Raw genomic sequence first — 72,089 nt, 5'->3', positions numbered from 1 at the left:
TGGAGGATTGTTTCTTATGACGCTTTTAGAGAGTTATAAACTATAATTGGTGCAAACAGATATGTTTGTGGTTTATAATCTATAAACTATAATCAACGGAGTTGTTTCACCGTCCAACTTGTGTCTCCTGCAGCTCAAGCGGATGTTCAAGAAGGATTCTGGGAAGAAGACAGAAAACGCTGATGCACAAGGTGCTGAATCCGTCTGTAGTTCATGTTTGCAGAACCAGAACCAGTAAAGTTCTGCTTCTGTTTTCCTGCAGAAGTTACTGTAAAAACCCCCAGCTGATCTGATCAGAGAAGTTTTAGTTATTTAACACCTCAGATTATTAATAATGTCTTGTAGTAATAATAATATTCTTAATTATTATTAAGAATAAAAACTATTTTTTCTAAGCTGTCTCAAAAGCTCAACAAAGCAGATAATTTATTTTAATTTAGCTTTAAAGGCACCTAAAAAACACTTCCAATTAATCCAGTTAATATAAAGCAATAAAAGTAACTTTTGCCATCGACCCGTGGAGCAGCAGCGCCGGCTGAGCGAGGGTTTTAGCTGCGTTCTGCAGCTTGTCCTGGTTTTTTAAACGTTGTTTCCTTCAGGCGACCACAAGCCGGAGCAGCCAGACCCGTCCCAGTCCAACAACAACGGGCCGGTTCAGAACTCTGTGGAGAACCAGAACCCCCAGAACCTCCAGAACCCCCAGAACCCCGACGAGGGGGCGGAGCTCGGGGAGCAGGACGCCGACGACGAGGCGGCCGAGGACACGGACGACACCAGGTCAGGGGGGTTGTTGCTAGGCAACGACTACAATCGGGGGGAGGCTGTTGCTAGGCAACGGCTACAATCAGACAGTGGAGTTGGTGGAATGCTCAGTATTATTATTATTATTATTATTATTATTAAAACCCAGATAAAGCTGCCACTTTTGGCGTTTTTCAGTTTTTTATTTTTCATTTAAATGTTTTATTATTATTCTAGAGAAGTTAGATGAACAGAAATAATCCTGGGTTTTTTTATTTAAATGTTTTATCATTATTCTAGAGAAGATAAACTAACAGAAACTAACCGTGGGTTTTTTTATTTAAATGTTTTATTATTATTCTAGAGAGGTTAAACTAACAGAAATAACCGTGGGTTTTTTTATTTAAATGTTTTATTCTTATTCTAGAGAGGTTAAACTAACAGAAATAACCCTGGGTTTTTTTATTTAAATGTTTTATTCTTATTCTAGAGAGGTTAAACTAACAGAAATAACCGTGGTTTCCTGCAGCTCCCTGACGTCGTCGGCCAGCTCCACCGCCTCGTCCCAGAGCGGCGGCCTGGGAACAAACCGCAAGAAGAGCATCCCGTTATCCATCCGCAACCTGAAGAGGAAGCACAAGAAGAAGAGGACCAAGTTCTCCCGCGAGTTCAAGCCCGGGGACCGGTGAGTTTCACGGGGGGGGGTCCTGGACGACCCCTGACCCCCGTCTTAGAGCCCTTACCTTTACACAGTGATCATGTCGAGGGGAAGTGACGTCAGTCACATGATTTGGTCACAAATCTCCGCCTTCAAGCAGGAATTCCCAGCAGCCGTTTCCACTGAGCTGTCAATCATCCACATCCAGGAAGTTGTTTCTGAGTTACGGCCTTCGTTCTCCCAGAACAGTTACATTTAGAAACAAATACAAACATTTAGGGACTTTCATGTCAAATAAACCCAGTTTTATCAGTTTGGTACCAACAATCATCCGAGTCACAACGTTTCATCTCAGAATTGACCCTTTGTTGCCAGGTCGGACAACTGTCGTCTCCCCCCACTCCTGTTGTAAAGATTGTGTTTTAAATCACTTTATTTCTAATTATTGTACCAAAGAAAATCAATAGAAACTAGATATAAACAAAAGGAACACTTTGGGTGTAGTGAGTTTAAAAAAACTGAGGTTTTTGGCAAAAACGTGATATTTTGATGAGTTTAGCTCATAGCACGGTGGAAGGTGTTGTCGCCCACGTAGCGTCATCCAAAGCACACATTTATCGTGATTTACCGTTGGTTTTGGGATTAAATGTATTCCTGTGATTCTGTCTGGGTAGCAGGTATCACTTTTTAACCTTTTTTTTTTTTTTTCCTTTTTTTTATTGAGATCAATAGCCAAAGTAACAATGGTACATACATATTTATAACTATTTCTATTTAGAAGAAAAAAAACAATAGAAAGATCACTACATACAGTGACCGTGGTGTACCAAGTATCACTAAAAGAAAATCACAAGTCAAAGATTTTTTCCCTTTTTTTTCCCTTTTTTTTTTAACCCCTCCAACATAGAAACATAAAAATAAAATAAAAATAAATGGATATAAAATTATAGCAGGATAAGAATTAATTACGCAAAAAAAAAGAATAGAAAATAAATAAATAAAAAAAATAAAAAAAAGGAAAACAGCTCACTAAACTATTATTCTAAAAACACCATAATGCAAATACACACCCACACATAAATAAAATTGCAAAAAGGAAAGAAAAAGTATATGAAAACACCTACTTTTTAACAATTTTAAGGTAAATGAATAAAAGGCTTTCGCGGTTGTTTTGGAAGTTCGGATCAGATTTCTACCAGTTTGAGGATAAAAATCCGCTGCACATTCACGACACTACAAGTGTTCCTAATACAAGGTTTAAAAAAATAATCCAGTGATTTACATTTTGATACAAGTAAATTAAAAACTACACTTTTTCCATTGATGAACCGGATATTCTGACCCGGATGAAGCAAACGGAGAACGATGTTTCTGATTGGTCAGTCAGGAACCAATCAGAACAAAGGGTCAATTAATGTTGATGTTTCAGGATTTTAGGTTTTTCACCACATGAATCCACATTCCTGCTTCTCTCCATCTCCATAAACTTCATGTTACCTGTAGTGACACCAGATTTATTCAGATGCAGCTTGCAGGTGCATTGTGGGTAATTGTGTTGTGCCGTGGTTCCGGTCACAGAAAGCTCCGTTTCTCTCCAGGGTGGCGGTGGAAGTGGTGTCCACTAAGACCACGGCGGATGTGATGTGGAAGGACGGCCGGGTGGAGAAGGGGATCCGGTCCAACGAGCTCATCCCCATCCAGCACCTGGACGGACACGAGTTCTGCCCCGGGGACTTCGTCGTGGACAAGAGACGTGAGAAACCCGTGTTTCTGGCTCTGGATTCACACAGAAAGAGTCAAAAATCACCTGTGGTCACGCAGTGGGCAGGACTTTCAAGCTGCTCTGCAGAACTAGAGGAAGAAAGTTTATATAAACTACATTTATCTATATATAGCTGCACATCTTCAGTCTCAGGTAGAAACATTAAGTTCAGGTAGAAATGTTTAGTTCAGTTCAGGTAGAAACATTTAGTTCAGGTAAAAACATTTAGTTCAGGTAAAGAAACATTTAGTTTAGTTTAGGCATGGGGCGATATACGATATTATCGTATATCGCGATAAAAAACGGCCGCGATAACGTTATCGTGGGGTACTGTAATTATCGCCAATTTTTTTTTTTTTTTTGGTCACACAAGGCTACCAGCCAGGTAGAAGCCAGTGTTATTTTTTTTCATGTATTTTATTAATATTATTTATTATTATTATTTAATATTTTTTCAGAGAGTAGTACAATCCGTGTGCATTTGACTACTGTGGCACTTTATTTTCACTCAATCTTTGTGTTGGCCATGCAGCTTTTGTTTTGTATACTACAGAGCAGTGCCTTTATTTTATTATTTTTCCAGAGAGCCGTACCAAGTAGCAGGCAGCCAGCCACTGTTAAAGTTTCAGAGAGTAATACAATCAGTGTGCATTTGGCTCTACTTTGTCACTTTATTTCTATTTGTCACTTATTTCTTTCGACTCTCAGGGAAGTATTTTCTTACAAAAAAAGAAAGTTCAAATAAGTACCGGTACTATAGTTTACACTTTGTAATGCATAACATTTACAGTACACTATTTGTTCTCCACCTCAAGTGTCACTGTGTTGAGAATGATTTGAGAATAAATGTTCTGAAGGAACCAGTGGATCCACGGTTAGTGTTATTCCTTGCATTTTAAGAATTTTATAAGCGACACGCTAATATCGTGATAATATCGTAATCGTGATATTTTTGTCCACTAATATCGTGATATGAAATTTTCATATCGTCCCATGCCTAGTTCAGGTAAAGAAACATTTAGTTCAGGTAAAAACATTTAGTTTAGGTAAAGAAACATTTAGTTCAGGTAAAAACATTTAGTTTAGGTAAAGAAACATTTAGTTCAGGTAGAAACATTTAGTTACATTTAGGAAAAGCTCCATCTGGTTCTTTGGTTCTCCTCACGTTCTCATAATCATGTAACAGCTAAATGTAAATTATTACCAGAAAACTTACAACACATGTTTACTTTCAGTTCAAATAATGAAGATAGTCGTAGAAAATGTCATTTTAAACATCTACTTGCCCGAACAACTTTAAAGCAGATGATGTTTCTATTGTTGGAATTAAGTTATGGAATTCATTACATGATGATTTAAAGGGCTGTATAAAAATATTTCAGTTTAAAAAGAAATTTAAAGAGAAAAAAATGGCAATGTATGGATGAAATAGTCAAAATGTATAATATATGCGTATGGAGACAATCTATCTTTGATTTTTTTGTTTTTCTTTCTTTGTGATATTAACTAAGTAATTGTGCAGAAATCTGTAATTATTGTTTAGTTTTGAGGGAGGGGCAGGTAGAATAAGATTTTCTTCTTCCTGCTCCTTTCTGGTTATGGAATCTGCTTTTGATTGTGTTTCATTTTACTTGTTTGTTTTTTTTGTTTGCATATTTCCATGATGGGAATAAATAAAACTGAAATGTTGGTTGTTGGTCCTGCAGCCCAAGCCCTGCAGGACCCGGGCGTCTACGGCGTCATCCAGTCGGGCGACCACAAGGGCCGGACCTGCGTGGTGAAGTGGATCAAGCTGAACTCCAGCAGCGACGACGTGGAGGTGGGTCAGCGGGGTCAGAGGGGTCAGAGGGGTCAGAGGGGTCAGCGGGGTCAGCCGGGGTCACCGGGGTCAGCCGGGGCGTTTTTAGAGCTGGCGCGGAGCTCCGTAACCATAGCAACTGACGGTTGTGTCGTCTCCAGGTCACCGGCGTGGAGGACGACGTCAGCGTGTACGACATCGCCGACCACCCGGACTTCCACTTCAGAACCACCGACATCGTCATCAGGATCTGGAACTCGGAGGTCGGAGAGAACGACTGCGAGAACGAGGTGAACGAGGTTTTGTGGTTTGTTTGTTTGTTTTCAGTCGCTGCCGGTACGTGTAGTTACCACAGCGCGCTGAATTTCTGACCATTACTGTCCGCTCCCGCAAAACTTTAAAACACGAGAATTTATGCCACACAATAATAGAGATGCTTTGATTCTGTGTCTTCTCCCGTCCCGCAAGAGAAAAGTCCTAGACAAATCTATCTGATTTAATGTTAACATGGTAATTGTGGAGCTTGATGGATGATTGACAGTTCATTGGTCACCTGACTGAAAGTTAGATGCAAATCCATCATTGTACTTGGAGGACCTGGAAATAATTAAAAGAACAGATGGAAACAGGAAACATAAAAATTGTGAGGTTTTCAAAGTTGTAGCAGTTGTAGTTAGTTTTTCTTCCGGTAGTTTAAAGGGATTGTGACATGAAAAACAAATTTTTCTTGATTTTTTGTGTTTTGTTGGGTGTCTTGACATCATTTACACCCAAAAAACAACGAACTTTTAACATTCAGTGTATTGTGTGCTTTCTGGGATTTTCCGCATAACTATGCAAAAACGGCGCATGTGGTTTGGTGGCGGATCGTTACGTAACGATCCGCTAAATCACCGCCCCCTCCACCCAGCTCCCTGCCTCCTCTCCTCTCCAGCGCACCATAAAGGCTGATTTATGGTTCCGCGTTAACGGTGTAACGCGGAACCATAAATCAGGCTTAAAGGTGCGGGTATGGTTCTGCGTCACACACACGCAGAGCACACGGCGCACCCGTGACGCTGTCACGAATCGTTCAGAGTTCTCCGTCTCTCCATTTGGTCGCGGTGCAGTACCCCCCGCGGCCACTAGTTAGCGATCTTTTTCTGAATGGTTTATCCGACTTTTTCCGGTCACAGTAAATCAAAGAAATAAGGACAACTATTGTGCAAAAAACAAAAACAAAAAAAATCACATATAAACGAAGAAAAAAGCCCTGGAAGTTCACTACTGATTCAAACCGGAAACCGGAAATGCTTCGCTTTCAAACGAACCAATCACAGCCCTCTCGGCCTGCGTGTGGTCGGCGTCTCCTCGACGCGTAGTTACAATTTTCGGGAGGTGCACGTCACTGACGGCGCATGTGACGGCGTGTCCTCTGCGTGTACAAAAACCACACGCCGTAGGCACGGCGTCGTTTTGACGCAGAAGCATAATTCAGCCTTAACACGGAGCTGTTTACAGCCTCTTCTGTTCTAATCACCGGAGGAAAACTGCTAAGAAGACCCGCGGCCACTGACTGGACTTAAGATAAGGGGACACTTTATTTACATGCTTTTATTTTTATGATTGTTTGCTGTGGTTCGCCCTCCTGCTTTTCCGTGCATGCTTCGCCTGTCGCTCCCGGCTTAACTCTCCGACGCCGCTGTGAGCGTATGGCTGGGTTGGAGGAGGAGCGGAGCAATGATTGACAGGAAAGGGGGAAATGGAAGCATTTTTCACGGCGCAAAAAAACACTGTAATAAAAAGCCAGGAATGGAGTACTAGAGTGAAGTTTTTCTTGTTACACTCTTTTAGACACATTTGAGGGATGTTGGCCAAGACTTTTTATAGTGTTAAAAGCATGTTAAAAATTATGTCACAATACCTTTAACTTCCGGTCCCCCCCCCCTATCCAATCAGAACCTTCCCAACCCCCAGACCTGGAGAGGAATTGGAGAAAGACCATCAAACTTGTTCTCCATGTAAACCTCAATTCAGAATGACTATTTCCATGTAAACTCGAAGGAAAATAGTTTAATTCTGAATTATTTAATTCGGAATAATTAATTCCGAATTAAAAATCATCATGTAACCGTGGCCGATGTCGGTTCCCCTGCAGACGTCGGTGGGCCAGGTGTACCGGGTGGACGTGAGCAGCAAGGTGGAGGTGGTTTGGGCCGACAACTCCAAGACCGTCGTCCTGCCGCAGGTGAGTTGGTCCTGGTCCCGCCCGTCGTCCGGCGGGCAGCGTGTAGCTCCTATAATTTCCTGAAAATGTAATAACGCCTGAAAATGTAATAAAATTTGCACTTAACTCAATCGAATGTAATAAAATATCCTGACGGATATTGTAATAACATTTTTACTGATAATGTAATACCTTATTACATTATTGGGAATTTATTACTTTTTCAGGTGGGTCTTTTTTTTTTTTTTTCCAAAACTGATAATGTAATACTTGACAAATAATGTAATATATATGTTCATTTTCAGTCCAGAGTTCTACATTTTGTGTTTTAAGTATCTAAGAATGTTTTATACACTGGACTTAAAACACCAGAATGACTATTGGGTTAAATTTCAGACTTTGAGTACCATGTAATAAATTCCCAATAATGTAATAAGGTATTACATTATCGGTAAAAATGTAATTACAATATCCGTCAGGATATTTTATTACATTATTGGTGAAGTTATTACATTATTGGGTTTTATTACATTTTCAGGAAATTATGACATTATAGGGGGAAATTATGACATTATAGGGGGAAATTATGACATTATAGGGTGAAATTATTACATTATAGGGTGAAATTATTACATTATAGGGGGAAATTATTACATTATAGGGTGAAATTATTACATTATTGGGTGAAATTATGACATTATAGGGTAAAGTTATTACATTATAGGTTGAAATTATTACATTATAAGGTGCTACAGAGCTCCCCCCTGACCCGGTTCTTTTCCCTCTCCAGCATCTCTACAACGTGGAGTCTGAGATCGAGGAGACGGACTACGACTCTGTGGAGGAGACGAGCAGCGTCCTGTCCACCGAGGAGTGGGAGGACGAGAGCGACAGCTGGGAGACGGACAACGGCCTGACGACCGAGGACGACGGACACGTCAACAACTCTGACATCATCGACACGGCCACGCCCACCCCGACCCCCACGGGGGCCTCGGCCTTCATCATCCCGCCGTCGCCGGGGGACGCCCGGGACAGGGACAGGGGGGACGGAGTCCCCAGCCCCGCCAAGGGCCCCCCGGGGGAGGACGGAGACGTGGCCTCGCCGGCGTCTGGAGGTCAGAGATGCTTCACTTACAGAGATTATCACTTTTACCCAGAACTGCTCCCTTAAGTCCACTAAGCTCCTTCGTCTTAAGACGTTAGAGTTGTTTTTGGAGGTTTTATCTTTATCTCGTCTCCAAAGACGTGTGAGTGGATGAAAGTTTCCTTTCACGGTTCAGTGAGTTTTATCTAGGGATGCCCAGATAACGATTAAGGAAGTTTATTTGTAAAGCACAATTCAACACAAGGTAATTCAAAGTGCTTTACATCAACATTAAAAGCAGCAACAACACTTAAAACATAAATAACACATAAAATGATTAAAAAAAAGAGGTAAAATAATAAAAAGCACAAGTTGTTAAAAAGTAAGGGCAGTAGATCCAGCAGGTACATCTCAAAATGTCATACATTCTGGATTCATTACAAATCAACTGAAATATTGCAAGCCTTTTATTATTTTAATATTGCTGATTATGGTTTACAGTTTAAGATTAAGATTCCCAGAATATTCTAATTTTTTGAGATAGGATATTTGACTTTTCTTAAACTGTAAACCATGATCAGCAATATTAAAATAATAAAAGGCTTGTAATATTTCAGTTGATTTGTAATGAATCCAGAATGTATGACATTTTTGCATTACAGAAAATAAAGAACTTTATCACAATATTCTAATTTTCTGAGACAGTCCTGTATAACAAATCAATGAAACATCATATTGCGGCTCGAGTGCGTCAAGAAGAGAAATCCTTGGTCTTCTCCAACTGACAGCGGCTGGTCGTCCAGCGCGGGTCAGAGCCTGCGTTATTTTAACTTGTCTCTTGCCATTGTCTGTTGCTTTTGCAGAACCTGAGCTAATGTTGGCCGTTGTGGTCTTGCAGTAGCATTAGCAAACTCAGACCAGTTCTGCTGTTGAGACTGACACCAAAATGAAGCATCATTTATTGCACAATAGTTTTGGAAACATCCCTCATGCTTTTGTGACCACACATACACGATTGTTGCTGCGGAGGATTCGGGTAGTCGTCTCTTCGTTGGTTCTAGTTTGTGGCGCTAAATGCTAACGCGTGGCTCTGACCGTGGTCCTGAAAACCTGAGCGTCACTTCTGACCACGGACTCTGTAACGTCACCCAGTATTTCTGAATCTCAGAAAAGAACAGTACAGCTGGATATTGTCTACAAATAAATGGTACGAAACATCAGCAAACTCCTGGATTTTCTTACCCAACGGGAGAAAATATAATAGAAACAAAAGTTGAACCAAAACAGAACCCTGAGGTACTCCGCACAGCAAATCAGCAGTCAGACAAGAACTGTTTTGCTGAAATACTGACGGAACCCAGTATTTTTGTGGACACGTTGTTTTAGCTCAACTAAATCGAATTAAGTTGTGATAATAATTAATAATTCTTATCAAATCTGTCGGAACATCTTCGTTTCAAGTGTCAAACATGTGAAACTAGAACTAGAAGAGCAACGCTTTTTGATGCGCGTAAGTCGTTTAATTCAATTCAAAATACTTTATTAATCCCGAAGGTGGAAAAAAGGTTTTATACAAACCGAAAAATTATAAAATAAATTAAAAAAAACATGAACTTATTTAATGTATTCATAACAAGAAAAATAATTGTCTAAATATTTCTAAACACAAAATTGGAATTGATTTTGATTTCAACACATAATGAACCACAATAATATAAAAAAGGGGATTTTTTTTTATGTTAATTTCATATGTCAGACGTTAAAGTTTATTGTAGCCTGATCTTTACTTGACTGCACTTTGGTTGTTCTTAAATGTGCTGTGAGGATCAATTTATCCCCTTTCCTTTGATTTATTTTAACATTGTTTAAATGATGACTTTCCAAACAGGTTCACGTGTCGCTGTGGTAACTCTGTTCCTTAAATCCTCCTCATTTGTCGTAACTCTGTTTCATTAAATCCTCTCATCTCTCCTCAGCACCGACTCCCGGGGCGGCGGTGAACGGGGCGGAGAAGCCCAGCAAGGACGGCTCGTCCCGGGGCTTCAGGGAGCTGAAGGAGGCCCTGAAGATCCTGGAGAGCCTGAAGAACATGACGGTGGAGCAGCTGTGGACGGGCGGCTCGCCCACCTCCCCCACGGCGGCCGAGCCGGCCTCGGCCAGCGTGGCCAGCCCGGCCCCGGCCGCCCCCGAGAAGCCCACCAAGGAGAAACGCTTCCTGGACGACATCAAGAAGCTGCAGGAGAACCTGAGGAAGACGCTGGACAACGTGGCCATCGTGGAGGAGGAGAAGATGGAGGCGGTGGGGAGCGCCGGGGCCGAGGCAGGTGGAGCCGCCGCAGAGTTGATTCTGGCAGCCATGTTACATTTAGTCTTGGTCTTACCAAATGCCGTACTAAACAGTAAATACTAAAAAGTATACTTAAGTTCTGCACACTTTTGTGTAAATATGAGTAGTATGCATTAATTCGGACGTACTACTCAGAGCCACACGGCACTTCCTGCCTATATACGAATATTATAATAGTAATATTATTATCAGTACTCGAGTTGTAAAAACAATCAGGATGGATGGTGGATTTTATCATATGGGGACAGATAATTTGTGCTGATTACAAATAATATAATATATTACAAATGATAGCAGTGAAGAAAACAGCTGCAGAAATACTGCAGGAATGACATAGCAGCAGTTAAATGCAGCCTTCTGTAAGCTTTAAATATCCACTGGGCTTACATCAAATACATCAAAACACAACAATAAAAAACACTTTTCTGAACTTATCAATATGACTCTGTCCTTCACAGGATAAGTAACATGGATCACTGCAAAAACTCACAATCTTAACAAGAATATTTGTCTTATTTCTAGTTAAAATGTCTCATTTTAGTAAAAAAAATCTCATTACACTTAAAACAAGTGAAAATTTACTTGAAACAGGAGAAAATTGTCAAATAAGTTATTTTTCTGGTGTTATTTTTCTGGTGATGACTCTAAATGTTGAAATAGCAGTAAAACCACATTCATTGATGAACTGACATAAGGGATGGAAAGGAGGGATGGAGGTTTTACAGGGGGGATGATTTGGACCGTTTTTATTTCAGGGGGGGATGCCATCCCCCCTCAACTCCACTACTGGTTATTATACTTAATATTATACATATACGCAGCACTTGGCAAACAAACACCGCTGCATTGTGGGAAGTTTCTGCTTAGCTAGTGTCCATCAATCCACACTAATACATTTCTGCAGAATGAGTATGGATAGTACATACTATTGAGTACATTCTAATGTTTCGGACACACTAAAAAATCTCACATACTGTTTTTGCTGCTCATTAGGGTGGAAGGATGGAATATCGCACGCAGCTTTAGTCTTATGCTTATTAGTTTTAGTCACATTTTAGTCATTTCTATATGTGATAGTATTTTCCCTCACACACATACTTGTATGTATGTTTGCACGTATAAGTATGTGTGTGAGTATAATTACAGTATATAATATTTATAATAATAATATAAATAAATAATAATAATAATAATACTGTTATTTATCAGTGTGAGTACAGTGTGTGAATATTTATAAATACAGGTTAAATGATCAGTGAATGGGGGTAGGACTAAATAAGTTTACACTTCTTCCTACTCCTTTTTTGGCACATGTAAATCAAGTTAGCAAGTTTTAAAGGAGGAAATTCTTTGTTTTGTTTTCTTAAACTTCTCATGAAGTGTTTTTTTTTGTTTTTTTTTAAATGTACAAAAATAAAATAAATCAAATCAAACTAATATTTCCAATAATAAAGGTATATTCTGTTTCAGCCTAAAGCTAGCAGACTATAATATGATAAAGCTGCACATGTAACTGACCAGTTTAACATATCAACGTGCTGATGGAACATAAACACAGAGAGGAGCACACGTCACTGTAGTAGTTATTAAGTATTAAGTAGTAGTTATTAAGTAGTTATTAAGCAGCCTGTACGTGTCGCCCCCACCAACCTGCTGCTGTTGTTATTCCTGCAGGCGGAGCGGCCCGGCGAGGAGAAGCCCCAGCAGGAACCCGGGACCCCGGTGGGCGGGCAGGACTGGCCCAGCGAGTTCCTCAGCGAGACGCCGGTGCTGTGCCAGCAGAGCGGAGGGAAACCCGGCGTGACCTTCACCAGCGCCAAGGGGGAGGTGTTCTCCGTGCTGGACTGGGCTCCGGGTGAGTGACGGGGGCCGCAGGGTTCTGACGAGGTGAATCCTGGAGACGTGAAGGCAGCAGGAACAAGCCGGTAGTTTCTGCTGAAGCCACGACGGAGGAGAGACATTGAGACGAGTAAAAGCTTCTGCTGTCTCGTTGTTCTTGTTAAGTCGGCAGTTTTCCCTGTTTTAACCCTTCATAACCTACAATAGAACAAGTCTAAGCATATTTCTACTTTTTTGCATGCTATACTGCCATTTTATGGAGTATTTTTATTTTCTATGCATCAAAACAACCTATATGAGCCAATCTTTAATAATCTGCGTGTTACAAGTCCAAACTAACTAAATAGCAAATAACTACCAAAAAAAATGTAAATCGTTTTTTCTAAATACAGAAATCCCACAGCTTGATCCTTCAAAACCGTCAATGGAAAAAAGTAACACAGAAGCCTTTCAGGCCTCAGGAAATGAATTCATACTTTAGTTTTTGAGATAAATCATTTTATATATCACGTTTAGATATTGCGTCTTCACCCGGCGCTGAAATCAGCTTTGCTCACGGTAAACCGTTTTGTGTGTGTGTGTTGTATAGTGTGTGTGTAGTGTGTGTATGGTGTGTGTGTGTGTATGTGTGTCGTGAGTAATCTTTCGTGAAAATCTCTGATAAAAAGAACGAACAAGAGCAAATTCAAACTGACTAGTTTCCCGGGAGAAAAACCTGGACTGAACTTACCGTATTGGCCTGAATATAAGACGGTGTTTTCTGCATTGAAATAAGACAGTGGGCGTCGTCTTCCATTCGGGGTCTAGACGTTATACCCATTCACAACACTAGATGCCGCCAGATATCTTTAAAGCGAATGCTGAACTTAAAGGAGATTGAGGCCGGATTGTGGCAAGATTTATGAAAAAAATCCGTATACGTTTTAAGTTTTCTAGTAATAATGTCAGATGAAGCGTTCCAAACCCAAAAGAATGAGCCCTCTAGTGTATCTCTCCTTTGCCTTGAACAGGCTGTTGCTGCAAAATGTGCTGCAATTCGGTCCAGAATTTCCCGCACTGTCCTGTGGATGTGACGTCACATGACGCTGCATGCGCGTTCTCCACGTTCTCCCCATTCTCCCGTGCCGGCTTCACTGTTGGCTGCAGTACCCCCAACGGCCGTCGTGGTGAAGGGTGGCGCTAGAGAGTCTCATTTCTTAAAAGGAGCCTCATGCTCCTTTAACTCCCCAGGCCAAAGCAAATCCCTGTCACGAAGAAGAAAAATAAAAATAGCGGTAAGAAAGAAAAGAGAAGAAAATAAGAGAAGAGATAACAGAAAATGGAGAAACGTAGCGCCAATCTGGAGAAAAGTGGGTCGAAGAAGTTATGAAGCAAACTTCAACATCATGATTTGAATGAGGCAAAATAACATGCTTTTTCTCTCAAATATATTGTTATAATCATTTGTTTCAGATGTACTGTAATTATTTTCTGTATAAAAAATTTTATTTGGTGTTAAAAAAAAAGTCTTTTTCAAATTTGAGTCTTGAAAAACAGGGGGTCGTCTTACAATCAGGGTCGTCTTATTTTCGGGTCAATACGGTATGTACGTGTCGACGTACGTCATTTTTAGGACGAGCTGTGAACACGGATCTATAAATAACCCACGATGTCAATTATGAAGATTTCTGCAATTTTACTGGATTATTATGGCATTTTTCCCAAACGATTTAATGGATTAAAACTCTGGGACACTAAATGCAGGATATGGAAGTGAAACTCTTCCTGTTCAACCTGCAGAAAGAATTATTGCTCTTTTATTTGGTTGTAATTGTACGTCTTGAATGAATATGCAACCGGGAGCGCCGGCGCGCCGGCCGGTCTTAAAGGTTAAACGGGAGCATCACCAGGTTTTCCAGATAGTTTTCAGGTCTGGGCTCGTCCTTCATCCTTCAGCCGTGTTCCCTCCTGCATCAACGTTCATCCACCTCTCCTTCCTCCCGACAGACACTCACTCGTTCAAGAAGATGGAGTTCCAGCCGGCCGAGGCCAAGAAGTTCTTCAGCACGGTGAGGAAGGAGATGGCTCTGCTGGCGACGTCGCTGCCTGACGGCATCATGGTGAAGACGTTCGAGGACCGAATGGTGAGTTCCTCGTCCTCGGTGGAAACATCAACATTTACCTCACTTCAGTTGATTTACCGTTAAAAAGTCAACTACAAAACAGGAAACTACACAAGTAAACTTTAGTACCGTATTTTTTAGGGCTGGGTATCGATTCAAATGTCAAGAATCGATTCCGATTCTTAAGATTCAGAATCGATTATCAAGATTTGATGCGATCCAATATTGATTTGGGTTAATGTTATTAAAACAGTTTTGAGCTGTTGCATGAATGATATGACTGTAGTTCTGCAACATATAACTAGTATTATATCAGAATCAGAATCAGGTGTATTAAGTCAGCTTAGAAAAACAGTTTTTGACTTATGATACACCGGCGGCGACACAATGGTATTATGCGCCTGTTTTTCCAAGGGAAACACTGGGATAGGGGGGGGTGGGGGGTGGAAACATCTTCACACTGAGTATAATACAGAGTGTCAAGGTGCAAAAAACACCTCGGCACATAAAGCAACAGACATCATCACAAGACTTGCATGTGGGGGTGGGTCACATCACATCCAAGTGATCGCCGCGGCTTCTTGGCGCTCGAAACCCAGAGACTGCGTTGGAGGGGACTGATAAGAGGGGGGACCGGGAAGGCGTTGAGAATGAGGGAGGTGTGGTTATCAGTAGGGGTGGGAAAAAAAATCGATATTTCAATATATTGTTGTGCTTTCTGTTTCAATAAATAATCGATATTCTGTCGGCTAATATCGATATTTTATTACAACACACATAATGGTTTACGCGGTTGTCGCCGCACTATTGTTCAAGCCCCGCCCGCCCCCGCTGCCCTCGTGAGCAAAACAAACATGCCGCCTGAGAAACCAGCTCAGAAAATACAGAACCACAGTTTACTCCGTACAGACAGCGGGCTGAGCAGCACTGTTAATGCTGGAAGTTACTTGCTGTTTGAGCCGGTGTTTAAACTTCCATGTGCGTTAATGTCCGCTCACACAGACAACCAGCTGCGTTAAGAAACGGACCCCGCTCCGCTCGCGCTCCATGAGAGGAGAGCGGCTCGTACTGTAATACAAAATTATTCCACAGACGCCGTTAAAGTAAATGATCGTCAGTCTTTTTGTGTTATGACGTTTATGCTTTTCACTCTGTAAGTGATCCTCGCTCGTATCCTTCCGTGTCCAGTCAACCGTGTGCTGGGAAAACTTGCAGATCATTGAATCACCAGTCACGTTACACACGGACACACAGACACACCCCCACCCGTGCAAAACCAGTGTTCAGTGCTTTGGATATTTCAGCTTAAATTTCAAAATGTTATATTAGTTCAATGAAGTTCATATTATTTATATTTATTATAGCTTGTTTGGTTTCTTCTGTTATCGGATACAGTTTGTCATGACATGAGTGAAAAATGCCTGATGCTTCATGGCAATATGTGTGTGTGGTGACAGAATAAATTAGACAGGCTAAAAGGATATTGGAAAAGAATATTGTTAAGCCTATTTGAGTTATTTATTTCTTAGTTATTTCACAATAATTATATTTGTGAAATTATTATTTAATGTATTTAATTATTACAAAGCAGTGCACTGTCCTGGTTTATATAAAACATGTTATTAATGTTCATGCACTTTAATTTGTCCAACTGTACAGTGTTTACATTTACAAGCCTAGGAGACAGTGAGGAAATATACAAATGCACTTTCTTGTATGAAGTTTTGGCATTGAATAAATGCATAACTACAGACGTTTTCCTTTTTATAGGTATTTTTTCTTTTTCAGTCCCATATATCGTGATATATCGCTCTTACCGATATATCGATATATCGAATATCGAAAATATCGTGATATTATCGATATCCTGGGCCACATATCGCCAAAGTATCGAATTGGGACTTACCCGTATCGTCCCACCCCTAGTTATCAGCAAGTGTGTGTGTGTGAGCGGTAAGTCAGTGAACTTCGCTCAGAGCTGCTCCTCAGCCAATGTCCTTGATGTTATCAGACGGCTCGGTCAGTTCTGAAAACAAGTCCACAGATGTTCCTGAGAGGGGAGGGTTAGTGGGGGCAGAGCCACTTGTTTACATTCCACCAGGGAGATTGTGACTAGAGCAGCGGGCCAAGCTGCTCTGTCAAGGTCAGGTTATAGAATCAACAATTATATTGCAAACAGGCAGCCTCAGTAATTTTCCGTCTGCCTTAAGTCTCTGGTTCCTCAATTGCGACTCCAAACAGACAAATTGTGATCAACTTCTCCAAGGTTTTCTCCATCTTGCCAATGAGCTCAAAGACCGCCGCCAGCCTACGATTCTGTTCAAGAACCGCATCCAGCTTACGGCTTACGGAGAAATCCTGCTATCATAAATCCAATTATGAAGCATCTTCAACGTCCTCGACAGACAGAATCCGGAGGCACAACGGTTTCCAATATTTGTAGGAATCCATTGTGTATCCAGCAAAAAATGTCCCATCGGGGCAAGAGGGCTCCCTTACCCCCTGACTTCTTGTCGCAAAAATTTGGTCAATTGTGTGAGAGACCAGTTAATCAATTCCATGATTGTAGAATATTGAGTTTCAACAGCAAGTATTGCAGCTAATGATGCTGTAAGGACCAATCAGCTCCCAGAATGCTGATAGAACTGCTTTCAGAAACATTGTGGGGCAGAATTACCAAACAGATCCAGGGAGGAAACAGAGACGCAGGAAATCGTTTTTATTTTTTACCACATTCCGTTTTAATTTTTTCCATTTTTGGTCTTTTTCGGTTCCATCAATTTAGTCCTGAATCTTGTTTTTTTTAAAGATCTCTGTTCTAATCCAGTATTAGCAGTGACGATGACGGTGCTGAAGGTTCTGAAGGTTCTGGTTCTCCTGGTTCTCCCGTCCAGGACCTGTTCTCAGCTCTGATCAAGGGCCCGACCCGGACGCCGTACGAGGACGGGCTGTTCCTGTTCGACATCCAGCTGCCCAACATCTACCCGGCGGTGCCGCCGCTGTTCCGCTACCTGACCCAGTGCAGCGGCCGGCTCAACCCCAACCTGTACGACAACGGCAAGGTCTGCGTCAGCCTGCTGGGCACCTGGATCGGCAAGGTGAGACCGTGAGCTAGCAAAGAAACTCTTCCCTTACACCGCTCTGACGCTCATGCAGAGACTGATTGGCTCTTTGTTCCACAGGGCACGGAGAGATGGACCAGCAAGTCCAGTCTGCTGCAGGTTCTCATCTCCATCCAAGGTCGGTTCCTGGGATCTGGACTACGAGCTCCTTTTTGTTCTTGTTCCTCCTCCTTTTTTTTAATATATTTTTTTATTTAACCTTTATTTAACCAGGTACTGAAGAGAAAAAATATTTGAGACGAGGAAGATTTTTTATTGTGCACTTCGAGAAAAAAGTCGAAATGTTGAGAATAAAGTCGGAGTTTCGTGAATAAAGTTGGAATTTCGTGAATAAAAATTGTTGAAATTGCATTTCAACTTTATTCACGAAATTTTGACTTTTTTCTCGACATTTCGACTTTTTCCTCAAAGTGCATAATGAAAAAAAATCCTGCAAATCCATGCAGGAGAAAAAATATTTGAGAGGGGAAGATTTTTTTTATAGTGCACTTCGAGAAAAAAGTGGAGTTGTCGAGATTAATGTTGAAATACAATTTCTTGAATAAAGTTGAAATTTGAAATTTCGAGAATAAAGTTGAAAGTTTCTCGAAGTGCATAATGAAAAAAAAAAATAGTATTTTTATTTTTCTGCTGCCTGGCCCTAATACTTTTTAGTAGTTTCTAGTATTTTTTTCATTAGGTTCTCAATATTTACTCTAAAAGAGCATATGATCCACCCAAAAACCCAAGTATTTGAAGGATGATACTCTTTCAGTCAAGTCTCCTGAGGTATCAATACCAACATTCACTGAGATTGTCTGACGTTCTGGTCCGTGTTCTGGCACGATGGAACGCTGATTCATTCAAAATTAAATGAGTAAATATTTAAATGATGAAATATTAAATAAAATAAATGAATATGACAATGAAATAAATAAAAATAATAAAATCTTTACTTTTTAAATAAATTTAGTATTTCATGACAAATTATTTCATATTGGTATTTATTTCATGACACTTTTATTTTGTAATGGCTCTTTTACATATTACAGTTGGTATGAAATACATAAGTGTCATGAGCTGTAATACATAAAGGCATTACAAAATTAGTGTCGTGAAATGTAATACGTAAACCTGGCATTCCAAAATAAGTCATGAAATAAATATAATATGAAATAATTTGTCATGAAATTAAAAAAAAAATATGTAAAACAAATTGTATTAATGTATTTATTTCATTTTCATATTTTTTTCAATTTAATATTTCTTTAACTATTATTTAAAAAAAATAACGATTTTTAATACTTTTGTATTTCATAACAAATTATTCCATATTGGTATATTTATTTATTTCATGACACTTATTTTGTAATGCCTCTTTTACATATTACAGTTGTATGAAATTAAGTGTCATGAACTGTAATACGTAAAGGTGGCATTACAAATAAGTCATGAAATAAATATACTAATATGAAATCATTTGTCATGAAATTAAAAAATAATTAAAAGAAAATATTTTAATTTTTTTATTTCATTTTCATATTCATTTATTTAATTGAATATTTCTTAATTTAAGTATTATTAAAAAAAATAAAGATGATTGATTAATTTTGTATTATTTAATTGTCATATTAATTATTTAATTGAATATTTAATAATTTAAGTATTTGTTTAATTTGGAATGAATCAGTGTTTTATTGTGTGAAACAGCGCCCCCGTAAATGTTACGTGGTGAGAACGTGGTACTGCAGCCTGTTGTCTGTGAGGAGATGAGTTGTCAGAAATAACTGGTCCGTGTCCTGGTCCTCAGGCCTGATCCTGGTGAACGAGCCGTACTACAACGAGGCGGGGTTCGACAGCGACCGCGGGCTGCAGGAGGGCTACGAGAACAGCCGCTGCTACAACGAGATGGCTCTGATCCGGATGGTGCAGTCCATGTCGACGCTGCTGAGCAGCCCGGTGGACGTGTTCCGCCAGGAGATCCGGGACCACTTCAGCTCCAGCGGCTGGAGGTTCCTGCACCGGCTGGAGGCCTGGCTGGAGCTGCACGAGGCCGCGGAGCGCGCCGCGGAGCGGGCCCCGGGGGCCCCCAGGGGCCTCCGCGACCGTGCCCCGTCCGTGGAGCCGCTGGACGAGCAGGCGGAGGAGGCCGGGCCCAAGGCGGTGGCCCACAGCAGCCCCGATGGGGCGGCGGGGGCCACGGGCCCCCCGGGGCCGGCCCTGGCCGTGGGCAGCATCATGGAGGAGGAGGAGCTGGAGGATTCGGGGCTGGGGGCCTCAGGGCTGGGGGCCTCCACCACGGCCGTGCAGGAGCTGAGCCAGAGCTCGGACTTGGACAGCACGCAGGGCAGCGGCTCCCTGGGGGGCCCGGCGGCCCGCGCCGGGGCCTCAGAGCCGGGCCCCGGCCCCGGGGCCACCGCGGCGTCGGCCGGGGGCCAGCCCGTGGTGCGACCAAAGAAACGGAGGAAGAGCTACCGCAGCTTCCTGCCCGAGGGCAGCGGCTACCCCGACATCGGCTTCCCGCTCTTCCCGCTGTCCAAGGGCTTCGTGAAGAGCGTGCGCGGCGTGCTAGCGCAGTACCGCGCCGCGCTAGTCGCCGCCGGCGTCCCCCAGCACTCCGAGGACAAGTAAGTTCCCGCTCCCTTCCTCACTCTCTCTTCCTCCCACTCTCTTCCTCCCACTCTCTTCCTCACGCTTCTACCTTTCCATCCGCCTCGGGCCAAGGGGGAGGAGCCAATCAGGAGGCCACGCCCACATTCACCCTTTACCGCCATCTCAGTCTGTTCTGCTCCTGCCATCTTTTAATTTTCCCACGATAAGTTGAAGTATCAACTCAAGTTTTTTACTCAAGTAAAAGTATAAAAGTACTGGTTTCAAAACTACTTAAAGTATAAAAGTAAAAGTAATGTAAGGGGGAAAAAAGCCATTAAGGACAAAAGTAATTGAAAATGAATGTATCTTAGTATAATGCAAATATATTAAAGAAGCATATATGTGTACTATTGAGCATTAACATGTGTTTCAGAGAGCAGCAGATATGATGACTAGTCGCCTATAAGCAGTGTGCGAAATACTCATCCATATTCGGTGTGTCCCTAACTCGCGTTTTTTTTTTTGTTTTGTTTTTTAAACAGTGTGGCCCTATGCAATAAACCAATACAATCAGCCTACTATTGCCTATGACAAATACACACACACTTTTAACCATTTTACATGCATGTTGTTTTACTAAAAGGAGGCAAAATTGTGCATTACGATGCAGAATGTTATTTACAAATTAAATATGATAATTAAAATAAATAAAAGACATTAATTGGCACCACACTGGTGCACAGTGCACTTAATGAATAAATGAAAGGTATAGGACACTGGCGCACGACCAGTGCATTGCAGAAACGAATAAACAAATAAAATAGGCTAATGTATTTTGTAGATAAATAAAAAAAAAAAATACAATGAAAATTAATTGTGCATTCAAATAACAATAATAACAACAAATGCCACTATCGGAGACGTGCAATCAGTGCACTTAAACAGATCCTCAGCCTGCACAATGATGACTGATTATTTAACGTTATGTAACCATCCAGGAAATTATGTTTTAACACAGCTGCAGCTGTGTTAAAACATGTGAACACATTCACAAATTCCACTCATAACAGGTGATCACGCAAAATAATAACAATAATTAAAAAAAAAACACATTAGCTCTCAGGTGGGTTCAGGCCATATTGAGCAGGCTGGCCTCTTACCTTAAGTTAAAGCAAGTCACTGCTGCTGGGTACGAGCTAGGCCCATTACTTCCGAATTGAGGTTTCATGATAAATAATAGGCATTGCATTAGATGATGCTTATTGACGCGATATTGTCCCCATATTAAAAGCCATCTGCGCAGTCTTCAGTGGCGGAGCGTGGGTTTCAGCACAGAGGGGGCGGAGCATTCTCAATGGGCCCTAATGATAATTATTTTACTATTCAACAACTTAAAGATAACGGACACCTCATCATACCCAGCAAACAACACAAATGCTCACGTTTACTGAGCCAAGCAAGCCTAGGTGCCACAAACCAGTTCACACACACACACACACGCAGCCTGACAGCCGTCACTCTGAGCGCATCTCTGTCCTTGGTGCTGGTGTGACGGTGACTCACAGGGTCTGAACCATCTTTGATATAACTTAAAACATAAAATGTAAACTACAATTACACAATCTATTCAGATAGAATATAGACACAATTGTCTATAAAGCCATTAATGAGATCTATAAATAGAAAATAGACATGGCGGTCTAAACACAACAAAACGCATAGCCTATTAAAAATGTACAACTGCACACAATATGCATTCAAATAGAAAATAGACTCGGCGGTCTATTACAGTTGACAACAACACAAGGTACATTAAGGTGGTCAAGGCAATAACAACATTCTGATCATTATTTATGTACTCACCGATTGCTGTCTCTGCGCTTGTTGCCGCTGCACCAATTCAGACTCCGAACTCCAGAACATCATCCTCGGCTCCAACAATATATTCCAAGTAATGTTGAAAACAATGTAACGGTTCAGAACCTTGTACATGCTGTGTGGTCTTCTTAAAGTTTTACCCTCCTCTCCTTCATGGCAGCGAACTTGCCAACCACTTTCTCCTTATCACTGTTAATGTCCCGCTCAACACTCAGCAAAGTGAGGTTTGACAGTCTGGCCTCATCCATGCACGAACGTAAACAGGTTTTTATGAGCTTCAGGCGGCTGAAACTTCTTTCTTTCTGCACTACAGCTAACACTAGCCTCCTCATCAGCCACCGGCGCCGTTGCAAAATATGAGCGGCGGACAGGAAGCAACTAGCCTCTCCTTTCTCTTTTACCTTTCTTTTTAACGATCCAGACTGGTGCTTTTTTTTCTCCATTTATCCTCTTTTAAAGTTCCCTCCAAAATTCCGCAGTCGCACATAAAACAAGACGAGTTAGTTCAAATGTAAAAAAACGAAACAAGAACTTAAGTTACAGCCAATCAGGTTGGCTCACAGCCCTGATGCGTTCAGGACAGTTGTAAAGTAAGAATTAACCTACACTGGCCGCAAAATGCACATTTTATCGTTATTATAACCTACACATTTTACAATTATATATGAACGTATCACACAAAACGGGGCCCTCTCATTGGTGGGGACAAATCTGCTCGTCAGACAAAGTGGTGGGGACGCGTCCCCACCGTCCCCGGCGGAGATGACGCGCCTGGTGCTGGTGCACATGGCTAATTTGCATACATATAGGTGCAGGAGTTGTGTTAAACCAATAAAAGTTTTGAATTGTGAATACTTGATATGGCGATCTCTTTAACATATTTAGTTGACCATTAGTGACAATCAAATTATCATATTATATTATATAGCCTAATTTATTTATTTTTTTGACAACATTGAGACCCCCCCTAAATTTGGCTTTTGAGTCTTTCAGGGGGGCTCAAGGGTTAATCGGGGGGTCAGACCCCCCCGAACCCCTCCGTATTTCGCACTCTGCCTATAAGTATTGTAATGGTGCAAAAAGTCAAACTTCATGTTCATGTTATCATTTATCCTAACCTTTATTGGAATGTACATCCAAGTTTAGTTGCAGGAATCTGAGGGAACGGATGTAAGAACAAAACTGGACAAGAACATCTGAAACAACCACAACCAAATTCACTCTATCCGGATGGAGCAATTTAACTGGATAGTTTTTATTAAAGGCCGAAATGAAATAGAGTAACGAGGCTGTTTTTAAAATGTAAGGAGTAAAAAGTACAGATAATTGTGTGAAAATGTAAGGAGTAAAAGTAAAAAGTCGTCTGAAAAATAATTACTCCAGTGAAGTATAGATAACCAAAATTTCTACTTAAGTAAGGTAACGAAGTATTTGTACTTCGTTACTTGACACCTCTGCTGACGGTCCGGATCTTGCTATAACATCTTCTCTTCTCCTCCAGTGACACGTCAGATGAGTGTGATGGATAAAAGGGGGCGGGGCTCAGACTCGCTCCCGCCCCGCTTTAACCAACGACCTGCTGGAGCCGCAACCGAGTTGAAACGTCATCTCTCCATGAAAGCAGGTGAAAAACACGAAGGATACGACGAGCCGGAGCTTCTGCCGGAGCTGCTGCCGCGACGGAGCGGAGGACGACTGAAGGAAAGAGAGAAACCTGTGCCATGAACCCCTCCTCCCCCCCGACCGACGCCCAGCGGCTCCGCTGGGCGACCACTGCCCCCCCCGCGGACCAAACTGTAACCCCCGCCCCCCCCACCTTCCCCCCCGCGGACTCTTGTAGCACCGACCCACGTTTCCATCCCGCGCTAGAACCCAGCGAGTGAACCAACAACCGGGCCGGACGCTTCCTGCCAACGCTAGCCGACCACGTTTACACGCGACCACCTGCCGGGGGCGGAGCCTCAGCGCTGGGGGCGGAGCCTCCACGCCCCCCCCCCCCCCCCCCCCCCCTCCACCTTCTAAGGAATTCAACAAAAGCTGGAACTTTGTGCTTTTGATTTTTGAGGCATTTGAGTTTGTTTTTTTTCTTTCAGAGGTTGAAATGTTTTGAGTGTTGAGAGTTTTACCCACAATGCAAAGCTACATCGCTGCACACGATGTTATTTAGCGATTGAAACCATTCCTGCATCCATTCCATCGTCCCCCGTCGACGTGTTGCCTTACTTGAATCGTTTGTGCACGGCTGCTTGTGTCACGCTTTACTCGTGCACCGACAACGACCACTTCAACGAAAAAAGAGGAAAAAAACGGTCTTTCCCCGTCTCTCCTCCCGTCTCTCCTGCTCTGTTTTTGTTTTATTTGGGGGGGTTTCGGTCTCCTGGTTGCAGTTTTCCGTAAAAAATCTCCAGGTTTTCAGTTTAGTTCGGCCGAACGAGCGACTGGACGAAAACTGACGGCAGATTTTCTTCTTCTTCTTCATCACTAAACATTCATGAATCAGGGTTTCGGGGTCCACTCGGTCTTCCTGTGGAACCATCAGTCTTGTTTACATCCCCCCCCAACGAGCGCTAACCGCCGTCTCAGCCGCGTTTTACTTGAACAGATTCTCCGACGCTGACGTGTTTTCCTGGCAAAAGCTCGGAAAGACTCGAAGATTTTCAGAAAGGAGTTTTGTTTTTTTTGTTTTGTTTTTGCTTCGTCTTCCACATTCGGATCCGTGCCGGACTTTACTTTCTGCCTTCAGCTGCAGCCGCGGCGCTACGGCTACAGCCTTCTTTTTTTAAGTATTATTTTTTTATTTTGTGTTTGTTTTTTTGCTCTTTTGCTTGCGTCATCGCTGCTCGTTTCTCGGAGGAACTCGTTTTTCGCCTCTCCGCTTCGGCTCCTGAGACCGAATCGCGCCGAAGCGCAAAGGTTCGTCCTCCGCCAGAAACTAGACCCGCTGCTTCGGCCCTTCTCCTTCCTACATGAACAGAATAATGTGAAGCTTCAGTTAAAGTCTGGCAGGATTTCAACCCCAACGATGTACAATTTTCCGTGTATATTCTTCAGATTCCAACCATTGTTAACGATTATTACTGCAAGACGTTTGTTTTTCAGCCAAAGCATGTAACATGTTGCTTTAAGCCGCGACGGCTGCACACAAAGACTTGACTGTACGATGTCTACATTTCCACAGTGGCCTGTTATTGATATGATATTTAAAAAGAATTAATAAAGTTTCAGTTTGTAGCCTGATTCCTTCTGTACAGTCACCACCACCATGATGAAATATAAAACTATACAAACCAGATATATTTAACACAAACTTCAGAGCTAATGAGTCTCGTAGCTTGGGACATAATGTGTATTGTACTTAAGATCTCACTTCTCTTTTCTTTTTTTAATGGTTTACTTTTGTTGCTACAGAAGACTGTATAGTGATGTATTAAAGTTTGCAAGCAGTACCAGAGAAACACCGTGGCCTCATTTATTTGGACCTGGAGGCAAATAAACCCCAAAAAATAAAAAAATTACAACACTCGTATTTTGAATCAAACCAAACAAACACACCGATCTAATGTATGAATCGCTCTCTTCACTCACTATCCTTGAAAAACAGAGGAGCTATTTATTTCACTAATAACTAGTGTTTTCTTACGGAGGCCAAAGGAAGCCAGGCTTCCTCACTTTTTCAGAATATAACTTATTTAATAAAATACTTTTTTTTTAACAGTTTACGTAATCCTTCTGTGTTGTGGCTCTGTCGTATGGAACGCTGATTCATTCAAAATTAAATATTTAAATGATGAAATACTAAATAAAATAAATGAATATGACAATGAAATAAATAAAAATAATATCTTTTCTTTTTAAATAACTTTAGTATTTCATGACAAATTATGAAATATTGGTATAATATTTATTTCATGACACTTATTTTGTAATGGCTCTTTTACATATTACAGTTGGTATGAAATACATAAGTATCATGAGCTGTAATACATAAAGGCATTACAAAATAAGTGTCGTTAAATGTAACACGTAAACCTGGCATTCCAAAATAAGTCATGAAATAAATATAATATGAAATAATTTGTCATGAAATTTAAAAAAAATGTAAAACTAATTTTATTAATGTATTTATTTCATTTTCCTATAGATTTTTTAAATTTAATATTTCTTTAGGTATTTTAAAAAATAACGATTTTTAATACTTTTGTATTTCATAACAAATTATTCCATATTGGTATATTTATTTATTTCATGACACTTATTTTGTAATGTCTCTTTTACATATTACAGTTGTATGAAATTAAGTGAACTGTACATGAACTGTAATACGTAAAGGTGGCATTACAAAATAAGTCATGAAATAAATAAATATACTAACATGAAATCATTTGTCATGAAATTAAAAAATAATTTAAAGTAAATATTTAAATTTATTTCATTTTCATATTCATTTATTTAACTGAATATTTCTTAATTTAAGTATTTGTTTATTTAATTTGGAATGAATCAGCGTTTTATGACGTGTGAAACAGCGCCCCCGTAAATGTTACGTGGTGAGAACGTGGTACTGCAGCCTGTTGTCAGTGAGGAGGCCGAGATGAGTTGACAAAAATAACAGTGGCAATGGCATACTAACGTACTACATGCTACATACTGCATCAGTATGTACTGTATACTGCATACTAAATGAAGGATTTAGTAGCCGCTCCATGGATCTATTATAAAACCGCCAGACCGTTCACACCGTAGACATCTCTCCTCCTCCCATGGAGCTGCTGCGATACGTCAACGTCGCCGCCATATTGGATGTTCAAGACTGCGCTGTAAACTAATACAAGTAAATTGACTTATTTTCATAAAGCACCTTTCTACAAAGAAATGTACGTTTTACATCTCATTTATTCATTCACACACGCACTAATATACTTGGGAAAGTTAGGCACCAAATATAATATATTTAATTTTCTCAGATGGCAGAAATAAGAACTTTATTGATCCCACATAGGAGTAATTCATGTTATATCAGCTATAGAGAACAAGGTAGTGCCGAAAAACTATATATATCCCCCCCTCACAAAAACAAGAATGTTATTTTATTGTCTGAAAAATTGTTCAAATATGTTATTTTGTTACTTGAATATTTTAAAATATGCTTTATTGATGAGAAAATATTTCTCTATTTTTCTTATTTTTGTGAGGGGGGATATATTTTTCGACATTACTTTGTTTTCAAAGATATTCAATCATCATATACTGTATCAGTTTCTAACATGACAAGCAATGTATCTCAGTGTTTTCTGTAATGCAATTACAAAAACCAAAATGTCATACATTCTGGATTCATTACAAATCAACTGAAATATTGCAAGCCTTTTATTATTTTAATATTGCTGATCATGGCTTACAGTTTAAGAAAACTCAAATATCTTATATCAAAAAATTAGAATATTCTGGGAATCTTAATCTTAAGCAATTTCGAGAAAAAAGTGGAAAAGTCAAGATTAATATTGAAATACAATTTCGAGAAAAAAGTGGAAATGTCGAGATTAGTGTTGAAATACAATTTCAAGAATAAAGTCGAAATTTCGCCTTTTTTTCTCAACATTTCAATTTCAACATTATCTTAACATTTCCACTTTTTTCTCGAAATGCATAGTGAAAAAAAATCTTCCTCTAAATATAATTATAATAATATAATTATTTTTCTCCTGCCTGGCCCTAACATTCCGTAGATGTTTGAACTCCCTGGTGTCGGAGTTTCAGCCTCCACCTCATCCTGTCCTGTATTCGTGTATTCCTGTATTCGTGCCGACGCTCAGACCTGCCCCAGTTCCAGTTTTACCTGACCCTGACCCACGTCTGTCCTGCACGTTTCTCACACTTTTTAACTCTTATTCTTTATTGTTTTGGCAGCTCAACTCGAATCTGAATCACTAACAACCCCCACGACAGCAGGCAGGATCTTTGTCATCATTTATTTTATTTTTCAGTCGATAAAAAAACAAAAAAAACCAACAAAACAACAAACAGAACATTTGATTTAATAGAAAACTTACAGACATTTGTCTAAATCAAAAAAATAGATCTCTCTCTGCGAATAAGGAATCATTCAATCGTCAGTGTTTCAGGAAAAATAAAAAGCTTTTCCTTCACCGTAAACATTAAACAGCAGTACAGATCCCTTTTTAAATAAATCACATTTAGCTTCAGTCGCTCTGATTCAGGAGGAGTCGACTCAGGGAGAATACCGGGCCTTAAAGTCTTAAATACCATTTTACTAAAATAAGACCTTTAATTGTCTTAATTAGTCTTAAATGTCAATCCAAGGGTCTTAATTTTAGAGAGTCCAGTCCAGTCATCATTAAAAAGTTGATTTCTTCATTTTGAGGAGAATCTCCTGCTGAGGTTCTAAATCAGAGTTGCCAGGTTGGGCAAGTTTCAGCCCATTTGAGCTGAAAAATATATATTTGGGCTGTTTTTCCTGGTTTTTACCAAATATTTAGGACAAATTATTAACAAAAAAGTTTCCATTATGGCCGAGAAAGGTAGAAACTTAAACAATAGACTCATGGATATTTTAATTGCTTTAATCTGCTCTTTAGATTTAGATTACCGTATTTTCTGGAATATAAGCCGCACCCGTATATAAGCCGCACCCGCTCTATTTTCAAAAAAATAATTAAAAAAAGATATACAAGCCGCACCTGCATATAAGCCGCATCCGCTCTATTTAAAAAAAAAGATATGCAAGCCGCAGATATTTATGTTGTTAGATTAGACATTTACTACATTTACAGAACCATTTTGAACTGTAAATGATGTACATGTTTGTACCTAAATAGATCTTTCCTACCAGTGTCTTTTAACACGGCAGCAACTTTGCTGATTAAAACGGGACAGAACCAAGAGAAAATAACCAGTATTTATTTATCTATTTATCTGTTTGGAATCTGCTTCTACTTCTATCTGCTAAAGAAGAAGTAGCGTATTCTTCTTTGCATTTATTTTGTCTTAGTGTTGATTCTAATTCCGGTGAGAGCGCCCCGAGCGGTGGAAGAAAAATCCACAGAATAGCTGCACCTTTGTATAAGCTGCATGGTTGAAAACCTATGAAAAAAGTAGCGGCTTATAGTCCAGAAAATACGGTAATTCTACTTTTTTCAGCTATTTAGTGATGTTGTGAAGCCTGAAATGTATTATGCATTTTCACATACAGAAAGTATTTTAGTAGAAAGTAAAACTATTATTGTTACTTATTTTCCTTTTCTTTTCTGATTGAATATGTATATCTTTGTATAAATCGCCATTATTTACTACTTTGCATGTTCAAAGAGGATTGTGACGTTGATAGATATTTATTATTATATTCTACTTTACTTATTTAATTAATTCATTACCCCTTTCTCTTGCTTTATTTATTAGTTATTAATTAAATATTATTATTATATTTATGTGTATAAAAAAATGATTTGGGCTGGTTTTTCATTATTTTGGTGGGTTTTACGTCACGTTTGGGCTGAAACCTGTCAGATCTGGCAACCTCGACCTCAGTGCTGGATTTCTTAGTCAGTGATTTAAATTTAGTTTGAAAATGGTGTTAAAAAGTCTTAAATTTACCTCGGTCAAACCTGTAGACGCTGTGTTTAGGGTTTGAATCCGACCTCAGGATCTGACTCGGTTCCCGGAGGTTCTAAATCTGTGTTGCCAGGTTGGGCAAGTTTCAGCCCAATTTGGCTGAAAAATATAGATTTGGGCTGTTTTTCCTGGTTTTTCCAAAATATTTAGGATAAATTATTAACATAAAAGTTTCCATTATGGCAGAGAAAAGTAGAAACTTAAACAGTAAACTCTGATACTTTATTTGCTTTAATCAACTCTTTAGATTTAGATTACTTCTACTTTTCTTGGCTATTTAATGATGTTGTGAAGCTTGAAATTTATTATGTATTTAATAACTTAAGGTTTTAACAGAGAATGTTTGATTCGGGCTGGTTTTTCATTATTTCGGTGGGTTTTACGTCACGTTTGGGCTGAAACCTGTCAGATCTGGCAACCTCGACCTCAGTGCTGGATTTCTTAGTGACTCGTCTTTTTGGGCTTACATTTAGTTTGAAAATGGTATTAAAAAGTCTCTATTTGACCTGGGACTTTAGTTTCTCTCCTGCTGCAGCGGCTCGTTCCGGCCGCCAGGGGGCGGCAGAGGCAAAGGCACGGCGATGAGGGACATCACACTCATCTGGGGAGACTGGGGGGGACTGGGGGGTCCGGGGCTGCGGTTACTGCAGATTTAAAGCGCAGGGCTTTAGTTTCTCAGATGCAACAAGCTGCTTCCTCTCCGGCCGATTCCACTAGTTTTAACATTCCAGCTGCAGCGTCTTAGCGTCTTTCTGCCGCAGGACATTTATTTCTTTTTTTTAATCCCCTGAAAGAGCAGGTTTTGATTTAGTTCCTCTTTCTTTCAAGTACCATTCCCACGTGATGCACTTGTTGCAGATTTTCTGCAGATCGGAGGACGGCAGGAGGGCGACCTTGACTCTAAAACGGCACTGGCAACAAGCAGAAAGGTAGAAAAAAGGAGGTTTTTGTGCCTTTTTTACAGGCAGAAACCCAACAGTCAGAGCGGTGAGGTGTGGAATATCTTATTCTCTGGTTTTTCTGGAACCATCTGGCCTCCCGGACAGATTAACGCTCCCTGGCGGCTCCGTGGAGCGAGGAGGAATAAAGCACGACCCGCCCAGCTCATGCAGCATTTAACAAGTCAATATCTGCCCCCCCTCTTTGTCCAGCCCTGCCCTCGCCGGCTGTTTTACCCCCCGACCCCAACTCAACCCCCCCCCACGTTAATGTTCACATGAACAGATCGGAGACGCATCACGTTCTCTGGTTCTGCAGCGATAAGGACACGTTGGTGATGAAGAGCAGCAGGTCTGGAGCTGAGGCTGCAGGGGGGGGGGTAGGGGGGGCGTAGTGGGGGGGTTTAGTGGGGGGTGTAGTGGGGGGTTTAGTGAGGGGGTCTGCAGGAAAACAGCAGCAGAGGAGCAGGGGGGGCTGCTGGGACGGAGGAAACAAAAGAGAAGCTCATCAATCAGCAGCTGAGGAACAAAGTCCTGCTTTTAGAGTCAAAACTGATCAGGAATCAGACCCGATCACTGATGCCGGGGAAGTTCCTGCTGGACTAGATCCTGGTCCAGGTGTTTCCCCCAGACAGAAGTGAGTGGGTTCATGCTGAAGGTGACTGCGTTTCCATGCATCAATAACCCTTTTCTAACCGGAATATTAGCAATAACCCGGTTTTGCACGGCCATGTAAACACCAATAACCCCTTTGAATAACCAGAATTTGCTCATATTCTGGTTTTTAAAAACCTGAATATGAGCCCTGGGTTACTCGAATATTAGCTCATGTTTAGCCTAATGGGATTTTCCCCATCAAACGGAACATTAATTTGTTTTCTGCACATGCTCTGTTCACAAGGAATCCTGGTCTTTTGAGTCCAGGAAGTTCTTATAAACACGGAGAAACCAAGACCAGGAGGAGACTAATCACTTCATAAATGTAATGAAGGATATGAACATTTCTGCATTTGTAGACGGTACAAAGTACCGGGATAGAAGATTTACAAGAAGGTGAGAGAAAAGTTGCGCGAAGCAGCTTTTGTTTTGAATTTGGATACAGGAAGAAGAAGCGGAAATGACGGGAATTGCGTCATGATGTTCTCCGTGCGTCGCTGGTTTGATCCAGATATCCCCAATGATTAATTACCATGGAAACGGGATATTGACCTTAACTCCAGTTTTGGCTGCATGGAAACGTAGTCGCCCAGGAATCACCTCTCCTACTCCAGGGCCGTTTCTGGCCCCGTAAAGGTTCCTGAAAACCCCCTTTTTCAGGGCCGTAACTGGTAATGGAAACACGCACAAACGGCCCGGCCCCCCCTGAACAATCCACCAGGAAACCCCGCAGGAGGAAACGCCTTCAGACCTGACATCTGACATCTTGGAAAGTCTCCATTTACACAAATATGACGTTTGCAGGCGTTGACACAGACAGTTAAAAGGTTTCCGTGGTTTCAGACGGTCGTTGAGTTAATGTGAAAGTCTGATGAAGAACACGACTGAACCGTCCAGTCAGATCTCAGACACATCAACATTTTTGGTTTTGGACGAAGTGTCCGGTAGCGTAAAGTACCGGCGGTAAAAACAGTCGCTAGGCCATGATGACATCACTGCTCCTTTTATTTGCCTATTGGATCGTCTTGATGCGAAACTCCTCCTTCCCGTGTTTTTTTGCTTCATTTGTGTTTAAAAATGCTAAATTGTGCGAGTGTACATGCTGCGCTAGCTAGCACCGGAAAACCAAATAACTAGCGGGGTATTTCTTTGGAAAAACAACGTTCAGTTGTCGACTGCGTAGTTAAAGAGCGGAAAACAGGACGTACAATGAACCTCATACAGATTTAAGGGAGGGACGTGTAAACGAAGCTAATCCTTAACGACGTTTCATAAGAAGACGTAGCGGCAGGAAGCTAACGGCGTGTTTCTGTCCTCCAGGAATCTTTATAAAAGATCAGAATCTGCCCCGAACAGGAGCTGACGAGCAAGTCTGGAGGACACGCCCACCTCGGCTCACTCACCAAGTTAGCTGCCTTAGCTTGCGCTAGCCTGTGATGCTAACTAATGTCACATTACAATCACTCCGATCAAATCCACCCGTCTGTCGTTTCACCGCACGTTGGACACGATGAACGATTGGTACGATGAAGGAACGTCAGAAGCAACACCCGCTGAGCGTTAGCGCCCCCGCCGTGTGAGCGAACCGTCATACTCAGAACCCGAGTGAAGACGATGCTAACTATCCAGACAGGCGTGTCAGGGTGGGGGGATTGCACGCAGATGTGTGTAGCCATGTTGTTTTAAATTGTGTTCTAAATAATCTGTGTAATCTTTCTTGGTATTGTATTACTTGTTACTGTATTTCTTTTTTATTGTGACCTTTCAAGCGACTGCAGATGCAAATTAGCTCAAAGCTATAATCTGGTACAGTGCATCAGATGGCAACATTTATGTTTTAACTGTACACTGTCCCTTTTTAAATAAAAATTTAATTGAATTGAATTGACAGCTCACAATTAACCAGAGCCATAATTACATTTTTATTTATTTATTTTTTTAAAAAACAAAAACGTTCGGGCCAATTTATAATAAAATATTTTAAATGATAAAACTGGATTATAAAACAAATATACAGGACTGTCTCAGAAAATTTGAATATTGTGATTTTCTGTAATGCAATAAAAAAAAAACTAAAATGTCATACATTCTGGATTCATTACAAATCAACTGAAATATTGCAAGCCTTTTATTATTTTAATATTGCTGATTATGGCTTAAAGTTTAAGATTAAGATTCCCAGAATATTCTAATTTTTTGAGACAGTCCTGTATAATCCAACCGTACAATTGTCATGATGTGACATCTTGTTATGGAGAATAAACTTTAGAAACCTGCTGTTGGCGCCGCCCCTAGTGGTCAGTCGAAGAACTGCTTCGCCTGATGTAGCCGCATGGCACCAAATCCCCGCCGCGTATTAACGTTTACACCAACCTCAACAGTTGAAACGTCGTGTTTCCGCGGAAACGGCCGGTTAGCGGTTCAGTTTTCAGCCACGACGCTAGCTGAAGCTTTTTACTAAAACACCAGCGGGAGGAAGGAGTTTACGCAGCTACGCCAGAGATAACGGAGGTTCTCACGAACCTGAACGAGCTTTCAGACGGAGCTGCAGAGACGGATTTGATCTCAGAACCGTGTGTTGAACAAACACGGCGGCTCCGCGTTAAGAGGTTTGAAATTGAAACAGATCAGATCGTCCGGTCGTCTCCACCGTCGTCGTACCGGCTCCTCCCAGACCGGATTAACGGGACGGCTCCGGCTCCGTCAGCTGAGCGTCCTGTGGCCGCGGCCGCTGATGAGCCGGGCCAGGCGTCCGTGCACCTGGGCCTGCACCGGGCCGTACCCGACCACCTCCCCGTCCACCGTGATGACGCCGCGCGGCCCGCGCGGCTCCAGCCGCAGCGCCCGCACCGCCACGTAGCTCAGGTGCGGGCAGCGCGCCGCCAGGTGCGCGCCCTTCTCCATGGCCAGGAACAGCCGCAGCAGCGCGGCGCGGGAGATCCCCGCCCGCACGTAGAACAGGTGGATGACGCCGTCGTCCAGCGCGGCGTCCGGCGCCGCCAGCAGGTCCTCGGCCAGGTGGGACTGGTACATGGCCAGGACCAGCACGAAGTCCTCGTCCTGCACCGTCACCCAGTCGGCCGGCACCGGCCGGTCCAGCGGGGGCAGCAGAGAGTCCGGCGGGCCCAGCGGGCCCGGGGGGGCTGTGACATCATGGGGGGGCGTGGCCTCCGTCCTCCTCCGCACCTTCAGGGAGTTGTTGGAGTGGCAGGAGTTGTGATGAGTTTTACCGCCGGACAGGTCTCTGGACCGCCGGGGCTGGGCGGAGTCCGGGTTCAGGGGCGACGCAGGGCCGTTCCGGGGGCCCGGCGGGCCGCCGGGGTCCCTGGAGGCCGGCAGGTACGCCAGCCGGCCCTTGTAGACCCGCAGAGACGCCAGCCGCACCAGCGTCCCCACGGTGAAACGGGCCGCCCCCACGTGCCGGTACTTCTCGCTCTCGATGTCGACGTCGGCCACGAAGCCCCAGGCCAGAGACAGGAAGGAGAAGAGCCGGGGCCCGCCGGGGCCGCCGGGGCCGCCGGGGCCGCCAGGGCCGCAGGGCAGCTGCACCGACACCAGGTCCATGGGGGCCGGGGCCCCCTGACACAGCAGGAACCCACAGCTCAGCAGCAGCTCCTCTCCGGAGACCGGGCCGCCCCTGCAGGAGGAAACCACAGTTAGCACCAACACAACCAAGATCACCACTCTACGGTCCTGCAGAACCGCAGAACCGGTCCGGTCACCTCAGCGGACCCACGGTTAGGGCTGGACGATATGGACCAAAAGTCATATCTTGATATTTTCTAGCTAAATGTTGATACTCGATATATATCGATATTTTTTCTGTGCCATAATTGGGGTTTCCCCCAGAGCATTATAGCATAGCATCTCTGTTAGCATCTCTGTTAGCATCTCTGTTAGCATCTCTGTTAGCATCTCTGTTAACTTCATTTTTTTCTGAGGCAAACCCTTAAAAAAACAGTCAGTTTTAATACAAAGCCTCGTGCCAAATGTCCCACAGGTACATTTATTAACAGAGGTCTGCACAATATCAAAATGTATAAAACAAATGAAATAAAAAATAAACTGCCTGCAGATACAGAATAAAAATGCTTCTTGAATAAAATAAAACAAATATCCCTCAAACAATTAATAGCAACCTGAAACTTATTCAGTATAAATGGCTGATGCGTACATACATAACCCCAGTCAAACTGCACAAGTTTAATGATAACATCCCTGATACATGTATTAAGTGCAATGAAGCAAGAGGAACGTTGTACCACTGCATATGGGAATGTGTGAAAGTGAAATCCTTCTGGCAGGATATTATTAATATGATTGATCAGATATTAGGCAAAAAGTTACCAATGGATCCAAGGTTTTTTATTCTGCGTATGTACCCAACTACGCCAACATTACAAAATAAAGAATCTAGACTTGTAGATATGTGTATATTACAAGCGAAACGTATAATTTCCCTTAATTGGAAGAATGTTGATGGACCAAGAATCGGAAGATGGATTAAAGAGATGGCTTTAAACATGACGATGAAAAAGATAACCTACATTATCAGACGGAAGCAACATGTTTTTGACGACATCTGGAAACCTTTTATATGTTTTTTTAAGACATGATACTAATGTTGGTAACTTACTTCAGCAGGAGGAGGCTCAGAGGGAGTAGAATATTCATGTGGGGTGATATAATGGCCTGAAAATGTTCTTGACATACATCAATGTCATAACTGATCTCAATATTTGTATGCATGTATTTGTATGTATGTCTGTATTCACACGGGCATGCGTATACTGTATCACATCCAGGGTACTTATTTAATGGATATCTATGTTTAAGTATTTAAGTGTTTCTTAATCAATACTATATCTATTAATGTTTTTCCCCCTTTTGCTCTATTATTTTTATTTGTACTATTTTTTTTAATTTATTTATTTTTATTATTCTAACCCATTTTTTTTATTCTTTCTAGTGGACATGGGGATGGGAGGGAGAACGGGGAGAAAAAGTTTGCTTTGTTGTCTGTAACAGTGACTGATGTTTGTCTTGTTAGAAACTGCAAACAAAAATCTAATAAATACATTTAAAAAAAACAAAAACAAATATCCCTTTCCTGCATAACAGTTAAATTAAAATACACTGTGCAATTAATACAATGTAGACAGTAACAGACAGACTTTTCCACTGAGGTTGACAGTTGTATCAAAGCTATATCATATTTTCCAGAGATCCAGCAAAATCATATTTTTTTTTTAAATCGATATAAACGATATTGTCTCGTACCATATCGCGTTTGAAAATATATCGATATATATTAAAATCTGGATATATCGCCCAGCCCTACTCACGGTGGATAACTCATCCGTCTAAAACGTCTGAGGAGTTGGAGAAGAGATGACTGGACCAGAACAGACGCCGACACTAAACAAGAAGAATAGAGTCTGGTTTTTATTCCTCTACGATGTTGCATTATATATTTAATTATCGTTATCGTCACATGACCAGCATTTTCGTTGTGTCTCGTTTTCCTCAGGTGATAAAGGTTCATTGACGACAATATTTAGTCATAATTTTCGTTTGTCTGAAACAAAGAAAAACGGTGACGGTCAACAAAAGCCACACCCATAAGCCCCAACGTGATGACGTAACATAAGCATAACTTCTATCATTTAAACTTATCCATAACTTAACCTAAAGTACCGTTATAATTAAGCTGTCCTCTGGTCTGTTTTTTCTCTGACAGATCCCAAAGGCTTGTGTGCTCGTTGTGCGTTTCCCTGTTTTTCGTGTTTTAGACGAGCAGCGGATTTCACCCCCCCTCCTTCACATTTATAGAAAGAAAAAAATATATATATATATATGTGAGTATGTGTGTGTATATATATATATATATACACAGGTGTCAAGTAACAAAGTACAAATACTTCGTTACATTACTGAAGTAGAAATTTTGGTTATCTATACTTCACTGGAGTAATTATTTTTCAGACGACTTTTTACTTTTACTCCTTACATTTTCACACAATTATCTGTACTTTTTACTCCTTACATTTTAAAAACAGCCTCGTTACTCTATTTCATTTGGGCCTTTAATAAAAACTATCCAGTTAAATTGCTCCATCCGGATAGAGTGAATTTGGTTGTGGTTGTTTCAGATGTTCTTGTCCAGTTTTGTTCTTACATCCGTTCCCTCAGATTCCTGCAACTAAACTTGGATGTACATTCCAATAAAGGTTAGGATAAATGATAACATGCCTCTGAAGTTTGACTTTTTGCACCATTACAATACTTATAGGCAACTAGTCATCATATCTCCTGCTCTCTGAAACACATGTTAATGCTCAATAGTACACATATATAGTTCTTTAATATATTTGCATTATACTAAGATGCATTCATTTTCAATGGCTTTTGTCCTTAATGGCTTTTTTCCCCTTTACATTACTTTTACTTTTATACTTTAAATAGTTTTGAAACCAGTACTTTTATACTTTTACTTGAGTAAAAAACTTGAGTTGATACTTCAACTTCTGCAGGAGTATTTTTAAACTCTAGTATCTATACTTCTACCTAGTAGAATAGTAATGAATGATGAATACCCATGTGAATACTGAAGACACCTCTATATATATATATATATATATATATATATATATATATATATATATATATATATATATATATATATATATATATATAATGTATATATTAATTTAAAAAAAAAAGCTTCATACAATGATGAGAAAACTGGCTTATAGGCTTCTGGCCTGTTATTGCTGGAACCTCTGAGTATAAAAAAAAAAAAATTATAATTAAGCAAAGCAGAAATATGTTAAAAAGTTCCATGTCTGATTGCTTCCGGTTGGTGAGCAGATGGAGTAGACGCGTTTCGCGAGTGCTCCCGTGAGTGCCAAACTTTTTAAACCACCAAGCCCTCAAACTTTCAAAATTTTTACTTTAAAAAGGATTCCCTGTTGCTGTTTTTCTTTTTTTTTTGTCTCGAACGAGCCCACTTACCTCCGAGATGGCTTCGAAGAGCGGCAAGTCGGGCAAGAAGGACGACGCTGGCGCTGTCTTAACCCTGGCGGCCATTACCACGTTGCTGGAGGAACACCGCGCTGCCCTGGCCGCCGAGTTCAAAAATACTTTCAGTCAGCTCGACTCCAAACTCGACCAAACGCGGCTCGCGGTCGAGGACCATGGCCAACGTGTTTCGTCCCTTGAACTCGCCACAGAAGACCTCAGCCAGCGAGTTACGGACCTTGAAGGCATCTGCTCGACTCTACGGGATGATAATGCTCGGCTGAAGGCCAAGGTGGTGGATTTGGAAAGCCGGAGCAGAAGGCAGAACATCCGTATCCTGGGCTTACCGGAGTCGACCGAGAGCGGTTCTCCGGCGGCTTTCTTCTCCAAGCTGCTGTGTGAGGTGTTCGGGAACGATACGCTGCCGTCACCGCCAGAGATAGACAGAGCGCACCGTTCTCTCGCCGCCAAGCCGGCCCCGGGACAGAGACCGCGTCCGGTCATCATCCGCCTTCACCGGTACCAGACGAAGGATATCCTCATCAGGGAGGCGCGCCGGAGGGGAAAGTTGGAATATCGCGGCCAGCCCATCCGGGTCCTGGAGGATTACAGCCCCGAAGTTGCCAGCCAACGAGCGGAATACAGCGGAGTCATGTCGGAGCTCTACCAGCTGGGTCTGAGGCCGGCTCTGCTCTTCGCCGCCCGGCTCCGGCTCACGCTGTCCGGGGGGGCCAGGAAGTGGATCGGCTCCGTGGATGAGGCGCGCAAATTCATCACGAGTCGCAGCAAAGCTTCAAACCCGCCGTAACGGGACTGTTGGAGGCTGTCACGGCTCCGCCTGCAGCCCGGTGCGGCTCACTGACGCTCACGGACTGACTTTTTTTTCTCTCTCTTTTTTTTTTTACGTGAGTCACATTATTCCTGAGGGGAGGGTGAGTAACCCCGCGACAACCAGTATTTTCTCTGTTGTTAGTTGGACTGCCCCTTTGCAAATATTATTAATTTGCAGTTATTTTTGGCTATTTGAGGGAAGGGGAAAAATAAGTGGTGAAGAGGGAGAGAAAAAAAAAAAAAAAAGCTTTTCCGATTTACCTATAAGTTTTGTAATAATTGTAAGCTGTTAACCTTACTTTTACGCTGCTTAAGTCGGACGTTTTATATTTTATATTTTTGTAAAAATATTTCTGGGCTCATATCGGGACTTCCAGGTCAAGATTTGAGAGGGTATTCCTTTTTTTTTATTTACATCTACACGTTTTAAGGTGCTAATAGGTATACACCCATGATACGGGAGCAAAAGCTATTAGTGTGTAGGATAGGAAGATGTGTTATTGCACTATGTTTGTTTTGAAGAGCTTGCTGCTTTTTTTTTATTTTTCTATAGCAGCTGTCTTAGTTGGGGAGGGTGGGTCGGGGGGATATGTCACTGCCAGAAACTTTGCATTAACTCTTTTCAACTCATTACTTAATGTGGGTCACATTCAACCTCCTTTCCGTTCTCTTTTTTTCTGCCTAGGTCATTGTGCACACCTAATTTTTCTTCTTAGATATTATGAGTAGATACTTGAAGTTGGTGAGCTGGAATGTTAAGGGTCTGAATCACCCTGTTAAAAGGAAGAGGATCTTCTCACATCTAAAACACCTTAAAACAGAAATAGCCTTTCTACAAGAAACTCATATTCGCAGTTCTGATAATAGCCGCCTGTTCCCGAGGTGGTCAGGGCAGAGATTTCACTCCTCCTTTCAAGCTAAAGCCCGAGGAGTTTCAGTTCTGATCAGTCAGGATGTTTCATTTGAGCAGCACAATGTGATTTCTGACAAGTTTGGTCGCTACGTGATCGTTTCTGGGAAATTATTCAATACATTGGTCGTACTTGTGAACGTTTATGCCCCTAATTCAGATGATGCAGTCTTTTTTGAACGACTGTTTTCACTGCTCCCTGACCTTAATACATATTCTCTCATACTGGGTGGTGATTTTAATTGCTGGCTCGACCCAGTCCTAGACCGATCCTCTACCAACCCCGGCACAGCAAGTAAGTCAGCCCGTCTTATTCAGGCGTTCCTTTCTGACTACGGTGTTTGTGATGTGTGGCGTTCTTTACATCCATGTGACAGAGAATACTCCTTTTTCTCACAAGTGCACCACACATACTCGAGGATTGATTATTTTTTTATTGATAATCAACTGATTCCCCTGGTCCATTCCTGTGCTTATCAGAGCATTGTCATTTCCGACCACGCTCCTGTGGTTCTAACCATGTCCCTTCCTGACCTACCTCAGAGAGACAGACAGTGGCGATTCAATTCAACTCTGCTGTCGGACACAAATTTTGTTAAATCAATGGAAACGGAAATAGCCTTTTTCCTATCCACGAATATGACTCCAGGAATGTCTAGTCTAACTGTCTGGGATTCCCTCAAGGCTTATCTCCGGGGACAGATTATATCCTACACTGCTAGGGTGAGGCAAAAATCTTATAGGGAGCGATCAGACCTTGCCCGCCAAATCAAAGAGGTCGATGAAGAATATTCTCGGACTAAATCCCCAGATCTTTACAAAAAGCGGCTAGAACTTAAAACTAAATTTGACCTGCTTACCACTCACCCAATTGAACAGTCACTTCTGAAAAGTAAAACCAGGTTTTATGTTTATGGAGACAAATCTGACAAATTATTAGCCAACCAACTTAAAGGCTCTAAGGCTAAACAAAATATTTCTAAGATTCGATTACCAAATGGCCATGTAACTACAGACCACTTACTCATAAATGAAGCATTCAGGGACTTTTATACCCAGCTATACACCTCGGAATCTCAGACTGATCGAGATGAGATTGCGGACTTTTTAAATAGTCTTAGTATTCCCAGTCTTTCACCAGATCTAAGGAAGACATTAGAAGAACCGATATCCCTGATGGAAATTACTCGAGCCATTTCTTCACTGCAGTCGGGTAAATGTCCTGGCCCTGATGGCTTCCCGGCGGAATTTCTAAAGAAATTTTCTAATTTGCTTTCCCCATTGCTATCTTCAGTTCTTTCAGAATCCTTCAGCCACGGTTCCCTCCCTCCTTCTTTTTCGGAGGCCTGCATCACCCTCATAGCTAAAAAAGGGAAGGATCCTACTGAATGCGCCTCCTACAGGCCCATCTCCCTCTTAAACACAGATGCTAAAATCCTAGCTAAAGTCCTAGCCCATAGGCTGGAGAATGTCCTCCCCACAATTATATCTGAAGACCAAACTGGCTTCATTAAAGGTAGGCAGTCTTACTTCAACACAAGGCGACTGTTCAATATTATCTACTCTGCCTCTGAGGCTATCCCTGAATGCGTTGTCTCTCTGGATGCGGAGAAAGCATTTGATCGCGTCCAATGGGATTATCTCTTTGCTGTGCTGGACAGGTTTGGTTTTGGTCCGAACTTTGCTCTGTGGATTAAACTTCTCTATTTACACCCAACAGCCTCAATTCGTACTAACTCTCAACGGTCAAAACCATTTAATCTGCATCGTGGAACCCGTCAGGGGTGCCCCCTTAGTCCCATGCTTTTTGACATGGCTATCGAACCGCTTGCCACAGCGCTCCGATCTTGTGAGGATGTGTCCGGTATCTGGAGAGGTGGCAGGGAACATAAGGTCTCGCTTTATGCCGATGACCTCTTGCTTTTCATCTCTCACCCTCTGGCCTCATTACCCCCTGCGCTGTCACTTCTCAGTCAGTTTGGGAAACTCTCAGGCTATAAACTGAATCTCAGCAAAAGTGAGCTTTTCCCTACCAATCTCGAATCGCATGCTTTAGACCTTTCCAATTTTCCCTTTAAAATCGCAAATGACAAATTCTCCTATTTAGGCATATCGGTGACAAGGAAACACAAAGACCTGCTCCAAGAGAATCTTATCTCATTGTTAAATGAGACCAAACAAACCCTTACACAATGGTCACCCCTGTCAATGTCTCTTGTGGGTCGCATCAATTCAGTCAAAATGACCATTTTACCTAAATTTTTGTACCTTTTCCAGACCTTACCACTCTTTATTCCTGGTTCTTTTTTTCAGTCCCTTGACTCAGTTATATCTTCATACCTATGGCGAGGTAAACGGCCACGTTTGAACAAAACTCACCTTCAAAAAATTAAGTCTGCAGGTGGTCTGGCCCTCCCAAACTTTCGTTATTACTATTGGGCTGCTAACCTGCGCTGCCTTGCATTCTGGTCCTTCCACTGCGACGGCGCTGACCGCCCTGACTGGGTGGCGATGGAGTTACATCCAACTGATGACCTGTCAATTCCTGCCCTACTCGGCTCCTCACTTCCACTTCCTTCACTTAAATCAATCAAAAACCCAGTGGTTAAACATTCTCTTAGAATTTGGGCCCAATTTAGGAAGTTTTTTGGTTTTCACAGGTTCTCTCTTCTCAGCCCCATTGCATCAAATCACTCTTTCAAACCATCCCTTGAGGACCCCACCTTCCAGGAATGGCACAGGAGGGGTATGATTCGTTTTAAAGATATGTTCATAGACGGCACCGTGGCATCTTTTGAGCAGTTAAGTAGTAAATTCAGCCTTCCAAAATCACATTTCTTTAGGTATCTTCAGGCTAGACATTTTGTTCTTTCCCAGACACCCAGCCCTGGTGCATCGATAGGCTTGACCACAGTTGACAAAGTTCTTGCCACAGACCCATTCAAAAAGGGGCTCATTTCGTCTTTCTATGGCATGTTGCTGGATCTTAAGAGTGCCCCTACAGATAAACTCAAAGCAGCATGGGAGCAGGACTTAGGGCTTCCCTTATCAGAGGATACCTGGGAGTCCATACTCAAACTGGTTAATACAACCTCCCTGTGCGCACGTCACTGCTTAATTCAGTTTAAAGTGGTACACAGGGCTCATATTTCCAAAGCAAAGCTATCCTCCATGTACCCAGATATTAGTCCATACTGTGTAAGATGTAAAGTAGCCGAAGCCTCTCTCATCCACATGTACTGGTCCTGCCCATGTCTAAATAAGTACTGGATGGAAGTATTTCATACTCTCTCTCTGGTGCTTAAAATCAGATTAGAACCAAACCCACTGACTGCCCTGTTTGGGGTCATGGAGGGAGGAAGGAAGTTAACCACTGCACAGGGGCACACTTTGTCTTTTGCCTCCCTTTTGGCTCGTCGGGCAATTCTGTTCAGGTGGAAGGATCCCTTCCCTCCTACTCGTGCACAATGGCTGGAAGACATCATGTCCTGCTTAAAACTGGAGAAAATTAGATACTCGCTTCAGAAATCAAATAAGTTCCAGAAAGTGTGGGGACCTTTTCTAGAAGCATTCCAGACCCTGTGAACTATACTTCATATTTCTTTTGTATTCCTAGTGCAGGCTTTTGATGATAGAGTGACCTCATATTGTGATTAGTAATCTGGCAGTGACAGGGGAGGGATTAGTTTGGTCTGTAGTTTGTTTTTGTTACTATTTTATATTTTTTCATACTGTTTAATTGTTTTTTATATTTTGTACACTGGTGTATGCTATGATTAACATGCCCATGCCTACTCAAAATATTTGTAATCGACATGCAGCATTTCACCTTTTTTTACTCTGTGAAAATTCCAATAAAAAGATCTTGAATTAAAAAAAAGTTCCATGTCTGTCGTAAAACAGTTTCATTGACCCCCGACTGAACCACGGCCTCCACGAGCTGATTGGTTTTTCTCCTCCGGGGTTTTAAGCAACAGAGAGCCTTGTAGCTCGGAGGGGGGGACATGACGGACCGGTCGGGGAACAAAGACGCCCCATGACGGCAGAGGTGGAAGGTCAGGAGGACACAGCTGCTGCTGGTCCCGCCCCATCTGTGGCTGGCCCCGCCCCCCCGCTGCTGGCCCCGCCCCCTCTGCTGCTGACCCCGCCCCCTCTGCTGCTGGCCCCGCCCCCCCCCCGCTGCTGGCCCCGCCCCCAGCCGATGACCGGGTGTTTCCATGGAGACATCGTCCATATTCATCATCCTGATTCTAGTCGACATGACAGTCTCCTAACGGGCTCGTCTGTGTTTCCAGTGTTTTCTGACCGGAGATTTTATTTAACCGGACCAGCCGACCCGGCCCGGTTTACTCTGGTGAAACGGGTCTGACGGTTTATAACGCTAACACTGGAGAGACCACGTCTCTCCAGTGTTAGCGTTGCTCCATAGGCTACCCGTAAAATTCAGAATCCAATTCAAAATTGTATTACTTGCGTATAATTCCAAAACGGCTTAGCTCCGCATTATTTGCAAGACCTGATAGTGCCTTATGTTCCTGTCAGAGCTCTCCGTTCTCAGAGTGCAGGTTTACTCGTAGTTCCTAGAGTATCTAAATGTAGATTTGGAGGGCGGGCGTTCTGCTATCAGGCACCATTACTATGGAACCAACTTCCAATCTGGGTTAAGGAGGCTGACACCACCTCCACCTTTAAAACTAAACTTAAAACCTCTAGCTGGTGTTGGTAAATCTCTAGGTAGTGTAAACTCTAGTGTGTTAGAGTCGCTCCTGTAGTTTCTTGTGCTGGCCCCCCCTTCTCCTCCCTTTTCTTCTCTTTTTTCTCTTTTGTTCATGGTGCAGCATCCTCTGCCGGTGGCGAAGAGCATCTCTGAATGCACAACACCGGATCCTGCAGCGTGGGAGTGAGGGGGGCAGGGTAACGGCCCGGGCAGGCGGGGGAGAGGTTTGTCCGTCAAGACTTCCTAAGACACCTAAGCTGGGGCTTGATGATTGGGCTGGAGCTAAGCATAACTGGTTCTTCACCTGGTTCTGGTCTCTCTGGAGCGACTGTCCGACCGCCCGTTGTTTGGGTCTGAATGTTTGTGGTCCAGCCTTCAAAACATGGCTGAAACCACGTGACCCCGGTCTGGTTTACCTTGTCCACCCTTGCCCCCCCAGAACCAACTCACCCGCAGTACCGGTGCAGCGAGGCGGCCAGTGCGTTGCCCGACCCCCCCGGCAGGATCCCCAGCGGCGTCTGGACGGCGTCCGCCCAGTCAGACCGGTCCAGCAGCCCGTTGATCACCTGCAACAGCTCAGGTTAGTTCTGCAGAACCCAGCGGGTCTGGACCGACACCCGACCAGAAGTTTGACAGGTGTAAAGTAGTCAGTTGGAATTATTGTACAAGATGGAGACAGATGTTGAGCGATGGGTCCACAAATAGGTCCACATGGGGACAGAAACAGTAATGGGTCCTCAACCTGACATTCACAACCTCCTTCATGGACCATTTCAACCCAGTGATGAGACTCTGGATCAGCTGCAGGACCTGAAGTCCGTCCTCCTGGAGGACTCCAGGTGGGGACTCTTCACTCCAGAGTCTTCCTGGTGGAAGAGTACCCACCTGGAGTCTTCCAGGGGGAAGCCTCAGCCTCCGTCTCACCTCGTACAGAAGTCTCACCTCGTACAAAAGTCTCACCTCGTACAGCAGTCCGTCCCCCGATATGATGACCAGAGCGTCCCACTGGGACAGGTCGGCCTCTCGGACCAGCTCCCGGGCGTGATTCTGCCGCTCTGCAACACACAAACACCGGAAACATGAAGACGCGTCTCTGTTGGACGCCCTCCTGGGGTCAAAGGTCATTAAACCCTCCTGGGGTCAAAGGTCATTAAACCTCCGGCTGCTTCTAAAGCCTGATTTAAGGTTCTGCGTTAAAGCAACGCAGAACCTACGCCGTTGCCGTGAATCCTTCGGACTTCTCCGTCACTCCATTTCTCCGCGGTGCAAAACCCCCCCACAGCGCTAGCTGATACTTTGTTTAGCTTCGGTTTTTCCGGTCACAGTGAATCAAAGAAATAAGGACAACTATTGTGCCAAAAAACCAAAACAACCCCAAAAAAAAAAATCACAAACGAAGAAAAGAGCGCTTTGTATAAAGTATTTTAACTATTTTTACTATTTAACTTAGTTTTAAATCTGTTTGCTGTTTACTCGTAATTTATCTTTATTTGTCGGACAATGTCGGACTAGAGGGAAATGTACTTTCGATTTCTTGTATTTTGTGAAAAATTGACAATAAAGATGACTGACCTTTTTTAAGTTTAAGTTTAAGTTTACTTTAGACGGGACAATGCATATTAATGAACACGACATTAAGCAGAGTAAACACACCGGGTTTTAGCAGAAATGCTAGTTTTCACCCGCAGTCCCCACAGAAAACAAAAACAATTCAGTCAAACGATACAATCAAACAAGGGAACAAACATAAAGCATACATAGTAGCAAAATAGATTTAGCAGGATTTAAAATCAGTATGGATTGTATCTTAAAGTGACTTGAGTTTAAAGTGACTTGAGCAAAAAAATGTATATTACGATAATGAAATACCAGCGATGGTAATATCACGGTACTGAGAGTATCCAAGTTTTTTTACTTTGACTTTAGTGCATGGTAGGAAACAGGAAGTGTCTTCCTCGGCTAAACCTTATAATAATTTACTCTGCAGGGAAAAGCCGGGGGGGCATTAGCCGAGGTGATGCTCTGCCACATTTCATGGTTTATTTATGTGCAGTTTCCTGTTCTTCCAGTAAAATGTCGTCAGCGTTTCTACCCGGAGTCAGTCTCCTCCTAACGATGACATATCCCCCCAAACTCCTCTGAACGAGCTGCTCTGACGGTGATCCTCCCACGGTTAATAAATCCCTTGGTTAGATCTCCACCCAGACGCCGGCGCTGTGTCCACATTTACCTCCCTGTCTCTGTTTTCCCAGAGAGGAATAGAAAACAGCTCATCATCCTCAGAGACTCCAGAGGGCTGGTCGGTGTTTATCACGGACACTTCCTGCCCCCCCCCCCCCGCCGCCCTCAGATCAGCCCGGGCCGTCGCTGTGACACCAGCGCCGGTTCCTGGACTAAAGGCTCTATGTGGGTGTGAAGGACCAAAACTGGGGGGTTAGGGGTCCCGTCTGGGTCCAGTGTATTATATTTAACTCTTATTCCACAAAACCGCTTCTGTATGAAAGTTAATTCAAATAATATTTAATTTATTTCTAAATAAAGTGTTGTTTGGATTTTTGAGGCCACAAACAAAATCTATGAGAGCATCCAGCTGTCAATCAAAGATGTCGGTGACATCATCCAGCTGTCAATCAAAGATGCAGCTGTCAATCAAAGATGCTGATGAGCATCCAGCTGTCAATCAAAGATACTGATGAGCATCCAGCTGTCAATCAAAGATACTGATGAGCATCCAGCTGTCAATCAAAGATGCTGATGAGCATCCAGCTGTCAATCAAAGATACTGATGAGCATCCAGCTGTCAATCAAAGATGCTGATGAGCATCCAGCTGTCAATCAAAGATGCTGGTGAGCATCCAGCTGTCAATCAAAGATACTGATGAGCATCCAGCTGTCAATCAAAGATACTGATGAGCATCCAGCTGTCAATCAAAGATACTGATGAGCATCCAGCTGTCAATCAAAGATACTGATGATGAGCATCCAGCTGTCAATCAAAGATACTGATGATGAGCATCCAGCTGTCAATCAAAGATACTGATGAGCATCCAGCTGTCAATCAAAGATGTTGATGAGCATCCAGCTGCCGTCGACGTCTGAGCCATAGAGTCAGATTACAGACGTTACTATGAAAACATGGACAATTATGACAAAGCATTTAGGGCAAAAGGGGGATTTAGTGTGTAAGTGTGTATTTATTATTATTATTATTATTATTATTATTATTATTATTATGTATTTATTACATAACAGCGTCTGGACGATATCTGGGGCGGAGGCGGTTGATCGGCATCGCCACGGCGACGGCGTGAAAACTAGACGGTTTCAGCGAGAGGAGAGAAACGAGCATGGTGTGTGTGTGTGTGTGTGTGTGTGTGTGTGTGTGTGTGTGTGTGTGTGTGTGTGTGTGTGTGTGTGTGTGTGTGTGTGTGTGTGTGTGTGTGTGTGTGTGTGTGTGTGTGTGTGTGTGTGTCATCACCTATTGATGACATCAGCAGCAGGTGTGCAGGCCTCGTTAACACAATGCCAAGAGGGAAAGACATGAGCAGGGGTTTTAGAGAAGCACGTGTTGATGCAGATCAATCTGGACAAGAGCTCGATGTTGAGCAGTGAGAAAGATTTCAAGATAAAAAAAGTGTAAAAAAATCAAAATGATATTTACCCAAACTAAGAACCGTAAGAAAAAGTGTGATGGTCTGGACCTGGACACATAGTGGACCATGACCCCCTCTGGTGTCTAATCTAGACACATGTGAAGACATCTGTCTCATATCTGAAGCTGAAACTGGGTCATGTGACAGGAAACGATCCCAGGTCCAGGTCCTGGAAAGACCTGGTCCAAGTCCAGACCTGAACCTGGTTGAGAATAGGGATGGGCGGTATGGACTAAAAAAATGTATCACGATCATTTCTGGCATTTATCCCGATAACGATAAAAATGACGATAAAAAAAAATACCAATTCAACTCCATCTGTTTAACTATAAATCTATCTCACTCTCAGATCCGCCATGTTTGTTACACAAAAATGTATCAACGGGAATTCTTTCTTTCTTTCTTTCTTTCTTTCTTTCTTTCTTTCTTTCTTTCTTTCTTTCTTTCTTTCTTTCTTTCTTTCTTTCTTTCTTTCTTTCTTTCTTTCTTTCTTTCTTTCTTTCTTTCTTTCTTTCTTTCTTTCTGGCTCATTTCCTTCCTTCCTCTTTCCTTCCTTCCTTCCTTCCTTCTTTCCTTGTTTTCTCCCTTCCTTCCTTCCTTCCTTCTTCCCTTCCTTCCTTCCTTCCTTCTCCCCTTTCCTCCCTTCCTTCCTTCTTTCCTTCCTTCTTCCCTTCCTTCCTTCTTTCCTTCCTTCTCCCCTTTCCTCCCTCCCTTCCTCCCTTCCTTCCTTCCTTCCTTCCTTCCTTCTCCCCTTTCCTCCCTTCCTTCCTTCCTTCCTTCCTTCCTTCCTTCCTTCTCCCCTTTCCTCCCTTCCTTCCTTCCTTCTTCCCTTCCTTCCTTCTTCCCTTCCTTCCTTCTTTCCTTCCTTCTTCCCTTCCTTCCTTCTTTCCTTGTTTTCTTCCTTCCTTCCTTCCTTCCTTCCTTCCTTCCTTCCTTCCTTCCTTCCTTCCTTCCTTCCTTCCTTCCTTCCTTCCTTCCTTCCTTCCTTCCTTCCTTCCTTCCTCCCTCCCATCTACAGAGTTCCTGCTGAAGGAAACATGTACGGAGAGTTCCTGCTGAAGGAAACATGTACGGAGAGTTCCTGCTGAAGGAAACATGTACGGAGAGTTCCTGCTGAAGGAAACATCTAGAGAGTTCCTGCTGAAGGAAACATCTAGAGAGTTCCTGCTGAAGGAAACATGTACGGAGAGTTCCTGCTGAAGGAAACATCTACAGAGAGTTCCTGCTGAAGGAAACATCTACGGAGAGTTCCTGCTGAAGGAAACATCTACAGAGAGTTCCTGCTGAAGGAAACATGTACGGAGAGTTCCTGCTGAAGGAAACATGTACGGAGAGTTCCTGCTGAAGGAAACATGTACGGAGAGTTCCTGCTGAAGGAAACATCTACGGAGAGTTCCTGCAGAAGGAAACATCTACGGAGAGTTCCTGCTGAAGGAAACATCTACAGAGAGTTCCTGCTGAAGGAAACATGTACGGAGAGTTCCTGCTGAAGGAAACATCTACGGAGAGTTCCTGCAGAAGGAAACATCTACGGAGAGTTCCTGCTGAAGGAAACATGTACGGAGAGTTCCTGCTGAAGGAAACATCTACAGAGAGTTCCTGCAGAAGGAAACATCTACGGAGAGTTCCTGCTGAAGGAAACATGTACGGAGAGTTCCTGCTGAAGGAAACATCTACAGAGAGTTCCTGCTGAAGGAAACATCTACAGAGAGTTCCTGCTGAAGGAAACATGTACGGAGAGTTCCTGCTGAAGGAAACATCTACAGAGAGTTCCTGCTGAAGGAAACATGTACGGAGAGTTCCTGCTGAAGGAAACATCTACGGAGAGTTCCTGCTGAAGGAAACATCTACAGAGTTCCTGCTGAAGGAAACATCTACGGAGAGTTCCTGCTGAAGGAAACATCTACGGAGAGTTCCTGCAGGAGGAAACATCTACGGAGAGTTCCTGCTGAAGGAAACATCTACGGAGAGTTCCTGCTGAAGGAAACATCTACGGAGAGTTCCTGCTGAAGGAAACATCTACAGAGAGTTCCTGCTGAAGGAAACATGTACGGAGAGTTCCTGCTGAAGGAAACATGTACGGAGAGTTCCTGCTGAAGGAAACATCTACAGAGAGTTCCTGCTGAAGGAAACATCTACAGAGAGTTCCTGCTGAAGGAAACATGTACGGAGAGTTCCTGCTGAAGGAAACATCTACGGAGAGTTCCTGCTGAAGGAAACATCTACTGAGTTCCTGCTGAAGGAAACATGTACGGAGAGTTCCTGCTGAAGGAAACATCTACGGAGAGTTCCTGCTGAAGGAAACATCTACTGAGTTCCTGCTGAAGGAAACATGTACGGAGAGTTCCTGCTGAAGGAAACATCTACGGAGAGTTCCTGCTGAAGGAAACATCTAGGGAGAGTTCCTGCTGAAGGAAACATGTACGGAGAGTTCCTGCTGAAGGAAACATCTACTGAGTTCCTGCTGAAGGAAACATCTACGGAGAGTTCCTGCTGAAGGAAACATGTACGGAGAGTTCCTGCTGAAGGAAACATCTACTGAGTTCCTGCTGAAGGAAACATGTACGGAGAGTTCCTGCTGAAGGAAACATCTACGGAGAGTTCCTGCTGAAGGAAACATCTACGGAGAGTTCCTGCTGAAGGAAACATCTACGGAGAGTTCCTGCTGAAGGAAACATCTACGGAGAGTTCCTGCTGAAGGAAACATCAAGTTTCTCTTGATACATGTGGATCATTTAACTGTTGAGGGGTATTTACTTAGTATTGCCCACATGATATGTTTCCACTTTCTTTTAACTTTTTGGCTTCATTTTTATCAAGTTTGTCTCTGTGAATTAGGGCTGTTCGATTAATCGATTTTAAATCGTAATCGCGATTATGTAATTAGAACGATGTTAAAACGTGAAAATCGTAAAATCGATTTTTCACTTTTTTTTTATTTATTTATTTATTTTTTACCTTGTCTGCACACACATTAATGATTGATACCATATTAATGATTGATGGAAATACCTCTCAATACCTGGGACAAGTGCCCCATCGGAGAGGCTCTTTAGTGCAGGAGGGGGCGTTGTAACCATGGTGATATACTAACATGCCACCGCTAGACCGGCTCGTGTTCCTTGCAAAAAACTTGCAAATGTGAATATCAAATGTAATGACTGACATTACACACCTCTACCTCCTTCATGGGTTGCATTATTATTTAGCATGCAAAGACCCAGTTTAGTTTAATTAGAAAATGTCTTGTTTTATTTAATTGGAAATATAACTTACTGTATGTTTGCAAGTGCTGATTTGCTGATTTTTTCAGAGATAAAACTTTATATTTTATTATATTTTTTAAAACTTTTTTTCAACTTATTTTACAGAGTTTTGCACTTTATTCATTCATTTTTGGTTTAATAAGAGCAAAGTTTGCACTTAAAGCCCAATGGGGCAAATGTTCAATAAAAAAACAGCATATTTGAAATCATTTCTTTGCCTTTTGTCAATTCACAAAATAATCGTAATCGTAATCGAAAATCGGATTTTGAGAGAAAAAAAAAATCAAGATTTATTTTTGGGCAAAATCGAACAGCCCTACTGTGAATATAAATATTTTTTGCCTGAGGTTGTTTCTGTCCAACAGCAGGAACTACCAGATCAGATTATTTTATATTCAACACAAAAACACGAGGTTAAAAGAGAAGCTGTTAACTTTTCTACACGACTGCATTTGAAAGTTTATCGTCAGTTCTTCCGAGTGTCTGAAACGTCTGGAAACGTGTTTGTTTTTTAGATTCAAGAATGGTGCAGCTGCGATGGACGCCAGGAAACCGGGGAGAGACGAGCCTCGCTGAATCCTGCTGATGTCCAGCGCTGGTGGGGATCGGACCGGCGGGCAGTACTGGAGATGAGGGGGGATGAGGGGGGATGGCATCCCCTCCTGAAATAAAAACGGTCCAAATCATCCCCCCTGTAAAACTGCCATCCCCCCTTTCCATCCCTTATGTCATTTCATCAATGAATGTGGTTTTACTGCTATTTCAACATTTAGGGCCCGATTTACTAAAGGTTTGCGTGCGTAAAAACGTGTGCAAACTTGACATCACCCGCAAACCAATGTGCCAGCTGATCTACTAACAGCGTGCAAAGAGGACTGCGCCTCTCAAATGCGCAAAATAGCACACGCTATTCATTTAGTACTTTTGCCCTGATGAATAATCAATATGGGGCGTACCCGCCAGAAAGCGCTAAATACTGGGAGGGGAAGATGCAAATTGGTCCATTTACCACGCGCAATGAGATTTACCAAGCCTGAAAGTTTTTGCGGGGATTGTGATTGCGTCTGTATTTAATACGTTCGAAAGGAAGGTGCTAATCTGCATGCAAAAGGAGAAATATTTTATTTGAACGTTAAATCGAGTATTATTCAGCAAAAGGTTGCCACAGGAGGCACATTCATTTTTTTATTTGTGATAATAAATAAATCATGTGTTTTCATGGAGAAAAAAGTGTTTCTTATTGTGCGCCTATACTTGTTCTGCAGTTGTCATACCCCGGTGTTGTGCCGTATTCAGCACCCGGCCGTGAAAAGCACCCCCTCGTCTGACAAAAATGATATTCTCATTCCGTGTCACGTTCTGTTTAGCGTCCAGTTTTGTGTTAATGATTCATGTTTAAATGCGCTCATGGATTCGGGTAAAAAAAAAAAAAAAAATCGGGTAAATGGTTATTGATGTCATTAATTAATAGCCTGCTTACTGTGTTGTCTTCCATAATATTTGTAAATATATATAATATGAACTCCTAAGTATGTGTTTGTGTGAGTGTGTATATATAAATATATTGAAGTGTCAGTGTGTTGTTTTTTTTCTTGGTCTACTTATCATTGAATATACGAGGGGGTGCTTTTCACGGCAGGGGTGCTGAATACGGCACAACAATTTGCCTCTTCCACTAATATCTCTAACTCCAACTCGTCAAATTTCATTTTGCGCTTGCGACTATATCCTGCTTTCCATCCAGACTCTCCATGGCGCAAAGTTTGCGCCGCAAACCGTAAGACGCGCAACACCTCATTTAAATACTGCTGTTTGCACCTGTTTCAATTGCGCACGCAATCTTAGTTGATCACCCGCAAACCACGCAACAACAGCACGTGCAAACTTTTTCAGTGCACACGCAATTTAGTACTCTTTATTTAGGATCTTAGTAAATCGGGTCCTTAGAGTCATCACCAGAAAAATAACTTATTTGACAATTTTCACCTGTTTCAAGTAAATTTTCACTTGAAATAAGTAGAAAAATCTGCCAGTGGGACAAGATTTATCTTCTTATAACAAGCAAAAAAATCTTGTTCCACTGGCAGATTTTTCTACTTATTTTAAGTGAAAATCTACTTGAAACAGGTGAAAATTGTTGTTTTTTCCAGTGATGAGTCTTGTTTTAAGTGTAATGACATTTTTTTTACTAAAATGAGACATTTTAACTACAAATAAGACAAATATTCTTGTTAAGATTGTGAGTTTTTGCAGTGATCCATTTTACTTATCCTGTGAAGGACAGAGTCATATTGATAAGTTCAGAAAAGTGTTTTTATTGTTGTGTTTTGATGTATTTGATGTAAGCCCAGTGGATATTTAAAGCTTACAGAAGGCTGCATTTAACTGCTGCTATGTCATTCCTGCAGTATTTCTGCAGCTGTTTTGGTCACTGCTATTATTTGTAATATATTATATTATTTGTAATCAGCACAAATTATCTGTCCCCATATGATAAAATCCACCATCCCCCCTGATTTTATTTACAACTCGAGTACTGCCGGCGGGGGAACCGAGGTGGTGGGAGTATAAACGCCTGAGAACGGCGTCTGGCCCAGAGCTAGCAGAGCTAGCGGACGCTGCCAACCCGCCGCTCGGCCTCCGTTTGCATTTCTGTGGTCACACACGCCGTCCCTAGATTTATGACATCCCGACTTCAGACGTTCTCCTGAAGCGGCCGGGCTGATCCGTCGGGCCGGTGACCTCATCCCGGGTTTCCCCCCCGTTTCCAGGGCTGGTTGTTGTGGTCGGGAGGAGAAGGAGGAGAAGGAGAGGCCATCCATCCATCAATCTATTCCTGGTGTTTCCTCTGGACCAGTTCCCAGCTGGATTTGGGCCCAGACTGGAACCCTTTCTTCTTCCTTTTTCCGTATATTTAATTTTATTTCTATGGTCTTTTCAGAGACCCTGATAATGACCCCTGAGCAGAGATCATTAAATATTAGTAACAGCACTGAAGCCGAGTCTTAATCATCAACGAGCACTTTAGAGTTTCACTTTTACTACAATTACTAAGTTGTTGGAACCTCAAGTCGGCCGACGCCTCAAACCGAGACATTATAAAACACTCAAGTAGAGATGTAAACGTACGACGTCGTACTCCGACTAGGGCTGTTCGATTAATCGATTTTAAATCGTAATCGCGATTATGTAATCAGAACGATGTTAAAACGTGAAAATCGTAAAATCGATTTTTCACTTTTTTTTATTTATTTTTTTTTTACCTTGTCTGCACACATATTAATGATTGATACCATATTAATGATTGATGGAAATACCTCTTAATACCTGCGACAAGTGCCCCATCGGAGAGGCTCTTTAGTGTATGAGGGGGTGTTGTAACATGCCACCGGTAGACCGGCTCGTGTTCCTTGCAAAAAACTTGCAAATGTGAACAGCAAATGTAATGACTGACATTACACACCTCTACCTCCTTCATGGGTTGCATTATTATGTAGCATGCAAAGACCCAGTTTAGTTTAATTAGAAAATGTCTTGTTTTATTTAATTGGAAATATAACTTACTGTATGTTTGCAAGTGCTGATTTGCTGATTTTTTTTTCAGAGATAAAACTTTATATTTTATTATATTTTTTTTAACTTTTTTTCAACTTATTTTACAGAGTTTTGCACTTTATTCATTCATTTTTGGTTTAATAAGAGCAAAGTTTGCACTTAAAGCCCAATGGGGCAAATGTTCAATAAAAAAACGGCATATTTCTTTGCCTTTTGTCAATTCACAAAATAATCGTAATCGAAAATCGGATTTTGAGAGAGAAAAATCGAGATTTTATTTTTGGGCAAAATCGAACAGCCCTAACTCCGACGCAGGAAACCTTCACTTTCACCTTCAGGGGGGAGAACAATTCTTCCTGGAGAGGTTTTTCTAAAATCACAGGGAGGCGGCGGGTCCTTGAAAAGACTTAAATAAGGCCTTTAAATGTCTTAATTTGTCTTGAATCTCAATCCAAGGGTCTTAATTTTAGAAGGAATGTATCCAGTCATCATTAAAAAGTTTATTTCATCGTTTTGAGGAGAATCTGCAGAGGTTCTAAATCTGTGTTGCCAGGTTGGGCAGGTTTCAGTCCAATTGGGCTGAAAAATATACATTTGTGCTGCTTTTCCTGGTTTTTACTAAATATTTAGGAGAAATTAACACAAAAGTTGCCATTATGGCAGAGAAAAGTAGAAACTTACATGATAAACTCACTGATGTTTGATTTGCTTTAATTTACTCAATTTAATTGTAGTCTTTGTTTGGAGCCTGAACTTTTTTTAAGGGCTATTTAGTGGTGTTGTGAAGCTTGAAATTTATTACGCATTTAATAATTTATGGTTTTAACATAGATAATGTATGATTTGGGCTGTTTTTTTTCATAATTTTGGCGGGTTTTACATCGCGTTTGGGCTGGAACCTGTCAGATCTGGCAACCTCGACCTCAGCGCTGGATTTCTTAGTCGACTTGTCTTTTTGGTCTTAGATTTTGTTTGAAAATGGCATTAAAAAGTCGTAAATTTACTTTGGTCAAATCTGGTTTGTACCACATCCAGAATAATAATATATATGTGCAATCTGGAGCGTGATCTTATGTTTGGTGGCAGCACAGAAATGGTTATTTTTCAGGCCTGTTTCTTATATTATCTCTCACCAGGCGTTTGTGTTCCCGGTAGAGAGTCAACGACGGAGCTGGCGGGGCTCCGGTCCAGTTTCAATCATAAGTAAACAGTTTGTGCTGGAAACCGACGTGTGTTTGCATTTTTGTGCAAACGTCAGGGTAAACAGACCGGCTGGGTCTCAACACTTTTCTCTGTTTAGTCTCAAACCAGCAAGAAAACTAAAATCTATTTCTCATATAAGGGATAATAACGTTATTATGGCCTTAAAAGTTGGCTCTGTGATAATGAGGCACTGGCTCCACCCATCCACGGTCATGCAGGAGAAAATATATTAGGGAGATTTTTTTTTATTGTGCACTTCGAGAAAAAAGTCGAAATGTGGAGAATAATGTTGAAATACAATTTCGAGAATAAAGTCAATTTGTCGAGAATAATGTTGAAATACAATTTCAAGAATAAAGTCAAAATATCGTGAAAAAAGTTGAAATACATTTAGACTTTTTTCTCAAAATTTCGACTTTTTTCTCGAAGTGCATAATGAAAAAAAAAAATCTTCCTCCTCTAAAATATTTTTATTTTTCTCTTCTGTAGTATTTAACATTAGTCCTCACATGTTTCAAAGACCTAGGCCTTCTTAAATTATAATTTGTTTCTTTTAATCTGAAGAAATGTTGAATACAAGTAGGAAGGCTTTTATTCTTAACTCGAAATAATATTTCTGATGTTTCTAAATAAAGAATATCTGTGAATGTTAATGTTCCTGACTGTATAAATGATGTATTAGTCAGTGACTCACCGGTGATGACCAGCGTGTTGGCCACGCCGGCGTCTCTCAGCATCTGCTGGATGTGGCTGTTGTAGCGGCTGAGCGCCGCCCCCTTCCCGCTCTCCGGGTTCACCAGCAGCATCATCCGGCGCCGCCGGCCCGGCTCGCCCGGCAAGCCCACCTCACCCGGCCAGACGCCTGCAGAGGAGAGAGAGGGAGGGAGACGGTGACGCCGGGCCGGTCGGTTTGAGTTTAGGCAGCAGTTTTTACTTCCGAGGTCATGTGAGGTCATGTGGGCGGAGTCAGACTGGGACCAACAGGATCCTCAGAGTCTGAATCCATTCATGATGAAAGTTGTTGGACTCTGGACTAGACTCTGGACTCTGGACTCTGGACTCTGGTCTGGACTCTGGACAAGACTCTAGACTCTAGACCTGCATCTCGATTGCTCTCATAGGAAACAAGACTTTAGGATAATAAATGTCTCTGCCCGGAGGCTCCAGCTCTTCTGCTGCAGCTGAAAACGTCAATCGATCGGTGGCCCCTTGTTTCCACTGAGTCCACTCTTTTGTGCTGATTTAGTGTTTTTAATTCTGTAACGTGTCGTCATGGGTTACATGGTTACGTGTGTTTGCTAATACTTGCTAATACTTGCTAATAATGTTACGTATCGTAACAATATGCAGCATCTAATTTTAGCCTTAACAAAAGAATTGGTTCCTACAGAAAAGGTTGTAAAATCGCATTTCCATGGTGACCGTCTCCAAGCACCTGGATGTCCCTGTGACTACCGTATTGGCCCGAATATAAGACGGGGTTTTTTGCATTGAAATAAGACTGAAAAAGTGGGCGTCGTCTTCCATTCGGGGTCTAGACGTTATACCCATTCACACCACTAGATGGCGCCAGATATCTTTAAAGCGAATGCTGAATTTAACTCCCCAGGCCAAAGCAAACCACTGTCACGAAGAAGAAAAATAAAAATAGCAGTAGCATGAAGAAGAAAAATAAAAAATAGCGGTAAGAAAGAAAAGACAAGGAAATAACAGAAGAGATAACAGAAAATGCTGAAACGTAGCGACAATCTGGAGAAAAGTGGGTCGAAGAAGTTATGATGCAAACTTCAAGATCATGATTTGAATGAGGCAAAATAACATGCTTTTTCTCTCAAATATATTGTTATAATCATTTGTTTCAGATGTACTGTAATTATTTTCTGTATAAAAATTTAATTTGGTGTTAAAAAGTCTTTTTTCAAATTTGAGTCTTGAAAAAGAGGGGGTCGTCTTACAATCAGGGTCGTCTTATATTCGGGTCAATACGGTACAATTGGACATAATAATAATAATAATAATAATAATAATAATAATAATAATAATAATAATAATAATAATAATAATAATAATAATAATAATAATAATAATAATAATAATAATAATAATAATAATAATAATAATAATAATAATAATAATAATAATAATAATAATAATAATAATAATAATAATAATACGGATGGAAACCAAAGAGTCCAGAACAACTTCCAAAGAGATTCATCACTGTTGGAACCAAACTGGACCACCGATAAGAACTTTACTGATGGAAAACCATCGTAAAAAAAGCCTGACTATGATTTGTCTAAGTACTTGTTGACGAACCACAAAGCTTCTGGGAGAAAAACGTCCTCTGGACAGTCGAGGCACAACCGGACCTTTTTGACATCACATCATCTCTGTGTTCATTAATGAATCCTTCAAAGAAAAGACCGTCTACTGTGGAACCTGGACCAGACCCGGGTGTGTTCTGGAGCTGCAGAGCTCCGTCCGGTACCGGGGGTCTTGAGTCTGGGCCGGGACCACGAAGTCTCAAGACCGTCAAGACCTCCAGGAGACAGCAGGTCTGTCCAGAGCCAGACCACTGGGTTCCTGGTCAGATTCTTTATCACTCCAAAACTGAAATTTAACCGGCCAGGTTTCCAGGGTCAGGATTTATGCTGGAGGCCGCGTGGACAGACAACGGCAGAACACTTCCATGTATTCTGCCCCCTTATTCAACCATACTGGCAAGAATTTACTGAAGAATTACAGACAATTTTCGGACTAAAAACTTGAGATTGGGTAAGATCCCAGATGGACTTATCGCCCAGGACAACTAGCTCTGTAAAGTTCTCTTGGCTGCGAGACAGAAGGCCAAATCTGCCATCAAAGGACGACTGGACCACAATAGTTGAGGATATATATACGTTGCACGGAAAAACTGACCTTCTCCTCAAGATTACAGGCTGAGCAGCAGGATATAAAATACTGGGAAAGATGGACTGTCTCAGAAAATTATAATATTGTGATTTTCTGTAATGCAATTACAAAAACAAAAATGTCATCCATTCTGGATTCATTACAAATCAACTGAAATATTGCAAGCCTTTTATTATTTTAATATTGCTGTTTGCAGTTTAAGAAAACTCAAATATCCTATCTCAAAAAATGTGAATATTCTGGGAATCTTATTCTTAAACTGTAAGCCATGATCAGCAATATTTAAATAATAAAAGGCTTGCAATATTTCAGTTGATTTGTAATGAATCCAGAATGTATGACATTTTTGTTTTTTAAATTGCATTACAACAAAATAAAGAACTTTATCACAATATTCTAATTTTCTGAGACAGTCCTGTATATTCTGAGGAATGTAAAATCCTGTTTTTGTTAGGGTTTTCTTTATTTTTATTAATGTATGCCCTAAGTCAACCTGTTTGTTCTCTTATTTTATTTTTATTTGTTTATTTTTTTACTTCCTTTATTGTTAGAAAAAAACTTGAAATGTATTTATGTATTTATTACGGACCCCCATTAGTCTTCACTGCTATTCTTCCTGGGGTCCAACATTGCACACATAAAATAATAAAATACAATCCTTACAATTTCACCAATAAAGAGAAAGTAAAGAGAAAGCTGGGTCTCAGTCGCAGGTTCCCGGTAGGAATGGGTGATATTTTACCGTTCACGATATACCGTCAAAAAAATTCCCCACGGTAAGAATTTGTATCTCGCTGTAAAAAGGATAAATTCCCGTTGATGATGTTTTGTATAACAAACATGGCGGATCTGAGAGCGAGGAGCTCGTTGTTAAACGAGGCTCCAGCTCCGTTATCTGGAACTGGTTTGGATTTAAAGAGAGACGAGGAGCAAACATCATCTATTATGTGCAGAGTCTGCAAAAACAGAAGGAAACGGTTGTTACATTTTGATAAAACGTTTGACTATTACAAAACAAAAATTGCAATAGTATCTAATTTGTGGCATGTTCCAACCACAGTTTAATTTGCACATTTTATTTATATTACAAGAGGTCATCACTGATTGGATTTTATTTTCAGTGAACTTTTATTTATTTGTCGTGTTTCTTTATTCATCAGTTTGTATTTTTTTTCTACGTTGTGATTTTATAAGCTAAGAAAACTTGAAGGACAAGGTACTATTGCTGTTTGTTATCCCACTGTTTACGCCATGCAGTTTGAATAAATGTTGAATCTGTTCTTACATTTCAAACTTGTTTCATTTGAGTCATTCCAGTTTTGCAGTACAGATGTAACTAATTTAATTGTTTTTTATTAATTCAATTTAATTGGTGTAGTTTAGTAGTATTTAGTATCTTTTAGAGCAGTGATTTGGCTCCAAAGACTGAATGTGGTGATAGATTTATAGTTACAAAGGTGGAGTTGAATTGGTTTTTTTTTTATCGTTATCGGGATAAATGCCAGAAATTATCGTGATACATTTTTTAGTCCATACCGCCCATCCCTAGTTCCCGATCCATGTCTGGACACCGCCGGACCTGCTGAACCGAGCCGGACCGGGAAACTGTTCCGTTCTGTTCAGTTCTTCTCATCTCCTTTCGTAAGAAACGTTTGTGTAACTCCTCCGTCAGAAAACAGAGACGAGGAAATAAAACCTGCCGTCTTGATCCCAGAATCCTCTGTTCTCCGACATCAGTGGGACGTGCACGTGCCTGCACACGTGCACGGAGTTTCCCAGCAGCCCTCTGGATTTCATCAGAACCCGTCTGGCGGCTCTGAGGGAGCAGCGCTGGGCGGGACCAGAGGGAACCGGTTTCCTCTCATCAAAGAGGGTTTGGTGCAGGTGGTTGTACGGCAGGAATGCAGAGCAGCAGGTGTCACAGTCAGTGCAGGAAACAAACGTGCCTGAAGGGACGACACGGTCGCCTGAGGCTCCACCATCACAGAGTATCAGTCACTCAGTCCGGGGCCGTCTAACTCCTGGATCCCACAAGATGAATCTGTCTAACTCCTGGATCCCAAAGGATAAATCCGGGTTCTAATTCCCCGGTCCCACAAGATGAATCCGGGGATTAGGGCTGGGCGGTGTGGACTAAAAAATGTATCACGATAATTTCTGGCATTTATCCCGATAACGATAAAAATGACGATAAAAAAAATACCAATTCAACTCCACCTTTTTATATAAATCTATCTCGCTCTCAGATGTTTGTTACACAAAAACGTCATCAACGGGAATTTATCTTCCTTTCTTTCTTTCTTTCTTTCTTTCTTTCTTTCTTTCTTTCTTTCTTTCTTTCTTTCTTTCTTTCTTTCTTTCTTTCTTTCTTTCTTTCTTTCTTTCTTTCTTTCTTTCTTTCTTTCAGGCTCATTTCCTTCCTTCCTTCCTTCCTTCCTTCCTTCCTCCTGCTCTCCTTCCTTCCTCCTTTCCTTGTTTTCTCCCTTCCTTCTCCCCTTTCCTTCCTTCCTTCTTTTTTTCCTTCCTTCATTTTTTCCTTCCTTCTTTCCTCCTGCTCTCTCCTTCCCTTCCTCTTTTCTCCCTTCCTCCCTTCCTCCCTTCCTTCCTTCCTTCCTTCCTTCCTTCCTTCCTTCCTTCCTCCCTTCCTTCCTTCCTTCCTTCCTTCCTTCCTTCCTTCCTCCCTTCCTTCCTTCCTTCCTTCCTTCCTTCCTTCCTTCCTTCACGTACGTTGTGCGTGGATTTAACACAGAACCATAAATCAGTTTTACACAAAAACATCATCAATGGGAATTTATCGTTTTTACCGTGAGATACAAATTCTTACCGTGGGGAATTTTTTTGACGGCTTATCGTGAAGGGTAAAATATCTCTCATTCCTACCGGGGATGTCTATTTTCTGGGTCCAACTATATGGAAACACTCCTTTTGTGCGGCTTTAAAATCGTATCAATTACTCTTACTCTTTCTTTATTTTCTTTTCCTTGTTTCATCCACCCTTCTGTCTAAGAAACTTTTGAGATAATATCTGAATTTGATTTGCATTTTTTTGCATAAACCCTGATTCCAAAATAAAAGCCCTGATCTGATTCACTGAAGAAAATAGAAAACAGTTAGGGGCTTATAAATCTGAGAAGAACTGCAGCTAGAAACTGTGAAACTGTTTCACAATAATGTTCCAGCTGTTAAACTGTAAACATCCCATAATCTACATGACGTAAACACTAAAGACCCTGGAGGAATCTCTGTATGCACGGTCCATCTCGTCCAGACATGCTAGGAGAAGCCAACCGTGATGCAGAAACACTCCCGTCTCCGCTGGACCAAAACATTTCAGATGGACTGAGCCGAAGTGGAAAACCTCATCAAAATTAAAGGTTTTACAAAGTGGTTGCAAACTGAAACTCCCACCGTTGAGGACTGGATCAATGTTATCCATGACATTTTTGTCATGGAAAAACTGACATTTGTAATTAGACTTGAACAGGAAAAGTTTGAAGACTGCTGGAAGTCATGGACTGAATATGTATCCTCCTTTAGATTGCACTTTAAGTAATCTTTAGTAGAAGAAACTAATCCACTAACCCCCCCTAAGTTCTTGAGCTACTCTACTGTTGTTTTTAATATTTTGACTCTGTGATATTTCAAGTATTATATTGTTTCAGGTGAACATGTTTGTAGCTAGTCCCCCTTCCTTTTTTTTAATTTATTTATTTTTATTATTTATTTATCTATTTTTTTCTCCGTTTCCCTCTCCATTTTCATTGCTATACTAGGAAAAGAGCAGGTAAAAAGGTGAGAAATATTTTATATTATTTTTCTCCCTTTTCCCTCTCTTTATGAATTAGTTATCTTTTTTATATCAAAAACAGGGACATGATGTAAGCATGCTATATTGTATAACATGTATCACCTTTGTTCCAAATAAAAATTTGAATGAAAAAAAAAAAAAAAAATTAAGTTTTACGTGGAAACCAAAACGCCACGTCACCTGGAGCTGAAGAGCAGAGGAACCAGGTCTGAATCTCTGACGGTGTCAGGGCTCCTTCGTCTCTACCAACTGTCACTTCTGGAATGGAAACCTCAACATGCAAAGCTCTTTCAGGGAAGGAGTTGCATCTTTCAGCAAGACAAGGCCAATAGAATAGAATAGAATAGAATAGAATAGAATAGAAGACTTTATTGATCTCCCAGAGGAGAAATTCAGTCGTGCAGCAGCCAAAACACACACGCCAAACCACATCTAAACCACGGCTCCACGGTAGAAGAGTCCAGGTGCTGAACGGTCCCGCCAGCCGTCCAGACCTCTAACTCTGGGGTAAAAAATTAAAACGACGTGGAGCAGCATCCGTCCATCCTACGTCAGATCCAGACACTGGTCTCCTCAGCTCCCAGACGTTTGTGGACCGTCGTTAAACAAGAGCAGACTCTGCAGTAGTGGTAGTCCAGTGGCTACAGAGCTGGGCTTGGGTCTGCAGGTTCAGGCCCCAGAACGGCAACCAAGATAAACTCTAGAACTCTAATTGTATTTCCCAGAGCAAAATGGTATGTTTGTTCTCTCAGATGTAAGTCCCTTTGGACAAAAGCATCTGCTAAATGACAGTAACAGTAGGGGTGTAAACAATATCGATACAGTGGGCCGCTCGGTGGTGCAGTGGGTAAAGCAGCGGGTCATATACTGAGGCTACAGTCCTCCTGCAGCAGTCGCAGGTTTGAATCCCGGCCTGTGCACCTTTACTGCATGTAGTCCCCATTCTCTCTACCCCCTTCCTGTCTGCAACTTGAATAAAGGGCCACTAGAGCCACAAAAACTAAAAAAAAAAAAATATATATATATATATATATATATATATATATATATATATATATATATATATATCGATACGGCGATATATCGCGATACTTCGTCAACCTATTAAAATATCGACTTGTCATATACTAAAAAACACAAATTTTTGTGTAACAACGCACGTTATTTTGGATATTCTGTATTCAGTGACACATTTGGCTACTAATTTCAGTGTTTCTAATTTCAGCACTTTATTTTCTTCATATTCTACAACTAGCACTAATATAATGTTTATAACGTTTTTTTTAAACAGTTAAATCAAGTGGAACAGTTGTTTAAAAACAACATTTTGACTCAGTTTGTCCTCTGATCAGTATCCTCCAGTGTACATATACTGCAACTCGTGTTTTTGACTAAGTTACCACAGTAAAATACTTTCATATATCACAATGTTACAATAGGTATTGTATTATGATACAGTATCGTGATACGAATATCGTATCGTGATACGAGTATTGTATCGTGATACGAGTATCGTATCGTGATACAAGTATTGTATCGTGATACATGTATTGTATCGTGATACGAGTATCGTATCGTGATACAAGTATTGTATCGTGATACATGTATTGTATCGTGATACGAGTATCGTATCGTGATACGAGTATCGTATCGTGATACAAGTATCGTGATACGAATATTGTATCATGATACAAGTATTATATCGTGATACGATACTCGTATCACGATATGAGTATTGTATCGTGATACAAATATTGTATCGTATCACGATATTGTATCAGTATTGTATCGTGATACATGTATTGTGATTTATGTATCGTGACACTTGTATCGTGATAGATTTATCGTGATATGTATCGTATGGTGAGGTTCATGCTCTACTCTGCAGTGGTATATTTATGTGTAAATGTTTAGGATGAAGAGCCAGTTTGGTTTAAATAAACTTTTATGACGTTAGAGTTCACTTGTCTGTGGATCGTAGCCGCCGTGCTACGATTCACACGGTAACGACGTACATCCATCAGTCACAGTGGAGTCTCACTTCCACACATCGGTTCACCATCAGCAATCAGCGACCCACAATGCACCACTCAGCCGGCAAACATTTGCAATTCAGATGGAACCTGTCAGGCTCCGTCAGAGTTTGTTCTCGGGGGTTTAGGGAAAGAGAAGCAGCACCAGGATGTTCAGCTGCTGCAGATGGTTCAGATCGTACTTGGGGAAAAACCCCCACAAAAGTCCCGTCACCGCCGCAGATATGATTGAAGGTTGGAGTCTGACAGCGACGGACGCTCCGGTGGATAAATGAGCTAAGAGAGCGGCATCAAACCACCGGCCGTCTGACATCACGGACTAAAGTGGAATCCCGTAATTTAGGAGACAAAAACCGGCAGAGAAGCTGGTCGACGGTGAGGTTTTTTTGTTTTGTTTTGTTTTTCAGCCCCCACAGTCCCCAGTAGTATATTGTATTATATTACATAAAATAGTTGTATAATAGTTGGCTGCTGCAGACTAATGGCCCTTTTCCACATAGACGTATATACGTAGACGCCGCATCGAGTGGTTTTGCCCGCTGCTGAGATACGTCACCGTCGCCGCCATATTGGATGTTCAAGACTGTTCTGTAAACTAATACAAGTAAATGGACTTATTTCCATAAAGCGCCTTTCTACAAAGAAATGTACGTTTTACGCCTCATTTATTCATTCACATACGCACTAATATACTTGGGAAACAGTTAGGCACCAAATATAATATATTTAATTTTCTCAGATGGCAAAAATAAGAACTTTATTGATCCCACATAGGAGTAATTCATGTTCTATCAGCTATAGAGAACAAGGTAGTGCCGAAAAACAATATATATCCCCCTCATAAAAATAAGAAAAATAGAGAAACATATTTTCTCATCAACAAAACAAATTAAAAAATTTTCAAATAACAAAATAACATATTTGAACCATTTTCCAGACAATAAAATAACATTTGAACCATTTTTCAGACAATAAAATAACTGAAAAAATCTTATTTTTGCCATCTGAGAAAATGTATGGTTCCGCGTTACGCAGAGCCTATGGCGTAGGGTACGCCGTCGATTTAACGTGGAACCATAAATCAGACTTTATTTCTCATCAGTGCCGCCGAACAAAATAATAAAAAATAAAATGTCGCCACTTGAAGCTTCTTTCACTCTCATTGTTTAACTTGATATGGAACACAAGCCACAGACCCAGCAGCACATCTATCATCTCCTGCAGGTTCTACATCTTTAGTGTTGTCTTCTTCATTTAGATACACAATCAAATACGTCACAGCAGCTTCTAAACCTCCCACTTCTCACCTGGGTGTCTAAAAACAGACGAGGACAAAGCGGGTGGAGGCGTGACGAGGCGTGTCCCCGGGTCGGGGCGCGCTGAGTAGCTACTAGTGGAAAAGGCCATAAGTGGCATCAACCAAGTCCTGAAAAACTGGCTGTAAAACCCACTTTTCAGAAACTGGTTGACGTCACGGAGTCTTTGTCCAGGTCTCTTGAGCGTATTTGCACTTGAGCACACAAGAATGAGGCTGGAAATGACTCAGGTGGATTTCTCTCTCAGGTGTTGACTCATCTGTGTCGTAACTTTGCTGCAACGGACATGAAAAACTGTACTTTTCTGTTTTATCCGCACAATCAGCAAGGTTGCGAGCTCTAATCCCTGACAAATGCCCATTAGGAGGGAGTCCAGGTTTTACATCGGAGGGATTAATGGATTATCGTGTATTTGACCTAATACTCGCCCGTCCTCATGTCAAATGCCAGATACGTCCAATCACCGTCTATAAATGCCATCGGCTCCTTCTCGTCTCTGTTTATGACGGATGCGTCTGGACTCGTCGTGTTGGACCTCAGAGCTGCTTTAGACAAAGTTATGGGGATTAAAACACCAACATTAGCTGGATCATCTGATGGATTACGGTTCATTGATCCTCACAAGCCGGACTTGGTCACGGTGTCCCGCAGGGTCCTGAACTCGGGTCGCTACTTTTCCCTCCACATTAGGCCTGGGCGATATATCGAAATTTTAATATATATTGATATATTTTCAAACGCGATATGGTACGAGACAATATCGTTTATATCGATTATTTAAAAAAAAAAAAAAAATTTATGATTTTGATATAGCTTATTTTGTGACAAATTGACTTGAATGTTTTATTTGAGATTTGCACAAACGTTTTGTTATTTGCACAACTGTCAACCTCAGTGGAAAAGTCTGCCTGTTACTGTCTACATTGTATTAATTGCACAGTGTATTTTAATTTAATTGTTATGCAGGAAAGGGATATTTGTTTTATTTCATTCAAGAAGCATTTTTATTCTATATATGCAGGCAGCTTATTTTTATTTAATTGTTTTATACATGTTGATATTGTGCAGACCTCTGTTAATAAAGGAACCTGTGTGACATTTGGCACGAAGCTTTGTATTAAAACTGACTGTTTTTTTAAGGGTTTGCCTCAGAAAAAATGAAGCTAACAGAGATGCTAACAGAGATGCTATGCTATAATGCTTTGGGGGAAACCCCAATTAAGGCACAGAAAAAATATCGAGATATATATCGAGTATCGCCATTTAGCTAGAAAATATCGAGATATGACTTTTGGTCCATATCGCCCAGCCCTACTCCACATTTGCTTCCATTAGGTACTATTACTGGGTATATTCACTGCTACGTAGACGATACTCTGCTTTACCCATCCATGAAGCCAGAAGAGGCCGGCGAGCTACCGGGACCAGACGTTAATGACCTGCTGCTAAACCGAGGCCGCTGTGGCCTTGTGGGTTTATTTCAGACTAGACTTAGATCTAAATAAGGAGTGATGCAGACGACTGCAGTTCCTCGTTAGCAGGACGTCCTAAAACGACCCAACGCCCTCCAGCTCCGTTCAGATGAAGATTAGCATCATATTTCTGCAATCTCAGCTCCCCTTTCCGTTTCTTTAACGGGTCAGACACTTAAAAGTTTTATAGCAGTCCTCAGGTTTTATGTTTAGGTTTGAAACGAAGCCTAAAAATCTCCCAGACAACGTGATTCAGGCAGAAGTTCTTCAGAGGAAGCAGCTTTTACGGGTGTCTGAGCAGGGAGAGGTGCTAACTCCTGATGTGGCCTGTAAATCAGTGGAAACTGCTTCGGAGCACAAGTGGATTTGTGCTGAGCCAGAACCACAAAGGGTGTGGAGGCCGGAGGAGGAGGAGGTGGAGGAGGCCGTGGTTAGACCTCTGGGGACCTATATTAAGGACGGCGGAGGGTTTTACGACACCGAGGGCCGACCCGTGCTGCAGGGCTGCTGCACGCTGAGCTTTGTCTTACGGGGAAACCGCGGCAGCCGGTTCTGTTTCACCGAGGAATCACTCGCATCACACGTGGATATTTTAGGACGCGGGGTTGGATCAGAGGGAGGAGGTTAGACTGCCAGAGGAAAACAAAGTCTTAAAAAGAAGTTAGTAAGGAGTGAGGAGGGTTTTATAATGCCATGTTCAGTTTACGGCTCATTTTAATGTCCGTCTGAGGGTCAGCGTTTAATCTGCCTCGTGCAGACGGCTGCTGCGTCTGACTCATGCAGCAATTAGTCGGCTTTATCGTCTGTATACATGCAACTGTTGAGGAAATATAACATGCATGTTGGTGGAAAACCTGCAAACCGGACCGCAGAGCTTTAGTCCTTACAAGGTCCTAAAGACGGGTTTCAAAACCGCCAGTTCAGAACCGATGGGTGACGTCACAGACGGTTCTCCGGTTCCTTCTGTACAGAACTCGGGCTGGGGATCCATTCAAATGTCAAGAATCGATTCAATTCCAATTCTTAAGATTCAGAATCGATTATCAAGATTTGATTTGATTCCGATATTGATTTGGGTTAGTGTTATTAAAACTGTTTTTTCAGCTGTTGCATAAATTATATGACTGTAGTTCTGCAACATATTAATACTAGTATTATATTGAGATTCAACAGCAAGTATTGCAGCTAATGATGCTGTAAGGACCAATCAGCTCCCAGAATGCTGATAGAACTGAAACAGAAACATCGTGGGTCAGAATTACCAAACAGATCCAGGGAGGAAACAGAGACGGATGAAATTGCTTTTAGTTTTTACCACATTCTGTTTTTAGTTTTTCCATTTTCGGTCTATTTTGGTTTTTAACTTTTGAGAATTTGGTTTTTAGCATTTTATGCAAATGTAACCTCAAGACAGTATATAAAGTAATGAAATATAGACAATTTATGCAATTATAACTGAAAATGTTAATGTTTTCATACCTTTAAACATATTTAAAGGCAAAAACATGGCACCAGTTATTCTCGTGTCCAACAAAACATTCCTATTTTAGGCATAAACAAAAAAATACCTAAGGTTGTAATGTACTGATGAAAAAAATTGATCTTTAGACATACAAATCAATTTTTAGGAATTAATATGAGAATCAATTTAGAATCAGAAAATCTATTTTTTCAACACAGGCCTACTCAGAACCAAAGTCAGGTTGGTTCAGGGACCGGGATCACGTTTATCAGGTTTGCACCAGTTTCTGTTGCAGGAACTGGCCTGTGGGCTCAAATTAAAGCATTAAAGCATTAAAGCAATTTGCAGCTGTATAAAACAATTTGTGCTTGTGAAAATAAACTTTGTACTTGTAGAAATATTTTGTGCATATGCAAAAAATATTTGTGTGTGTGCATGTGTAACATTTTTGTAGCTGTGGAATTAATTCGTCAGTGTGCAACATTGGATATACAAAGCTACAAACTTTTTTTACAACTTCGAATTATGGCACTGTTTTGACGTGCCAATAAGAAGAGCCAATCAGCGATCTTTGGCACGGGTTTCAAAGCCAGAGCAGTGGATAAAACAGAGTGGCGACAACTTTTGATCTCGCCGCCAGAGCAATCACGTGGTTCATGGAAACCCTGTAAGTTCCAAAACAAAAGCTGCTGTCATGTTAGTCTATGGGACAGACAAGTACAAGTATTTTTTGCACATGCACAAAATATTTCTACAAGTACAAAGTTTATTTTCACAAGCACAAATTGTTTTATACAGCTGCAAAACCTTATTACACATGTGAACATCTTTTCACAGATACAAAATATTTATGGCTTTAATTTGAGCCCATACTGGCCTGGACCTCGTCTGAAACCGCTCTGAGAGGGTTCTGTTGTCTCGGTCTCTCAGTTCTGCAACCGCGAGTGAAGACTCGGCCTAAGAGGGAAACATCCCTGCCCCGGAGCATCTTTGATCACACCCTTGACATCCGACACGGAGCCTTTGTGTTCGGTCTGAAAGGGTCTGAAGGAGGTCGCTTGAGGAGCCACGAAGCTACCGAGACCCCGGAAACCCCCAGGGACCCCCAGACACCCCCAGAGACCCCCAGGGACCCCCAGAGAGGGGGGGGCTGAATCAGAGCGCTGAGGTGCCAATCAAGAACCATCATGGTGGATGTCCCATGAGTCTTAAGCTTGAGTTCTAGTTCTGCGTCAAAACGACGCCGTGCCTACGGCGTGTGGTTCGCGTCGACGCAGACCACACGCCGTCACTGACTTCACTGACGCCGTCACTGACGCACCTCCCAAAAATTGTAACTAGGCGTCGAGGCGACGCAGACCAAAGGCAGATGGAGAGGGCTGTGATTGGTTCGCTTGGTAGCAACGCATTTCCGGTTTGAAGCAGTCGTGAACTTTGAGTGCTCTTTTCTTCGTGTATGTGTGATTTTTTTTGTTTTGGTTTTTTGCACAATAATTGTCCTTATCTCTTTGATTCACTGTGACCGGAAAAAGTCGGATAAACCATTCAGGAAAAGATTGCGAATTAGCACTCACGGGGGGTACTGCACCGTAGCGAAATGGAGTGACGGAGAAGTCCGAAGGTTCACGACGGCGTCACGGTGACGGCTGCGTTGGTTTGACGCAGAACCACAATTCAGGAACCTGCCGGTTTCCTCCTCATGTCGACTCACCACCTCCCAAACTGCATCTGTGATGTCACTTCTAGAGAAAAAGTGCCGACATCATCGTGGGTTGGTGGTGATGAGTCACAAGGGTGTGATTGATTCTTACCGGTATTTCTGGCGTGGACCAGATAACTCTCCTATCTCTACACCCCCTCCCCCCCCCCCGTAAACACGACCTCTCGCCACCTTCACTGCATTTCCTTAAACTGAACTTCTGACCTGCCAGGTTTCGTGACGGCGCCTCAAAACGGAGCATCAGGTTGGATCAGAACTGTGAAAGTTTGAGTCAATTTGCTGCGGCGGTTATTATTATTTATGCTTTCCAAATCTAATCGTTTAAAATTAGAGACCCCCAGGACCCTGAACAGGACTAAGCAGGTCCAGATCACAGATGGACCTCAAGTAAAGCTAAAAAAAAGCTCATTTATTCATCAACCCATAACGTCTTCCTCTTTTTCTTCTTCATCATTCCAGCTCTCTTAAGATCAGTTTATCCTACAAACCCAACTTGAATCGGGTCACCAGACCTTGGACCAGAACCTTCCACATCCAGGTTTTTAACCTTAACAGTCTTTAAGAATCCCCAGTTTCAGTTTTAGGATGTTTCTTCTAGGATCCTCCTGAGTTCTCAGGGTTTCCAGTAGGCCTGTGTTGAAAATCGATTTTCCGATTCTAAATCGATTCTCATATTAATTCGTAAAAATCGATTCGTACAGTATGTCTAAAGATCGATTTTTTTTTTTTATCATTGCAACTTTTGGTATTTTGTTGTTTAGGCCCTAAAAAAGGAATGTTTTGTTGGACACGAGAATAACTAGTGCCATGTTTTTGTCTTTAAATATGTTTAAAGGTATGAAAACATGAAAGTTTTCAGTTGTAATTGCATA

General features: G+C 41.7%; 2 protein-coding genes across 3 annotated transcripts in view; one reads left to right on the top strand and one right to left on the bottom strand.

Annotated features, from left to right (window-relative positions):
- LOC133448272 ((E3-independent) E2 ubiquitin-conjugating enzyme UBE2O-like) overlaps positions 1-25,617 on the top strand; it is a 56,934-nt gene extending 31,317 nt beyond the window's left edge. Inside the window, exons 5-19 of one of the 2 annotated variants that reach the window (XM_061726688.1) lie at positions 134-191; positions 600-777; positions 1,271-1,426; positions 2,998-3,152; positions 4,868-4,980; positions 5,121-5,249; positions 7,097-7,186; positions 7,956-8,283; positions 10,229-10,572; positions 12,274-12,454; positions 14,425-14,561; positions 17,435-17,638; positions 17,723-17,780; positions 19,452-20,268; positions 23,613-25,617. In XM_061726688.1, coding sequence (XP_061582672.1) covers positions 134-191; positions 600-777; positions 1,271-1,426; positions 2,998-3,152; positions 4,868-4,980; positions 5,121-5,249; positions 7,097-7,186; positions 7,956-8,283; positions 10,229-10,572; positions 12,274-12,454; positions 14,425-14,561; positions 17,435-17,638; positions 17,723-17,780; positions 19,452-20,268; positions 23,613-23,640 — 2,976 coding nt within the window. In that variant the 3' untranslated portion in view covers positions 23,641-25,617. Of the gene's footprint in view, positions 1-133; positions 192-599; positions 778-1,270; positions 1,427-2,997; positions 3,153-4,867; positions 4,981-5,120; positions 5,250-7,096; positions 7,187-7,955; positions 8,284-10,228; positions 10,573-12,273; positions 12,455-14,424; positions 14,562-17,434; positions 17,639-17,722; positions 17,781-19,451; positions 20,273-23,612 lie in introns of those variants that run through there. The other variant, XM_061726772.1, reaches the window with a different exon arrangement.
- Positions 25,618-34,011: 8,394 nt separating this feature from the next.
- Positions 34,012-65,815, bottom strand: LOC133449797 (sphingosine kinase 1-like). The gene is made up of 6 exons (XM_061728793.1): positions 65,758-65,815; positions 61,107-61,352; positions 57,185-57,352; positions 45,774-45,868; positions 45,264-45,379; positions 34,012-34,972 (listed from the first exon to the last, which is right to left on the bottom strand). Exons 1-6 carry the CDS (start codon positions 65,813-65,815, stop codon positions 34,039-34,041), a joined length of 1,617 nt encoding a protein of 538 aa, XP_061584777.1. The 3' UTR covers positions 34,012-34,038.
- Positions 65,816-72,089: the final 6,274 nt, after the last annotated feature.

This window comes from Cololabis saira, chromosome 1 (genome assembly GCF_033807715.1).
Source record: "Cololabis saira isolate AMF1-May2022 chromosome 1, fColSai1.1, whole genome shotgun sequence".
Classification (NCBI taxonomy): domain Eukaryota; kingdom Metazoa; phylum Chordata; class Actinopteri; order Beloniformes; family Belonidae; genus Cololabis; species Cololabis saira.
The sequence above is the reverse complement of the archived record's forward strand: the minus strand, read 5'-3'. Positions and strand labels throughout refer to the sequence as shown.

What these genes read in the sequence shown, in the direction of transcription:
- LOC133449797 (XM_061728793.1), bottom strand. Translation starts at nt 65,815, where the DNA reads ATGGCGGCGACGGTGACGTATCTCAGCAGCGGGCAAAACCACTCGATG. An exon ending in CAACACGCTGGTCATCACCG is followed by an intron (nt 45,869 to 57,184) that starts GTGAGTCACTGA and finishes TGTGTGTTGCAG; the next exon opens with AGCGGCAGAATCACGCCCGG. An exon ending in TCGCTGCACCGGTACTGCGG is followed by an intron (nt 34,973 to 45,263) that starts GTGAGTTGGTTC and finishes TTCCTCCTGCAG; the next exon opens with GGGCGGCCCGGTCTCCGGAG.